The 71310-nt window shown below is 40.1% G+C and overlaps 4 protein-coding genes across 19 annotated transcripts in view; 3 read left to right on the forward strand and 1 right to left on the reverse strand.

Annotated features, from left to right (window-relative positions):
* Positions 1-2613: 2613 nt before the first annotated feature.
* Bivm (basic, immunoglobulin-like variable motif containing) lies at positions 2614-30596 on the reverse strand. 11 transcript variants are annotated; one of them, XM_076931957.1, is made up of 11 exons: positions 29132-29674; positions 24309-24410; positions 20747-21336; positions 15537-15663; positions 14465-14560; positions 13770-13874; positions 13461-13555; positions 8337-8469; positions 6802-6888; positions 5233-5329; positions 2614-4277 (listed from the first exon to the last, which is right to left on the reverse strand). In XM_076931957.1, exons 3-11 carry the CDS (start codon positions 21216-21218, stop codon positions 3984-3986), a joined length of 1506 nt encoding a protein of 501 aa, XP_076788072.1. In that variant the 5' UTR covers positions 21219-21336; positions 24309-24410; positions 29132-29674; the 3' UTR covers positions 2614-3983. The 11 variants fall into 11 exon arrangements, with proteins under 11 accessions (XP_076788072.1, XP_076788073.1, XP_076788075.1 ...); XM_076931958.1 differs by having other exon boundaries at positions 24309-24413; XM_076931960.1 differs by lacking the exon at positions 29132-29674 and adding an exon at positions 24616-25478.
* A 19-nt stretch (positions 30597-30615) lies between these two features.
* On the forward strand, positions 30616-42666 carry Poglut2 (protein O-glucosyltransferase 2). Its single transcript, XM_034498039.2, has 10 exons — positions 30616-31238; positions 32351-32556; positions 34712-34917; positions 35097-35174; positions 36431-36603; positions 36723-36960; positions 38531-38740; positions 39387-39476; positions 41622-41729; positions 42446-42666. Exons 1-10 carry the CDS (start codon positions 31057-31059, stop codon positions 42461-42463), a joined length of 1509 nt encoding a protein of 502 aa, XP_034353930.1. The 5' UTR covers positions 30616-31056; the 3' UTR covers positions 42464-42666.
* Positions 42667-49474: 6808 nt separating this feature from the next.
* Tex30 (testis expressed 30) lies at positions 49475-58146 on the forward strand. Of its 6 annotated transcripts, none has more exons than XM_076931965.1 (7): positions 49486-49627; positions 50099-50157; positions 52777-52796; positions 53251-53481; positions 56185-56236; positions 56689-56894; positions 57695-58146. In XM_076931965.1, the coding sequence occupies exons 3-7, from the start codon at positions 52782-52784 to the stop codon at positions 57866-57868; spliced, it is 678 nt and encodes a 225-aa protein (XP_076788080.1). In that variant the 5' UTR covers positions 49486-49627; positions 50099-50157; positions 52777-52781; the 3' UTR covers positions 57869-58146. The 6 variants fall into 6 exon arrangements, with proteins under 6 accessions (XP_034354162.1, XP_076788080.1, XP_076788079.1 ...); XM_076931964.1 differs by having other exon boundaries at positions 49487-49627; positions 52709-52796; XM_034498273.2 differs by having other exon boundaries at positions 49487-49627; positions 52723-52796.
* Positions 58147-65237: 7091 nt separating this feature from the next.
* Positions 65238-71310, forward strand: part of Lrtm3 (leucine rich repeat transmembrane protein 3) — a 24772-nt gene continuing 18699 nt past the window's right edge. Inside the window, exons 1-4 of the mRNA XM_076931966.1 lie at positions 65238-65663; positions 65787-65823; positions 66088-66130; positions 70208-71310. The exon at positions 70208-71310 is cut by the window's right edge and continues 18699 nt beyond it. Coding sequence (XP_076788081.1) covers positions 65433-65663; positions 65787-65823; positions 66088-66130; positions 70208-71310 — 1414 coding nt within the window. The 5' untranslated portion in view covers positions 65238-65432. The remainder of the gene's footprint in view (positions 65664-65786; positions 65824-66087; positions 66131-70207) is intronic.

The following is a 71310-nucleotide window of genomic DNA, read 5'->3' on the forward strand; positions in this document are numbered from 1 at the left end:
CTATCGTCCAAGCACTGGTAGCCTTGAGCAAGCATCTTCCCCTGAAATTTGGCTATCTATGCTAAGAAAGTAGCTGATGACTGAGACCCTCAGTCGATGCACCCCAAGGGTTCAGCCCATTGCACTGGGTCGATGAGAGGTCTAAGTCTAGCCAGCCCTTGCCTGAATAACTATGGTACCTGAATATTTAGAGGTGTTGCGAGTGGGTACTCGACAGGGAATGTTCCACGAGTGTGGATAGATTTCCCAAAAGTATGCCTGATTGCACAAAGGTTTGATGCCAAGAAACCTCCTCCCCTGGTGGCACCCCAGGGCGGAGGCTCCCTTTCCCCATCAAAAGACATCGAGATCGGTATGGGAAGTATTACTCATTGCACGACGACAAGAGAAGAAACCCATTACAATATCTCATTTTGCACAGGGGATCAGGCCTCTGCTTTCCCTCACTGAGTTGGTGCTGCGCTTGATAGGCAAAAGGCTGTTCCATCTTAATAAAATTGATAGGGGGAGATGTTAGGAGCTGTGGTGAGCGTGACAGCATTCGCCATTACAAGATGGTGCGGGCATCCTGTGCTCCCACAAGTAAACAACTAACTGCACAGGTGCAAAAGGCAAAAGTGCGCCAAAGTCACTGCCCATCCCGGGGCATAATATGGGGTGATGAGTGAACAGCCAATCAGAAGTGAACACGCCACTCTAGGGTACATATAGCAGTGCCTTGTCCGGGCTTGGGGTCTTTCCGCTTCTGCTGATACAAGAATAAAGCCTCGCTGTGGTAACCACCCGAACACTGCCTCACGTGTCTCTTTCGTGGGCGAAGGGGACACGGAGGGGCTCAGAACAAGAGATGACAGAGGTTCTGGTTAGTCAACAAAATGATGGACTGGGTATTAGGACTATATTGTACCTCACTGGTCCAAATTGGTATAATTATGCTCCAATTGTATTTTGAGAGAAAAGTTTTATTTTAACAGGAAGGGTGATATGTAGGAGGAGATAAAGTGAGAGGAAGAGAAGGAGTAAGGAGAGGAGAAGGAGAGGAGAAGCTAGGTGATGAAAGAGAGAGAAAGAGAGGGGGCATGGAGGCAGATGTTCACGTGTCTCCACCAGTCAAAGTTAGTTGATATATCTAGGTTGGGTATTGGGTTACACTTCTGATTGAGCATTACCAAACGTATGAAGCCTTTGATTAACATTTTAAAAAATTGTATAAAAGCAAAAAGGAAAAGGGGGCATGGGATAGGCTTTTTCTAGGGAGGGGAATTGGGGGAAGGGGATGGCATCTGAAATGTAAATAAAATATCCAAAAAAAAAAAATCAGGGCTTTTGTTTTGTTTTTATTTTTAAGTGGAAGATTGGCAGGGTAGAAATGCTCAGAGTGAAACTGAGGTAAATAACACGACAAACTCTGGAGCGGCTGCCTATGTTCATTCCATGTCTGAAACAAAGCAACTTGAGAAACATTTCAGTTGTCACACCTGCTTGATATGATGGGCTATACCCCTGAAACTGTAATAAAGGATTAGCAGGCTCTGTAAATGTGGTGGTTTCAAAATACTTGGCCTATGGGAAGCAGTACTATTAGGAGGTGTAGCCTTGTTACAGGAAGTTCATCACCAGGGGTGAACTTTGAGGTCCTATTCTCAAGCTCCTCCTAGTGTGGAAGAGACCCTTCTTCCTGGATGCCTGTAGCAGAAGACTCTCTCCTCTTGGCTGCCTTCTGAGCAGGATGTAGAACTCTCAGCTACTTCTCCAGTACTATATCTGCCTGTAGGTTGTCATGCTGATAACAGACTAATCAATTAAAAACACATTTTCAAAATAGTAATTATAGCAAGCACTTAAATAGCTTTCCCGACCTTCAACTACTATTATAAATACTTATTAGCATACTGTTCTTGCAAATCTCACAGGTCAGACAACTTGTCATTTCTGAGCCAATCAGTATTCTTCATTAGAAGATCTGTGACGATTTCTAAGACAGGTTAACTAACAAATCCAATAGGACAGGAATATTGCTAGTTTTCAAAGGGAACTATGCAGGAACTCTTACCTAGACCTCCTGACAACAACTTCCACTGAATTCAAACATTCTGTGCTCTAAGTAACTTTTAAATTTGTAAGCTTAAGTTTTACATGGTCATATGTTGGTCAGTGTTTTTAATAAAGCATATGATTAGTATACAGGAAATAAACTCATCTTATTTTCCAGCTGTCACTTTGTTCTTAAGGTTTATATTTTATTTTGCATTTGTATTCTTTCCTTTTAGCTCTTCAAAACTATTTCTTTGAAATATTTAATTGAACTATTTTTTTAAAAGTTTATGTTGAAAATACACTTGAATAACAAAAATTCCAACCTTGTTTTTTTTTTTCAAACTAATATAAGAAAATTTCCAAATCATGTTAAGTATTAGAGAATCAGTGTTCAAGTACTTGAAAAGTAGCAAGCATGGAATGGAAGTCATTGACTTTTCACATTGTTTCAGTGATTATAAAAATTGTAAGTTGTTTCTTATAACACTAATTACATAGAATTAACAGCTTATCATATGCCTCACATAGTTACAAGGATATACACCTACTTAAACACACACATTAAAACTCATAGGATCAAAAGTAGAAAACAAAACTTTATTGATGAAAACATTTTCAAAATTCCAGTGTGAAGTAACAAAATCAACAACCTACATCTTTCAGTTCTTTACATTTCAAGCTAAATAATCTCTTCAGAAACAGGACCATTTTTTAATTCTGTAGACTAAACATATATGAGTGGGTAAATGGATATAAAATTCAAGAGAAAAAAATGATTTTTTTTTTAAAAAGTCAAAATCTGAAACCTCCCTTTGAGGTGTATTGCAATATGGTTCCAACGTACTCAGCACCTTGTAATCACCAAGTTACTGACCTGAATCCTGGAATGAACCTATGACATGAAAGAACATCATCACAGACGTCTGTGAGTCACACCTTGGCAGCAAAAGGAAAACAGCAGCAGCTAAAGAGGAGCTCGAGTCTTGAATTCACACTTCCAAAGTATTTAACACACACTTCAAACACCTAATTGCTTGGATGTTTCACAAAAGGAAACAGCTCAGAGTTGAGAGTACAAAGCTGTCCTCAGAGTGAGCTGGGCACTGCCAACATGTCTCCAGTGCTGTTGTTAACACATGACTCCATTAAGAGACAAGTCAAATGTGACACCTCACTGCACACATTACCATGGATATGTAGATAGAAACTCTGGATTCCAAGTGCTCTGGAACTATATCCCTAAAACAAGGTTTGTTCTAGAACATCAGACCTTGCTCAAGACCTATTCTTGTAACTATCTCACAGCCACGTATCACAGTCAAGAGTATCAGGACCAATGACCTAAGTCACCCATCTGCACCTATAGAAAAGGTCAATTTCTTGAGTATTTTCTGCTTCTTTTTGGAGAATCCTGAGACACTTATTCAGGAAAGCAAAGATGTGAGGTGGATACCGTTAGCACTGAAAGAACAACTAGATTAGAAAGATAATTTTAAATTAGGTTTAACTATGAGCAAAAACTAGACCTTGACTATCCCCATTTTTAAAGGACAGATGGTGCCTTAGGAATCAAAGTATCTTAATAAATGACTAGTTTCAAGAAATCACTTCATGCTTAAGTGGTTCAAGTTTTGATGCTGTTAAATGCATGTGTGTTTGTCCTCTGAAGCAGTTTTGATTGTATTGGATTTTGTGAAACCCTTTGTCCAGATTGCTTATATACTTTTAACTTTAAAGGGGCAGAATTCTGTGCTTACCTGCCTGTATATTTGAAGCCACCCATAGTAATCCTATGTAGGCTTTTTTTTACTAGAGAACTACAGGGTATGCTTTGTACCTCAAAAATCTGTTCCTATTGATAGACTTAATAAAACCATCTGATGTCTTAATGCAGTCCTGTACATAACAGCTGTGTGGGTGACACCAGTGATTAAGTTTTGGCATGGTCAGTCATTGCCATTGTAATCTCTAAAGCTGTTGTAGCCACTGTTCCTTCTCTCGTGGATGCTAGACATCCTCTTCCATGCTGAGTCCTGGTGAAAACTAGCACTGAAGGATCTGCCCAGACGCCCATGCTGCTTCTTAGAGATATTGTCCTCACTCTCAGATTTTGCAATTCCCGGGACATGTGTGGGAGGTTGTGATTCTTGTGTAATGGTTCCGAATGGAAAGTTCCAAAAGCCAAACCTTTGCCAACTGAGTCTCTGGAATGCTATGATGCAATGCAAATTTCCTCCAACCTAAGAAGGAAAAAAAGATGAAGACAATAAAGAGAAAATAAGTTTATAAGTTTGTGGGGTCCTTATTGACTCCCTTGAGATGATACTGAAAACACTACTCTTCTATTCTGCTTTTGTCAGAGCACACTAACATACTCACCTTTCCCAACAGCTGCCTTTACATTATAACAAAGCCCTTAGGGACCAAAACACTTGTGTTCCATATGCCTCTCCATAGCCTAGAGTCAGCATAATTGACTCTACTCCTGACTCACAAATTAGATCATGCTTTTCCTTTCTGTGTATGTAATCTCCTCTCCTCTGTTCTACTAAAATCCTATCGTATTCCCTCCCGTGTGTGTGTGTGTGTGTGTGTGTGTGTGTGTGTGTGTGTCTGTTTACACAAGACTTTTGAGACATAATCTCATTAGCCTAAGATAGCATGCAAATCCTTGCCTAAGAGCTGAGATTACAAGCATGTGCTACCATTCCCAGGTTCATTTATAGCAAAAGGTTGCCTACTGAATCTATACTATATCTGTTTCTGAAAGCTTCTTTCTGTAGTCATGCTCGAACACCTGCCTTGTAACCATAATTTACCCAACTTGGGCTAAAACTATGGAACTCAACCAAGGCATGTTAAGTCTCAATCTACACCTAAAAATAAGTCACCCACTGAAAATTATTGTGCAAGAAATTTATATTCAAATAAAGCACTGAGTACAACACAGCCTACGTAAGAGTGATTAGCATTCTAAGCTACTTGGCCTCTACCATTACTGCAGTACTGAGTGTCATTTCCTTATGACTATCCTTAGCTGCAAGTTTAAAGTTAGCCTGAATCCTTAAAATAATCTTACTTTTCTGACTAAGGTAGTTTGAACTTGGTTTCTATTATTTACCAAGACAAGATTATTAATAAAATACTGCATTCTGGTCATTCGACAAATTATTTCCAATGTAGTAATAGTCTTACCTTCTTTGTTTTCCGGAACTGAAGCCCCCTCTCTAGATGTCGGATATCTAAGAATTCTGGATTTTGAGTGTTTAGATCAGTGACAATATCTGCCCATCTATAATAAGAAAAAGGACAATTTTGTTTAGGTCCAAAGTACCACTGTAGTAAAGCTTTTGCCATGAGCAAGCTGCCACAATAATTGGTGACTGTTCTCTTATATCAGCACTGTGCCATGGATTGGCCTTTATAGCTTCTTTTTTTGTGTGACAGTTGTGGTTATCCAATTACTGTCAATGTTCTCAGTTTATAATTGGTTCCTATTCTTATATGTCAACATACCAGATAATACCTGGCAGGCTAAAGCAGTGGCATGCTACACTTTCTATTACACTCAAGTCAATTTATTTTCTTATTGGGGCGGGGGGATGGGGTGTGATTTTATGTTGTATAAGCTGACCTTGAACCCCTTGTTTACAGGATCCTTTTGCCTCATTTAACGCCTCATTTAACAATGCGCCACTATGTGCCACAGTCTGACAGAATTATTAATAAACAATATACTAATAAACAAAATGCTTATAGAGAAAAAAATCAAAGCAAGTTTTATACAAATTATAAGTAAATTTGGTAAAGATGTGAAAATCAAGGTCTATATAGTTAAATCAGGGAGTTCTTTTTCTTATATTACCAGCAATAACATAAAATGAAATTTTTAAATCAATTTACAATAGCAAGAATCATTTAAAGGACGTGTGAGTTTATATGAAAAGTAAAATCACTGCTAAAGGAAATAAAAATTCTGATTATGTAGTGATACAGTCCTTGATATTAGCTTGTAAGAGTCCATGTCATTATGATGTCACTTCTCTCTGAACTACACCATGAATTCTCAGATTGTGTCAGTCTGTGTGTATGGACAGGCAATAGTGAGAAAGAGCAAAGGCGTGTGTTAGGAGCCATCGTAGGACAAGTTCAACACAGCAGGTGATATTCCCCGAGATGCTCTGCCTCAGGTAGGACAAGCTCAACACAGCAGGTGATCTTCCTGAGATGGTCTGCCCCAGATTATAATCCACAGCAGATTTGCTCCCATAGGCAAGGCCCAAGAGAAAATCATTTTAGGAAAGATTCCTGCTATTAATATGTTCCCCCTGTTATCATTAAACATATATAACAATTGAAGAGGTACTGTCTTGTAGTGATGCTATATAGACAAATGGATGATTTCTTAATTCTTAATGATGATCCTATAAGAATTCCTAAAATCATATCAGTATTTATTAAGCTCTTTTATAGTGGGACTACTTAGAGCAAATTCCAAGAGGTTGTAAAACCATTAACGAAGGTCATAGAAAGGAAACTAAGGATTTATTATAGGTGCTGGGACAGAAGATTAAATATTGACAGGGTTTGTCTATACAAAACTTCACTTTAACTTTCAGTGAACCTGTGGAGCTGTGACAGGTGATGAATGTTTAGCCAGAAATTACTCCTAATGCATCTAGTTACACAATTTTGATCTGTTCTTTCAGTGAAGGAACTATTACCCCAATTTTAAAAAAATAAATAAAAGCTACTAAAACATACCTTTTACAATGAATGGCAGGATGTTTTCTACTTGACTCTCCAATTAAAATCCAGTATTCTACTTCTTGTGATGAGAGGGGGCCCCTGCTAAAAAAAAAAAAAAAAAAATCATACTTAGCTTGATAAGTGGCTTCACTCCCCACAGAATGCTGTAATAGTTCCTTCACTGAAAGAACAGATCAAAATTTTAACTCAAAGATGGCTTTGTTAATCTAGGATGGGCCATTCTAGAAATCCTTGAGTTAGGTATGGGCCTTATTCCTTCCATATTCAAAATCTAGGGTTATAAACATTTTAGCATATTACCCCCTTGGATCAGAGGAGAAGATGATGATTTTAAACATACAATGTTCCAATGCCATCTCTGGAAATTCTAATTCAAGTCTGGAAAGGAGCCTGGAGATTTGCATAATTTTTAAGAAAAAAAAATTAGATGGTTCACAAGCACAGGCATTCACTGGTGAAGCCACACTATTAAAGGAACACAGCAGTAGAAGTCACAGCATGTTTTACATTTGGGAGGCACCGGAAGGAAGGTAAAAGCATAGGTTGGAATCATAAAAGAACTGCAAAAGTGCTACTCACTCCAAAAAGTGAACAGAGCCTGTCAGGAGTTGGAGAAAAAGCAGTTTTATTCTCGCTCCTCATACACGAGCAGTGTTCAGCCTCCTGAGTCCTCCAACTTCTGCTCACCTGTTTCAGGTTCCCTTAGGTACCACATCCAAGGACCTTTGAGTGGGACTCCAGGGATCCATGGCCTCCGGTACATAACCCTCCTGTCCTTAAAGGCCATGCCATGTTCTCCAGCCAGAAGCTGGGCCCTCACTGAAGAGATAACTTCCAAGGGCCACCTAATCTTTTCATCCTCCCGAGTCACCAAGCCAAGTGTGAATCACCCAGCAAAACAGTGGGGGGTCAGTCATGTCACCTGTTCTTAAAAATAACCTGTTTCAGGTCCCTCGTGAAAGAACTTGGTAAAGAGAGTAACATTCAAACTCAGCATCCTTCTGTTGAACACATCTCCTTCAAAGAGACAGAAGTGTGTGTGTGTGTGTGTGTGTGTGTGTAAAAAATGTTGTTCAAATCACAGAAACTGGATTAAGAAAAGCAAGAGGCAAATATAGCCAAGAAGATTAGAGATAAAACTGCTCCTGAGCTCCCTTGGAGAAAAACCCTAACAATTCCTTAGTTCTTCACTGAGGATAGAAGGTGCATTTTAATGTACTTAGTTGTAGCACTCTTGACACAAGGGCATGTAAGGCAATGGAGAGGACACTGGGCATGACACAGGAAGGCCCTGCACCTGTGTATAATAGTCATAACAGTGGTACAGCAGATGGCTTTTTCTTACAATAACTGAGCAACAGCTTCGAAATGCAAATCAGTTCTGCAAAACAAATGCTCACTCGGTTTGAATAAAACACATTACCAAGCTTCCTGATTTCTAGGAGACTAGAATCTGTTTAAGTCCCAAAAATATACTGTACATCAAATTCTCCTAGCGATGTGCCTTTATCAAGTACGGAAGTGCTTACCTGAACGCTTTATTAGCTTTGACAGGGGTTGCCTCAAAGCCAATCGGACAAAAGTAATGATTTTGGCAATGATAGATATAAGCCAGTGACTCGTCTTTCAGTCCTCGGGTCAACTTTGATAAGGCCCCTGGAGCTACAAAGACAAAACCAGATCAACTGAGGGACACAAAGCAATGTCCACATTTAATACAGAGGACTAGTTAAGGACTAAAGACATAGTTTGGAACACACTGACATTTTCAGTTTCATCAAGGGGATGAGAAGCTACCGATGTGGGCAAAAACATGAATGAGTTTACTTTAGTTTTGGATAAACTCAGTAGCAAAACAAGCGAAACATGTCCTTGCTTTTTTTGTTTTTTGGTTTTTTTTTTTGTTTTTTTTTTTTTGGAGACAGGGTTTCTCTGTGTAGTCCTGGCTGTCCTGGAACTCGGTAGACCAGGCTAGCCTCGAACTCAGAAATCTGCCCGCCTCTGCCTCCCAAGTGCTGGGATTAAAGGCGTGCGCCACCACCGCCCGGCTCTGTCCTTACTTATTAGAACTTTCTAAGAATATACCAAGTTGTCGAAGATATTCAATGATTGTGTAAAACCCAGTGATTACAAAAATCAGTCTCAGCTTTTCTGCTTCTGAACATCTCTCACTACCAGCTTCTGAATGAGCATGCCCAAGTGAAACATATGTGTCTATAAACTCTCACATATAAACTAAGTCTACAAAAGATTTACAAAAGAACCTTAAATAGATTAAATTACAGACATTCTAATGTCTAGATGAAACATCTATATCCAACTTACAGTTTACTAATGCATATGAATAAACACAAACCTTAAATAACAGACTACAACAATGGTGTGCATGCATACACATACACACACGCCTGGCACACAACGCTCACACCTGCCACATAACAACAAATATTATCATTGTATTGGCTCGTTTTGTGTCAACCTGCACAATCTACAGTCATTTGAAAGGAGGAAACTTTGACTTAGAAACCCCCTTAATAAGACTTGGCTGTAGACAAGCCTGTAGAGCATTTTCTTAATTGGTGATTGATGTGGGATGGCTCAGCCATTGTGGGTGGTGCCATCCCTGGGCTGGTGGGTCTGGATTCTATTAAAAAGTAGTCTGAGCAATCCACGGGGAGCGGGCCAGTAAGCAGCATTCCTCTACGGTCTCTACACCAGGTCGTGGCTCCAGGTTCCTACCCTTTTGAGTTCCTCTTTGGCTTCGCTCAATGGACTGTGTCAGGACACACCAGGCAAATGCCTCCTTAAGTTGCTCTGGTCATGGTTTTCATCACAGCAAAAGAAACACTAAGATAATTGTCTTTCTCCACCTGTCACACAGATGGAAGTCATCAGCTTTTCCACACACATCACACAGATCAAAGGCATCAGCTTAGCAGGCAGGCTGCAGCTACACAGCGTTTCTCCTCATCTGTTGCCCATCACCGTAATAGCTATCAAACGATTTCAAAGTATTAGCATAAGAAACACGATTTTATCAGCACTCAGTATTCAAAGCCATTAACTGAGGTTTCATTAACTTCCATTCCTGGAAGAACTTAAATTATTCATTAACAAGTAGTCTATTAAAACTGGAAACCCTTAAAAAAGCAAGCTGAAAGCCTGCATGGTATGTTCACAGCAATCGACTTTCTGGCCACTGAAATAGCTGACGACCACCAAGATCTGCTAGTCAGTGTCTGCGGCAGCTCCACAGAGGCAACCTGCTTCACTAGGGCTTTGGGGTGGGGTTCTGCCTATGCATATGTTAACATTTCTGGTCTCTACTCTTAAGTTCCATCAAGGCATTCCACATAGATTTTCACTTCCAGGTAGATCAGCACAGACAGGGAGTCCTCTCTACTAAAATCTCTATTTCACAAAGGCCAATAATGATTAGCCACTCCACAGGATTGAGTTGTTTTCCCTCACATCTTAAAAAACTGACCCCCTTGGCAGTTTAGATAAAGAATTTTAGAAATAAATTCAGTACAGTCTTTCATTTCCATAAAAGAACATGATTGTTCCAGATGGTGGATTAAGATAACGTTACTCTGTATACCCAAACACTGTAAAAAAAGATGACTATTACAATTGCCGTAGAAAAATCACTGAAATGCTTTTAAATTTAAATTAATCAATGAGAAGCTTTCTCAGATAACTGAAAACATTGTTTTGCAATAAGACTTGAACTCAAAGCCTTTCTGTTAGGCAAGCTGTATGACAGAGTCTCACTCTTTCTCCCAAGTACTAACCAGGCCAGACCTTCTGAGATCAGGTAAGATTGAACTCATTCAGAGACATATGGCCATAGACAAAGTCTTACTCTGTAGTTCAGGCTAGCCTGAAACACAATGTGAAGGAAGCCCCGGGATAGTCTTGTACACAGAGCAAACCTGCTGTTCTAGCTCCTCAGTGCTCGCACTACAGGCCCTAAGCCAATATACCTAGCATCCCAGACATATTCAATAAAAGAGACTTCTGCCAGCTGTGGTGGCACATGCCTCTAAGCCCAGAACTCAGGATGCAGGTGGATTTCTGTGACTTTAAGGCCAGCCTATGGCTCTACAAGAACAAATTTCAGAACAGCCAGAGCTACAGAGAAACCCTGTCTCAAAACAAATAAATGAATGAAAGAAACAAAGAAAAAATTCAAGATTCCAGGGAAGAAAGAAAAGCAAGAAAGGGAGGAAGGGAGGGAGAGAGGGAAGGAGGGAGAGATGGCTACTATTGTCAATATTTAGTACAAGTTTTCAGTGTGATCAACCATACCTCTGAAAAATATGCCTTTATCTTTTATTAAAACCATATCTTTTAATAACTCTTTAAGTTTTATCACAATCTCCAGGTTTCTTTTCAATACTATGAGGTGCTTCATTTACAGTGACTATTGAGGGCCCAGCGGCACTGAGTTCATCAAGAACCAGAGAGTTACTAAGTCCAGGATATGCAGTTCCCAAGAACACTGAAAGCACACTGTGAAAATCAGATCTACATCATCAACAACAACAAAAAGACACATTATTAAAAGAATAGTTATGAAATAAGCAATACCAGCTGACCATGGTTTCCACCACTGACTATCCCAGAAACCACTGAAGAAAGCCCCTCTTGGCAACTCTTCTATAAGAGAGAGTATGGAAAGAATGAGGGAGGAAAGCAGAATCCCAGTGCTCTGCCCACCTGAGTGTAACTATCGCTGATGTGCGTCATATACATAATCAAAGAGCTACTTGGGATGTCTCTACGGGCACTGAGCAAGACACTTACATTAAAAAGATAAGACATGACAGTACATCCCAAACACCAAACGACAGAGGCCAATGGACAGTAGTACAGACGATAAGACGACTCTGGGGCTAAACTGTCCAGAGACATTTCAGAAATGGTGGCGGGCTGTGGAGAGGGCAGGGGCTTGGGGAGAGCGCTGATAGAGAAGATGAAACACAATTGGTAAAAGATGTCATTAACCTTTATTTGAAGAAATTACCATCATGCCTTTGCATAAAAAGGAAGATAAAAAGAGAGGGGGTCAGAAAGCTGGCTCAGGAGGAAAAGATACCTGCTCTCAGGCCCTGTTGCCCTAGCTTGATCCCCAGGACCCAAACAGGGAAAGGAGAGAACCAACTCGCTCAGGCTGTCCTTTGATCACACATGAAATAAATACAAAAATATATGTAGTTTTTAAAACTTGTAAAGGAAAACAATTTATTCCACTCTATAAATAAAAGACTGGGCTTTTATGTTTAAGAATGTTTAAACAGAGGTAAAAGAAATCAGAGTGTGGCAGTGCCAGGCATCCTAACATAGCCTAGTCCATTACGAAACTGAGTAACAACATTCATATCCATCTACTCATTGTACAGATAACTCATGAAGAACTGAAGGAACCAGGACCACTAGAAAGTAAACCAACTACTGTTGTTCTAAAGATCCATACACTAAAATCTCTAACAAAATTATGCTCCAAAACATAATGGGCAGCACAGTTAATAAAAAAAAAAAAGTCATAAAATTTCTGAATACTAATCCTAAGCCAACACTCAGGAGCCCTTTTGTTGTTTTATTACATTTTATTAATTGTTTTATATTTTTATACGTGAGAATGTTGCTAACTTTACATGACTACCTACGGTTTCTCAGTGTCCTATATTCTTTCCAGTCAGTCACCCGTGTGCCTTTACACCCGCCTCTATCACCTCTGAAGCTGACGTCAATCCTGCATCTTTATCACAGAACCCCAGTGCGACGATCTTGAATAAACCCTCCCATTTCAAGGAGTCAGAAAAGGCTCTTCTTTAACAGTAGTACCTTACAGCTGTCGGCTCCATAAAGTTCAAAGTTTATTGTGACAATTTATAAGTTAAAATCATTAAACAATACAAATAATTCAACTAGTATATAACAAATAATCCTTACGATTAACTTCATCAATATGTCTGTTAAAACCAAGACTGTCTGACAACAGAGTTTGTTGCCCTGTTGTTCTGTGTTATCATTTGATGCCAGTCCAGCATCACAGGTCCTCGAGGGCTCTCACTCTGTTTTAAAACAAACTGCTTCCCAGCACTTAGAAGGCAGAGGCAGGCGGATTTCTGAGTTCAAAGCCAGCCTGGTCTACAGAGTGAGTTCCAGGACAGCCAGGGCTACACAGAGAAACCCTGTCTCGAAAAACCAAAAAAAAAAAAAAAAAAAAAAAAAAAAAAAAAAAAAAAAAAAAAAACCAAAAAAACAAAAACAAAAAAAACCCCACCAAACTGCAAATTTCATGCTTTTCCCTAGAAGTTTAACTATCATGCACACACAAACATAACAAGGTCCTAAACCATACAAACAATGTGTTAAGAGCAGTGTTTGTAAACATGTTTTAAAGTTCCAACATCTACATAGAAATATCAGAAGGGGAAAAATCTGAACTGTGTACTAACAGTGTTCTATGTATTACTATCATGATATCCCTCTTAAAGAGGTATGAAAACATCAGACTGTTAAAAGTTCATTTGATGTCCCAGGAAACAATATAGCCAATTTCTGAGATGTACCCAACCTGAAAGCTTGGTGTGTGTGTGTGTGTGTGTGTGTGTGTGTGTGTGTGTGTGTGTGTTTTCACCTACCAGTTTCTCCAGCTGTTTTGTTCTTCCCATGGGGCTTATATAGAACATAAGAACATCCTTTCACATGAAAGTGGTCATTAATTTGTCTAAACCATCTGAAATTAAGAAGAAGATTTGCTCATAGCAATAGTTTCATAACACAGACAGGCCACTGTCCCAATTGTACAGAAACCCAAGCACAGCCCACATGGCATATCTAAGGTGGGACCCAGCACCAAAGTCTATCTTGTAATGTCCCCAAACACTACAGCGTTATCACTTCACAGAATTAGAAATAAGGTGTGGAAATAATAAGTGGAAGCTCCGTACCTCATGAGTGTTGTATTTCCAGTGAAAGGGCCAAACCTAATATCTTCAAATGGGGGTTGGAAGCCCAAAATATGTAATGCTTCTTCTTGGGTAATAGGTGGGAGACTATAAAAGAAACATTTCCTTTCATTTCACAGTTCCAGTCATATGCAAATAAAATATGCCTCAGTGTTAATACTATATAGGTTTAGCTTAGTAACAGTTTAGCAATATTTTTCATTTATTTTATTAAAAAGAATACATGCAAATAATTTAACCTGAAAGGCTTATAACAATATACACAATTTTTCTCAGTTTGTGAAAAGTCAACTCTTAGAGTCTTCCATTATAAAACAGGTACCTTAAAATTCTTTTTTTCTCTTCTTTCTTTTTTTGGTTTGTTTTCTTTTTTTCTTTTTATTTTTTTTTTTTTTTTTCTTTTCTTTTTTTTTTATTTTGTGGGTTTTGTTTGTTTGGTTGGTTGGTTGGTTTTTGGTTTTGTTTTGTTTTGTTTCTGGCTTCTTAAGACAGGGTCTCTATGTAGACCTAGATGCCCTAGAATTTATTCTGTAGACCAGCCTGATTTCAAACTCACAAAAATCTGCCTCATTCTGCCTCCTGAGTGCTTGGATTGAAGGTGTGCACCATCATAATCTGTTTCCTTCAAACTACTTTCAAAGACGAGTTTGGTGTTAGCAGCAAACAGGCATACTTACTTCCCAGCTCCCATAATGCTGTATAAGAAATTCCAACAAGAAATCAATGAGGAGATACCACATGAAGTCTTGTACTGTGGCCGGCTTATGCAGTACCTGGGAAATCAAACAGTGCCCTTCACTTGAATGAATACAAAACATGTGGAACAGAAGTACAAATCTTACGGGTGATTTAGAATGTGGCCATAATTCAAACTTTAATGCAGTGTAAAATCATTTTTTGCTTAAAGTATTTCTTACTTATTAAGCACATAAAAAGTGTATGGGAGTGAAAATGATCCATTTTATCAAGATGAGATACATCATGGCTAGCAACCTACTAAAGAACATTTTATTTAAACCAAGAAATCCTGATACCAACTACTCAAATTTCTATGTGAATGCCCATCTGAGTAGACACAGGATCATTTGAAACTTCTGAAATCCAGAAGAAACAAAGCAAATCACTTTCCCTTGTGTCAAGAGGTTCAGAGATTCTTCTCAGACCAAAGCACATCCCATGAGCCTCTGGACAGAGATCCCCAGAACAGAACTGTCACTGAGGACTGAAAAGGGAAACAGGATATCCTCCAGAGAGAGATGGAAACAAAGAAAGAAGCTGGAGGTTCTAAATTGACACTCATAGGCCACGACAAGCACGTACATGATGAACTTTTAGAACAATCTATAAAGTGTTAATTTACTCTGGAAAGTATACACACAAGAAATATTGTTAATTTTACTAGGTATGGCAATAATTAAAATTGCTGTAAGCTAACAGTCACTTCCTGGAGAATTCTTCAGCAAAGAAGAACCAGGTAAACAACTACTCCAAATGTAAGTATCACCCAACGTAGCTAACCATTGAGAAGGATCATTGAATGACACTGACAGTTAGGCAAGTCTAGAAAATTCTGGCTGCACTAAACTAGACTACTTCCAAAATCTGAGATATACATAAAGTATTTAGACACAATTTTGGAACTAACAGTATTTATAATAAATATAATTTATTAACCTATACTCAACAAAATTAATGTCAAATTCCATATTTTTAAGATTGAAAAAAATAAAATCTGACATGGCCACATACCATCGCCTAAGGTCTAACACTTTGCGCTGTTTAACATCATCAAGAGGAGAATAGTGAAGACACTCCCTCTGAGACCGCCCTTTTTTATCTGATGTTTTCTTCTTGGAAATTTGTTTCTTTGCAATGCCTACAGAACAAAGAAATAATACAAGAAAGTGCTCAGATAAAGTAAACCCCCATGCCAGAAGTTACAACAGAATTAGAGAGAAACTGACATACATTCTTAAAATGTATTTGTAAATGTCTCAAAGAAATACCTGTGCTTTCTAGAATAGTACTCTTCCCTAGAGAGAAAGCAGGAAGAGAATTAAAAACAATTTGAACCATCAGAAATGGTATTTCCTCTCAAGACTGTATCCAAGTGCAGAGCCAGGCTCTCAGAGCTGGATAACAACCAATCCAGAGCTCTTTACCCACATCTACAAGTTCAAGTTACCAACAGAAAAGAATTAAACTAGGCTGCTTTCCTGAGAATGAATCCATCCTATAAAACAATAAAACTCACATTAACATAATTCTATTACAGCATCCAGCATGCTGACACTCTGTCCAGTAATACCTCTAGGCCCCAGAGACCTGAGAAGGGATGTACAATGAATCTGTGTTAAACTGTTAAAGTAAAATGCGGCACTAGGAACCAGAATGCACAGCACAGAGCCGCGTGTGTGTGCACGCGCGTGTGCGTGTATACGTGTGCGTGTGCGTGTGCGTGTGCGTGTGTGTGTGTGTGTGTGATGGGGAATGACTGCCTGCCTACTAGGGGTAGGAGAGATACAGAAAGTGGACAAAAGAGGCAGAAGTGAGCAGGAGAGTTTATCTTGTTTAATTTTGATACATTTATTTATTTCTGAACCATGACAATGTTTCATCTACTCAAAAGTATATATATTAAAATATTAATAATACCCAAGGCTGATGATATTAACTTTCCTTTCAGCTACATTAATATCTTCCTGACATCATCTATTTTAAGTGAAATAATCAAATCTCATGTGAAAATTGATGCTAATTTTTTTTGAGTTAGTTATCAAACACATATTATATAGACACCTGCTTACAGACTCATTGCAGATCTATTTCAGTACTATACACAATAACCATGCTGCTCCTCTAACCAGTTGGAACTCAGGAAATACTGCCACACAAGGGACATCTGTAATGTTTCATAACAATGAACACTAAACAATAAAGATATAATTTCTCCTCCTATTCAACTACTTTTTCTGTGTCTTCACAGATAAAAAGAGCACAAAATGTTTCAGAGCTTACCAGCCACTTGTAAATGTAAACTAAATCTCACTAAACTATCCACAAATCTTAAAGAGAAAAAAGCAGTGTTTTTCTTTGGACTCCCTTCTCTACCTCTTACTGATTTCATTACCTTGGTAGTTTTCCCAGCCACTGAGAGTTGTGAGGCTAATGAAACATCCAAGTCTGCAGCCCCAGTGGGCCACGGCTGCTCTGTCTCTGTCCTCACTGGACTCTGAATCTGCCCCTGTGCTGCTTTTGCTGTGTATGTTGCTGTGACTCTCCCTAGGTTAAATGAGCAGACACATTGCAAGTAAGCAGAGATCCCATAATGCCACAAGATCTGGTTCTACTGCCAACATTTCACTGAACTTGCAGGAAGAAAGAAATGTCAAAGTAGAAGCTAGATCATAACATAAAAAAGAAGCCCCTCCACTTCTGTCTCTTCATCGCTCAATGGCATTGACCTTTGCCCATGGCTCTATGCCATTGGTGTATCCTGTCTTCCTAACCCCACCCTAACATATGCACATAGCCCTCTGCACGCGCGCGCGCGCACACACACACACACACACTATCCTGGTATTCAGAAACGTATAAGGAAAGATGAGAAATAAAAACTCAGAGCTGTGTGCAGTAGCACAGACCAATAGTCCCAGTACTCAAAAAAATTGAAGCAGGGAGAATTATAGGTGAGGGGGCTGGAGAGATGGTTCAGTAGTTAAGAGCACTGGCTGCTTTTGCAGAGGACCTGGGTTCAGTTCCCAGCAACCACATAGTAGCTAATAACCTTCTGTAACTCCAGTTCCAGGGTATCCATCATGTTCTTCTGCACTCCAAGAGTATCAGGTATATACATTGTACACAGACATCATGCTGACAAAACATTCATACACATCAAGTAAAAATAAAATGAATAAAATTCAATAAAAAGAATTATAAGCCATACTGGAATACACAGCCAGACTGCTGTCTCCAGAAACAAAAGCGGGGGAAGGGGGTAGACAGGACACCAACCACAACTAAATGAGGTAGAAAGAAACCTGAAAGTAGGAAAGTTATAAAAGAGAGAGAAGCCCAAATCCTGTGCTAAGACCTGGACCATATATGCACAGAGTAAACCCTAAGTGACTCACCCAGAGCTAATGGGCCCAACCCAAGAACAGAACTATGTTTAAAAGACAGAGCTTGCAGTTTCAAATCACGGGGGTGGGGGTGGGGGGCACGGAGGGGGACAGAGACACAGAGAGACACAAAACAAGAAACAGAGAGTAACACAAAGAAAGAAGAGGAGGGAGGAAAGGAGAAGACAGAATAGAGTGAGAGATTGCTTGCTTCTTGTTTGCTTGCTTGCTTGCTTGCTGCTTGCTTGCTTACTTTCTTGTAATACTTTCTTGGGATGATATACCAGAGTTGATACAACAGTCCCCAGATCCAGGACAAATTCAAAAACAATATAGCGTGTGAAGAAACAAAGAAATGAGTTACCCTCAAGACCAAGTCTGACTCTAACCTAACCCAGATTTTGAAATCTGCCAAGACTTTGAAGTAGATATTATAACTGTGCCAGATGATATAGATACAGTGCTCTAGTAAAAAAATGAAGATAAGTCTCTACAAGTGAAAAACAGAAACTATAACACAATGTAATTTCTAGATCTAAAAGAGAATGGAAAAGAATGTACCACACAAACATCCCAAAAGAAAGCTAGGACAATTGTGTCAATATTAAAGCAGTTTTTATAACAAGAAGGTCCTAAAGCACATGCCATGTTAGTAAAATGAACACTTTCCCCACAATCTAAGGTCTCCCCATGGGGACCAGGTTAGCCTGGAACTCCCTACATATCTCCGGTTATCTTCAAACTCACGATCATTCTGCTCCAGCCTCCATAGTGTTGGGATGATAAACAAGTGTCATCATGCCTAGCTAAAAGAGGTCAATTCTTTAAGAAAGCGTAAAGATTACACGTGAGTGTTCCTAGTAACAGAGCTTTAAATCACACTTTTAAATCTCAACAGTGGAGAGTAGAGAGCACCAGCAGGCAGTCTTCTACCTAAGTAACAACTGCAATGACAAGATGCTATTCTGGAACTCTGGAGACTTCTGCAAGGGCAGCATATTTTAAGACAAGGCCAGAAAGGCATTTAATTTCAGTCAGTTTCATGGCATAGCAAGGTAATTGATACACATTTTTAGTCCAGTAACTAGCAACTGAAAGTGTTATTCGGTCACTTAGGGGGCCAGGTTGGGCAAACGGGACCAACAGTGAAGAATGAGTTATCACTAAAGACCCTAACAGATAGACACTAGAGGAAAAGTACACCTGCAGGCCCCCAAATGAAACAACAAAATTATCAATGAGACAATTCCATAACTAAAGTTAGACATTTTTAGAACCCACTACAAACCCACAGAAAACAGGAGGAAGCACTCTCCAGCTTGTTTTAAGAAACCCCCAAATAGCACTAAATCTCAACCCTAAAGAAAAAAAGATGCACATAAATCCTGACACAAACAAAGCATGCCAGTCCTCTAAGGACTAGCAATCTCTTTAACAACTGATTTCAGAATGTACAAACACAAGTACAGAGATTTTTGTAAAACCACTGGAGTATTTATAAGACCATCAGGAGTAAAATCCTAGTTCTATCTAGCTGTGAACTTTGGGCACATTTATCCCCTCTAAGCCTCAGTTTCTTCACCTGTACAACTAGAAGAGTGGTAACTGCTGCATATAACCCTGCATTACTGTTAACTCAAGGAAAATAAAGAAGCATTCGTATCTGAAGAGTACCCTGAACCCTGAATGATGCAATCCTCCCATTTACATCCTCACACTACACAGCCTTTGGCTATTGTCATTTTTTTAGAGTAGATTCTAAAATATGTTTGCTTTTATTCCCAGAGATTTAACTTTTCCTTTCATATTTCTGTAACAATAATGAATGTATACGTCCAAATATAACCATTCATATATATTAGATATTATATAAGTATAATAAATAATATATAAGTATATATGTATGCTAAATCTTATATATAGAATGTTTAATTATATGTTTAATCCTTATATAATCCTGCTAAAAGTTTGGATGACAAAGAAGAATTCTATATTGATAGGTTCACTGTTATCTCAAATTTAAAGCAATTAGAATGCTTTATGACCCTGTTCTTCTATCACCATGTTCATACCTTAACCAATAAGACAAGTATTTCCTAATACTTGTCCACAAAAATATATCAGTGCCACAGCTGACTGAAGCATGAACTCCCTAGCATCTGAAAGTTTTAGAGCTATCACTGAAAAGGAGGGAAGGAGCTATCAAACATAAATTTTCTTTTAAAATCTGAAACAAGTAGCAGATAACACATGGAAAGAAATGTAAGCAGGTCCTTAGAAACATACATACATACATGAGAAATAAAATGGACTTTGGAATACAATTTAGAAAAGAGATCTGTCCTTGGCTAATATCCTATATAATTATAGCTTTTTAAAAAAAAAAAAAAAATCAAGACTTTGATCAAAACAGATGTTCTTTTTGCATTCAAATGTTTCAAAACAAAAAATGTCTTAATATCTCCTGCATTAGAAAATATGATCACATATCTCTGCAAAAGTACAAAATAACAGTAATATTCTAGCTACGTCAATACCCTTTTCAAAGCTACTGTGTTATCGTTAATACTTATATTTCATTCTTTTTGATTTTCAAAGCTCCTCAAATGCACACATGATATTAGAAGTTTTCATGGGCAACACGGTCAGGGATTAACTATGTCTAGGGTTACTTAAAAAAGAAAACAAAACAAAAACAAACAAACAAAACTGCAGTGACAGATAAGATGGCAGTGATGCTCCTGGCTCAGCAACAGAAAGCATTTCATTGCGGACTTAGCAATAGATAGCATTTGTTTCTGATTGTTCTCACTTGCAAACTTCATAGCTCCTTCTTACCTGATTGTTTCAAATTTGTAGTCACCCCATCAAATTCAGATTTATCAATTTCCCATGCAAGAGGTAGCTTGCCCATGCTGGTGGATAAGTTTTCCAGGTTATTTTCTTCATTATAGATTATTTCTGATGTACTAGTTGGGATTCCAATATATCTTGTACTATTTCCAGCAGAAAGGGAGGTGTTGTCAGGGAGGCAAGCAGAGCGGCCTGGGCTAGGAGCTTTGTAGACTGACGTTGCCTGGTTGAGGAAGGCATAGTCTGAGCAGATGGCATAAACTTTCTCTCGAGTATGAGTCACTGGACAACTCGAAGGATAATGCCCATCTCCTCTAGGGCCTACGGGTGCTCCTGAGGCACTTGTGTAGAAAGATGGTACAGCACCTTGTAGACTCTCTTCTGGGGACTTGTTCTCAGATCTATGCTCACCATGTCCAGAATCAGTGGCTTTTCCAGCTTCAGTGATGTTAAGCATGAGAGCAAGTGCAGATGTCTCTGTTCCTGGGAAGAAGCCACAACCCTCTCTTTTAAGAAACAACTTTGGCAAATGTTCAGAGCATTCTATAAACGCTTCAGAGTTGACAAATGGGATCCTAAGAAAAGACAGAGAAGAAAGACTGACTGGATATCCAGCAGGATGATGAATGGCAATAAGCATTATAGTGAGTATGAGTCATATACCTGCGCTCAATGCATATTGATTTTATGACCATACATCTAATCATCTATCTTACATTAAAGATTAGCTTTCGGGGTGGGGAATATGGCTTAGTTGGTTAAGTGTGTGCCATGCAAATATGAGGGTCTGAGCTGGATCTCCAGCACCCACATTAAAAAAACAGATAAATAAGAAGCTGTGCAAACCATAATGCCAGCTCTGGGTAAGGAGAGTCAGGTGCACACACACACACACACAAATTAGTTTAAAACAAAATACGAGATGTCAGGAGCCATAATGGGACAAGCTAATAACTATCAAGTGATCAACCTGAGATGGCCTGCTTCAGATTATTATATAATCTGTGACAGGTTCATTTTTATTAAGCAAGGCTATAAGGAATTCATTTTAGGAAAGATTCCTGCTTTTCCTGTTATTACTAAACATATATAACAATCACTAAGTAATAGCACACCCCTTTGGAGCAGATCTCTGCAGATCCACAAAGATGTACTGTCTTGTAGTGATACTATATAAATACATATACAAATAGATGACTTCTTAAGTCTTAATGATGATCCTGTAAAAATTCCTAAAATTATATCTGTGATTATTAAGTTCTTTTATAGTGAGACTGCTATTAGGTCCTTTTCTGATAGTCAAAACTGCGATGAAAACTCTGCCAGTCTCCCAAGTGTCATCAGTTAGTCGCTCTTAGACAGTAACCAGTCTTTCTCCTACTCAGAGCACATTCCAAGAGGCTAAAACAATTAACCAAAGGTCATTAAAAGGGAACTAACAGGGGAAAAGGGAACTAACAATTTATTATAAGTGCTAGGACAGAAGATAAAACATTGACTGGGCTTATCTATATAAAACTTCACTAATAACTTAGTTATGGTTTTCAACTTACAATGAACCTGTGGAGCTAGACAGGAGATGGATGTTTAGCCAGATAATTACTCCTTTTTTTTTTTTTTTTTTTTTTTTTTTTGGTTTTCCGAGACAGGGTTTCTCTGTGTAGTCCTGGCTGTCCTGGAACTCACTCTGTAGACCAGGCTGGCCTCGAACTCAGAAATCCGCCTGCCTCTGCCTCCCAAGTGCTGGGATTAAAGGCGTGCGCCACCACCGCCGGGCCAGATAATTACTCCTAATGGATATGCATGTAAACATTCTCTGTTGTAAACTTCTATTTCAATTTATGATTTGATTTTTTTGTGTGAACTTGTGATGAGCTTTGTAACATGTAATCACGTATTCTGAAAGATGTATAAGTACTGAGGACACAGAGATGAGGGATAGATAGAGAAGATAGAGAAGACTTTTTTCCCTTTCTCCACTTAGAGATTTTTTTTTTCCCCTTTCCCCACTTAGGATCTTTCTGTTTTTCCCTAGAGAGCTTTCATAGGAAACTTTTTACAACTTAGTAATAAACGCTATAACTACTTTTCTAAGTGTCTCTTTCTTCCTCTGACTTCCGACTAGCAGGTTGAAAGTTAGAGCCATGCAGCTCCTGCTGAGATAGTACAAAGGCTACTTTATCCTTTGCTATTTGAGAAAGAAGTGCAGTTTCTGGCCTCAGAGGATCACAGAAGGCAGGTCAGCTACAATAGCATAGTAACTTAGACTTAGATAAGTAAACTTTTTATTATACAGCAACCCTAAATATCTCATAAGACAAAGTTTTACCCCCTAATTTCATAAAGCCACGCCTTCCCCTCCCTCCACCAATGCTCTTCCCTCTCCGCTGCCTCAAAAGAACCAACAAGAAAGAAGACCCCATGCCAAGGCTGGCCCAGGCAATAAGAATAAAATATAAATAACCTAGTTAAAAGGGGGAAGTCACATCTGTAAAGATATCACAGAGACGGCCGGGCGGTGGTGGCGCACACCTTTAATCCCAGCACTTGGGAGGCAGAGGCAGGTGGATCTCTGAGTTCAAGGCCAGCCTGGTCTACAGAGTGAGTTCCAGGACAGCCAGGACTACACAGAGAAACCCTGTCTCGAAAAACCAAAAAAAAAAAAAAAAAAAAAGATATTACAGAGACAAACAATGAATGCATGAAAAGAAGTCCATCATCATTCATTGCTATGAAAACACAAATCCAAACCACAATGGTCTGCCAACTCATACCCACCAAGATGTCTATAATAAAAAGACACAGGCAACAGTGAGCATTAGAAAGTGTGTGGAAAATCAGATCCTTCACAAGCTGCTATCAAAGGTCTAAAATGATCTAGGGTTAACAGAACAGTTTTCATATATTTCAACACTTCCCATGTAATATAGAAATTTCTATTCTAGATACATATATAAAACATTAAACCATGACCATGAATGGCAAAAAGTGAAAACAACCCAAAGCCTAGCAACTTACTTATGGATAAAAGTGACACATGCATCTGGTAAAACACTACTTTGTAATAAAAAGAACTACTGATCATGATACAACATGAATGGGCTTTGGAAACATGCTAATCACAAAGGAACTGATCCCTTAATAGTCCAGGATCTCCAGCAGAGACAAGTCCACAAAGCACAAAGGAACTGATCCCTTAATAGTCCAGGATCTCCAGCAGAGACAAGTTCACAAAGCACAAAGGAACTGATCCCTTAATAGTCCAGGATCTCCAGCAGAGACAAGTTCACAAAGCACAATGCACCTTAGCAGTTGTCTTGGGATGAAAGGTTCAACATGATGAGCTTTTTCTTTAAAATAACAAAACGTTCCATAACTAACACAGGACTATAGTAAAGGTCCAACTTAGGGAATATCCTAAAAAGCCACTGAAATGTACATTGTAATGAGTGATTTATGGTGTGTGTCTTAGTTAAGGTTTTACTGCTGTGAACAGACACCGTAACAAAGGAAATTGTTAAAAAGACAACATTTAGTGCTGACTTACAGGTTCAGCGGTTCAGTCCACTATGATCAAGGCAGGAGCATGGCAGCATCCAGGTAGGCACGATGCAGGTGGGGCTGAGAGTTCTATACCTTCAGCTGAAAGCTGCTAGGAGAAGACTCGATTTCAGACAGCTAGGACTATGACATTAAAGCCTATAGTCATAGTGACACACCTATTCTAACGAGGCCACACCTCCTAATAGGCATACTCAAACCACTACATTCCACTCCATGGCCCCCATAGGCTTATTCAAACACGAGTCTATGGGGCCATACCTAAGCATAGCATAAGAAAAAAGCACACTTACTCCAACTTCCAAAGTCCCCATAGTCTACAGCAGTCTCAACAATGTTAAATGTCCAAAGGTCAAAGTCTCTTCTGAGCTTCATCCAATCACTTAACTGTAATCCCCAAAGCAAGACAGGAAAGCAGCTGGGCAAACGCCAAACTCTGCATCTCCATGGCTGATGCCAAAGCTGTCTTCTCCCTTTTCATCTTTACTGACTACAGCAAAGTTTTTTCTCCTAGGCTGGTTCCACTTTCCACTCCCTGTTAACAGCTTTCCTCAGCAAGTAGTCCACAGCTCTGGCATCTCAAACATCTTAAGGTCTCCAAGGCAACTTCAACTTCACAGCTTCTTGTTCCAGTGTCTGGGATCCACACATGCTCTTCTGGACTCCTTCAAAGGGCTTGGGTCACAGCTCCAGCTCTGCCCTCTGTAGCACTCTAGGCTCTGGTTGACTCCACTCCACTGCTCCTGTAGTGGTCATCCCCTGGTACTGGCATCTCCAATATCATGGGGTCTTCCACTCCAACTAGGATTCACCAATAGCCTCTCATAGTCTCTCTACATGGTGCCAAGCCTCAATCTTTGCATGAGCCCTTCAGTCCTGGGTCATCAACTACAACTAACGCTTCACCTTCACCAATGGCCTTCCATGGCCTCTCACAGTGCCAAGCCTCAGCTGCTCTCCATGGCTCCTTCCTGCCTTCAAAACCAGTACCACACAGGTGGTTCTTACACATTACCAAGTCCAGCTGCAGCAGGAAGTACAACATTGGCTATCTCTGGAACATAACTTCTTTGTGCTCTCAAAAAACACTTACCAAATCACACCTCATTGATACACATCTCTTCTTAATCACCACTAGCTTCTTAGCTCCAGCTAACCTGCAGCAATTGTCCCAGTAATCCCTTCTATTCTGGACTCTAAAGCCAGAGCCACGTGGCCAAAGCTGCCGGGTTCTGCTGCATAATGGGATTGGAACATCCCCCACCCCCCACCCCTGCCATATTCTATTACTAGCTTTCTGTTTTTCCAACTCCCTCACTTCATAAGTTTGGTTGTCCTGGAACTTGCTCTGTAGCTTGACCTTGAATTCAGAGATCTACATGACTCTGTCTCCTGGGATTAAAGGTCTGTACCACCATGCCTGCCTTAAGATTCTCTTCACCTAGAACCTGCTCTGTCCTAGGCTGGCCTCGAACTCAGAGATCTGTTTGCCTTGCATCCTGGGATTAAAGGCTTTTATATACTATCATATTATCTAAATTTAGATGAGTGGGATCTTGCCCCAAGGTCACCACCTCCTTAATTCAATTTAATATCCTTGAATACAGGATTCAGCTCCATTTCACTTCCTGGTGCCCCTTTAATACTTGAACCCTATATTTTTTATTTTTCCTTTCTCAGCTTGCATCTTTTTATTAAAACACTCTTTATGAGACAGAAGTTTAGTAACCACACAACAGAATTTATATCAGGGTGTTTTGAGACTTCCTTTAACAAAGGAATTTATCTCTTCAACTTAGCCTCAGGCAGACTCTTCAGAGAAGCACAAAAAGCAGCCACATTCTTCACCAAAACATCACACGAACAGTCTCTCTGAAACCGCTAGAGCCAGGTTTCCACAGTTCAACTCACCCTTACCAACATCTTCCATATTCCTAGTAGGATGGCCCATTGAGCCCTGCTTAAAGCATTCCACGCCCACAGTGACGCACCTACTCCAACAAGGCAACGCCTCCAAATAGTGCCCCTCCCTGGGTTAGGCATGCTCAAACCACCACAGCATGTGAATTAAGTCTAAATAATACTGCCTAAAGTACTATACTGACCAGAAGATAAAAATGTATGTAGGGATAAAACATACATCATGATAGTAATCATGTTCAGCAAATAAAATTTACAATTTAAAGTTGCTATCACTAACTTCTGATCAGTCTCAGGGAAAACTAGGCTTCAAGTCTGACCTGATTCCTCTGAGGAAGAAATAGTAAAGTTGAATAGCCACAGAGGCCATTCAAAGAAGTTAAAGCCTTACAAAAGAGCAAGTCCTTGGTGAGGCCCAACGTCACAGGAAACCAAACGCAGGGCAAGGTTTGCCTTTCCAGGCTCCAGTGACCGCGCAGTGCATGAGAGACTAAGCCCATCCATGGTGGTCATTTTGACTTTTAACTATTAATCTAGCTCCTCATTTGCTTACTTTAAACATTAGCAATCAAAATAATCAGATTATGATTTGTTTAATAACCATTATAAAAGTATTCAATGGCACAAACCTATGTCTGAGTCTAACTGTTTGTTAGACTAACTGTTTGTTAGATGTGATGGTAAACGGGAATCTCCAGCCTCTTCTGAATGAAAGGGGTAAAGGTCCTTTCACAATTAATGGGATCTAAGGAAAAACACTCCTGGGAAAGGACTCCCATCTGTGCCGTGTGAGTTCCCCTCATGAGATGTGCCTTCTCACACCTTCATGTCGGCTTTTTTCTCATCTTCCATTAACAGCGACTAACAGAATGTAAGTACACTATCGCCTGCAGTGCTTTCCTTTAGAATACTGTTTGGCAAAAAGGTCTACAGAGCACCTGAGCTCTCTTCTTTTTCCTCATTCTGTGGTGTGATGGTGGCAGTGGAAGAAGACACAAAGGGACGGACAATGCGTGAGGTCTGCAGACCACACTGCTTTGCTCTGAGCACTGAGTTTCTCCAATTCTCCATTACCCACTTCCTGTCTGTGATGCTCACGTTCTTCTTTTAAAAGCTGTGTGGTACAGAGGCATAATGGGTCTGTGGTTGAGCATGGAAGGAGAGGAGACAACGGATGGTCAGCTGGGGCAGTGGGAAAGCTTGATTTAGTACATCCCAGGCACCCCAGGCCCTACCCTTTGTAGACCTCAACCTGACATTAACCTCACCTTGCCATCACTGCCTTTCTCACCTTGAAAACAATTTTGACGATGGACCAGTACAATGTATTTCAGTTTGATGATTGTATGCTCATTTGGAACACAGGGAAAGAAAAACGGTATGGTCAAAATAGAATGTGGTAGCCTACTTCTGTCATCCTGGGGCCCAAGAAGCAGAAAGAAGAGGCTGCAGCACGATCCATCTCCTCTAGACTAGCTGCACAGCTGCTCTGATCCAGCCAGTAGTGCACACTGGGCAAATAATAACCAAATAACCAAAGCCAAGCAAATCAAATCATCAAGGGAAACAGCTTCACTTATGAATGAAAAGCATGGCCGAACTTGCTAGAAGATAAAGCTGTCAGGAGTAAAACACTTGATTGATAAAACATACAACCATCTGGTTTTGGTTTGTTTGCTTTAAGCAATGGTCACTGAACAAAAATAATATCTTTAATATATATATATATATATACACACACACACACACACACACACACACACACACACACATTGGTTTTTCAAGACAGGGTTTCTCTGTGTAGCCCTGGCTGTCCTGGAACTCACTCTGTAGACCAGGCTGGCCTCGAACTCAGAAATCCGCCTGCCTCTGCCTCCCAAGTGCTGGGATTAAAGGCATGCGCCACCACTGCCCGGCTCTCATTATATTTAAAAACAAACCTGACTGAAATATATTTCACATAGTTGTCACTGAAAATGAAATTGAATGAAATCCTCCCTTGAACCTCTGTCTTATGTGAATATCTCTGAAAATCCATATAATTATAGGTTTGATGACACAAGTAAAGTATACTGTAGAACAATTATGAAATATCTGAAGATATTCACAGAAAATGAGAAAGAATAACCCAGGACCTATGTTAGTACCTACTTCTTTGCATACCATGATCTACATGTCCGCCCTCTGAAGGGTTTCTGTTAAGGTATCCTTAGGACTTCACTCAGAGCTGACTTTCTTAAAATAAAGACACAATTACTAGAAACAAGATCATTACGACATAGATTATTCTAGTAAGATGCAATAGTGGTCTCAGGAAAGAATGAGGTATGAAGGGCTGATTGATTGCCCATCACTGTATCTGCAGCTATCTGGGATTTATATCTGCTTTTATCTTTATGCTTGTAACTTCATGCCACCCACCCTTTGAGCTGTTCTTTCTAGCCTGATCCCTACAAAGACTTGGTAATGAGAATAACTGCAGGAATTCTCACAGTTTATTCACAGTATCTCATAAACAATATGAACCCCAAGCTTCCAGGACAGCACTAGAGGAATGACTTGTGCAAGTCTTTGGAATGAACAGTTCTGTCAAATAAACATACTGTTTGTAAAGCCAATATCGATCGCCTGGGTTATATTCTTTTCAGTTTATGTGCCTTCTCGTGTCTACACGCTGGAGTAACACAGCAGAGAAGTAGACATCTTATAAAATCTCAGTAGAGCCTTCCACATATCACAAATAGTATAACCGATATTCTGTACAGAAAGCAACCGAGACACAAAGTGTTTTTGCTGAGGACTGATGAGAACCGCTACGACAGAAGCCGTGTCCCCGCTTTCCTATCAGCGCCCTTGACTAGACCATCAGACCAGCCCTGGGAGGCCTACCTGTGAGTACCGGATTCATCCAGCACATGGTGCCCTCTTGGAGTTCAAGCTCTGAGAAGCCAGGAGACTTCCCACTGCCCCCTCTTTGAGGCTCCGAAGCCACTTGAAGGAGACAACGGTGCAGGCGGAGGCGAACCGGGGGAGCAGGGGCGTCGCGAGTGCAACTGCAGCAGCGCTACTGTGCCGGGTTCCCACTCCCGGCCGGCGGCGGCCAACCCAGAGCCCGGCGCCCCTAGTCCCCACTGGCCAAGGCCAGACCTAAAGCCTGCTAACCTCCAGGCCCGCTCCCTCACTCCCAGCCGGAAGAAAAGGCCGGCCTGGAGGGGGAGTGCGCAGGCCTGTAGGGGGCGGCTTCCTACGCGCGAGGGACTGGAGACGCTGGTGGCGCGCTGGCAGTGACAGCCCGAGAGCTGGGAGGGGAGGCCGCGATGAATGAGTTGATATCACCAATAATAACAATAGCGGAAAAAAAGAATCCCCTTGCCTTGGCTCACAACCAGGCCGACTTTAGCTCACCGAGCCACCGGGGGCCTGTGTTTTCCACGCCCCTTACCCCGTAGAGTGAGGACAGAGCCTAGGACTCCTCTTGACCTCGCTGGCCCAGAAGCGTGGGTGCAGAGAGAGGCTGGCCACTGCAGGCCGGGTGCCTGGGATCCGCTAGAGCAGCGTGGAGACCCGCTCCTGAATAGAGTACAGGGATACCCACGGGTGCACCCCCAAGCTGAGCTTTGTTCCGGTGATTTCTATCCCCTACACCTCTCCTTAGAGACTTAGCTCGACCCAGATCCTTCCAGGGGCGCGGCGGGGATGGGGATGGGGATGGGGATGGGGGTGGGGGTTGTCCTGCAACGAAGCAGTGACGGCGCTACGGAGAGGCGGAGCGCACGGCTGTGCCTGGGCTCGGCCCTCCGCTGGGGAATATCTCTGTTCCTGTTGGGTCCCGGAACTCTGATGCTGAAAAGTAACACCAGATCTGCATCCTCAAGTCTCTTACCCAAGGCCCAGAATCTTTCGTCCTATTGAGCGCACAAGAATAATAGCACCAGGACCTTGACACCGGGTGATTGGATACCATTGATAACAGCTGCCTCCCTTTCAGCGTTAAATATATACCTGCCAATTGCGGTGGATACCATGGACAAAATATAAGTTGGGAAATCTTAGCTGTGATTCCAGACATGCCAGTTGTGCAACTGTAGTATTTAAGGGTTGCCAGAAAGCCGTGCTCCAAAGTTGAAAAAAGAAAGTCGGAAGGAGGGGGGAGGAAGGGAGGAGAGAGAGAGGGAGTTGCGGGAGGGAGGGAGGGAGGGAAGGAGGGAAGGAGGGAAGGAGGGAAGGAAGGAAGGAAGGAAGGAAGGAAGGAAGGAAGGAAGGAAGGAAGGAAGGAAGGAAGGAAGGAAGGAAGGAAGGAAGGGAAGGGAAGGAGGGAGGTTGGGAGTGGACTCCTGGCAGGATTTCCGCTACTCCTATGGTGGACTACATATCCCAGAAAGCTGAGGGCCCAGGACGCGTGTCCACTCTGACCCACTCATCCACTAGCAGAAAGCCTTACTAAGACTGGTCACAGCGCAGGCCAATCCTTCTCCGCTCACCTTGGCTAGAACCTGCGACGGATTCGTTCCCAAAGTGATGCTCTAGTGGCAAGGGTAACACAAGTTTGTCATTATCCGGAGAAAGAGGAGCCTGCGGTTCTTACCAGGTTCAGCAGAACGAGTGGCATCCTTCTCCTGAACATGCCACCGCTCCGGTTGTGACATTCTTGGGCACAGCGTAGTCCCACGAGCGGACCCCGCACGTCAAGCGACCCTTTAGGGACCTTGACTGCTGCTAAGGACTGACCATCGTACGCCTACCCACCCAGGCTAGCTCCGTCCACTTAGCACGTTTGCATTTATCCGTGGATCTTCCAAGACTCGGTCTTGTAAATGTTCAGCATTTCGCTGCTTTCCTGCCTTTTTCTGGGGACTGTGCCAGCACTTGCCCAGACCGGCGGAGAAAGGAGGCTGAGCCCAGAGAAGAGCGAAATATGGGGACCCGGGCTAAAAGCACACGTGGTCCTTCCTGCCCGCTATTTCTACATTCGGGCGGTGGATACCTCAGGGGAACAGTAAGTGGAGAAATGACTCCTCAACTATTTGAGATCGCGGTTTAAAATAACTGAAGGGGTTTTGTTCCTGTTATTTGCTTTGGTTTTGTCCTTCATCTCTATATGCCCCGACTTGTCTTTTCTGCCGGCAGTTTACATTCCAGAATTTTTGAGTGCTGTCTACATCTGGTTTTAATAGGCTTGCCCTTTTCTCTGTGACTTTAGAAATAATTCTGAGATATGTATCAGTATAGTATAAATAATATTGCTATAATGACAGCTTCTTCGTGGCTATTTAGATGGGAATCGAGACTAAACAAATCTCTGTTGTTTTTAAATGCTTTTCCATAAGCTGTTTTAAGAAAAAATAGTACAACTGGGAAAACTAAACACTAAAAACTATTCCCAAATGCAGGAACATTCAGTCCAAAATACTTGTGTTGCTAACATGATGACCAGTTATTTTGACTTTCCCCATAACTAAACATAATTTAGAGTACTGCTGTATTTATTAGACTTTTATTAGTTGTAATGTTTTAATTACATGATGTGGATAAGGGTCTATACTCACACCCAGGTGCTGGAAGAAGCCAGAAGAGGGCACTGGATTTCCTTAAACTGAAACTGCAGATAGTTGTGAGCCTTAAGGACGCTGGGTACTAGGAACTGAACTGAGTCTTTTACATGACAGTAAATGCTCTTAACCATTCAGCTATTTCCCCAGCCCCACAAATACTGAGTTTTCTTCTGAGCCACTAAGAACAACTTTTCAAATAAGGTCATCCTTGAAGTAAACATTTAACAAGTGAAAAATTGTCAAATGTGTTGATCATGAATTAATAGTACACTGATAGGAGTATTGCTCTATTTTGTATGCCAAATAGATTGCTAGTCTTAAATGTTATCTCCTAGGAACTGTCTAGTGAAAGTATTTTATGTTATTTTTTTGTTATCTTATTTTTTTATGTTATTTTTATGTTATCTTATTTTTTTTTTTTATCTTTGTTCTGGTACTAAAAGCCTAAGAGAGAAGCAAGCAACAATATCTTAAAAGAAGGATATGACAGAATATCCAACCTTTACAGATTAATCTCTTAAAAATAACCCTCATGTCTCATCGTTTTCCATAACAGGTTTACATCTTCTCCAGGCGAAAAGGTGTTCCAGGTTAAAATCTCAGCACCTGATGAGCAGTTCACTAGAGTTGGAGTCCAGGTTTTAGATCGAAAGGATGGGTCCTTCATAGTAAGATATAGAATGTATGCAAGCTACAGAAATCTGAAGATAGAGGTCAGACACCATGGGCAACATGTCGCCAAGTCTCCTTACATTTTAAGAGGTATTTTGAAACAAAATTTTACCATAGGATTTGTATACAAAAATGCATGTCATTCCATCAATAAGAATTCTATCAAAAAACTTAACATACTTTTTTCACTAAACGAAAAAAACTAGATGTTTTTCTAATTGAAAATTAAATTAGGCAGCTTGGCAAAAGAGAGATACTGATTATTTACATGGTGATTGTAATTTACTAAAGACCAAGAAACATTACTGGAAAAGTTGCTCCTTGAGGACACATCAGTGAGAATAATCAAGTTTAAAAAAGCTAGAGAGATGGCTCAGCATGGAAAAGCACATGCTGGTCTTGCAGAGGACCAGAGTTCGGATCCAGCCCCCATGTCACGAGGCTCAGAGCCACCTGGAACCCCAGCTTCAGGGAAGAGGCTATCTAGAGTACACAGGCACCTGCATTCATGTGTGCATAAACATATGCTTATATTCATAATGTATAATAGTAAATGCTTGACCACTTATTATTCATAATTTACAACAAAGTTTTATAAACTTTTTGGAACACAGCTTACAATAAGATATAACATATACATATAGGTATACAATGATAATTGATATGTGTATATGCACATAGGAAATTGAAACAAAGTCTCAAAAAATCATGCTTAATCATTATTACCATCTTTGGGTTGTGCTACTTCAGACTTTTTATTTATTTTGTGTGCATGACTGTGTAAGTCTTAGGATTAAAAAAGAATTTACAGGGCTGCAGCGATGGCTCAGTGATTAAGAACACTGGCTGCTTTTCCAAAGGACCTGGGTTTGGTTCCAGCACCCATATTGCAGTTTAAGACTGACTGTAACTCCTGTCTGAATAATTAAGTTAAATATGTAGTCATAGATAATTCTTGGGGGAATGATCTAATTAAGTAACTTACACTCATCACTGAGACTGCCAGGTGTAGTGGCAGACCTTCAATCCCAGTGCTCTGAGGATGGTGAGAAGCAAGTCTGTGAGTTTGAAGCCAGCCTAGTCTATGTTGTAAGTTCCAGGCCAGCCAGATGGCTTGAAGCAGAAAAAGGAATGAGCCATTGGTTTGGTTTAGTTGTCATTGACATGCCACTATTACAAAAACATTCTCTGCTATTTCCTCTCATAGGGATGAGAAGAGAGGTTTGTGATAAAAAGATAACATTTTCCCTTTCTATGGGGAGATAGGACCACAAGAAAATTATGAATTTTTTTAACTGTATAAATTCTTTTACATTCCACTGGGACTCCTTGGTATAATCCAGCCTACAAAGTATTAAAATGTATATAAATTCCATTGCCATCTATTGACTGGATCAGGTTGGAATCTGAGGATATCAGAAAGGAATAACACAGTTCCAGTTCCAATTCTTATGTTATGCTAGCATTATCTTTATAAATGTATAATTAATTCATTTTGATATTAATGAGATGACAAGTTTATAGGATTACCTTTGCTTCTTTATGTTCCTTTTTCTAAGGAAGGAAGAAAAACAAGATTGGAGTCCTTTGATTTTTCTCTGTTTTCTGGCAATGGTTTTTCCACTGAGAAAAGTACTTTATACTTTTGATGTGAGCCTAGTTTTTTAAAGGCTGAGCCATCTCTCTAGCCCATAGATACCCAAAGAAGTTGTTTTTATAATAAACCACTAAAACAGTAATTCATATCACTTTTATCCTTCGGGACATAGATTTCTCAATTTCTTGCCAATATTTTGTTATTCTTTCTAAGATTTAGAAATAAAAAATTATTTATAAATACATGTGTGTGCCTATAATGAGGATATGCTCACACATGTACAGGGATCACAGAGGCTGTCAGGTCTGCTGTGCCTGAAGTTATAGGTCGTTATAGATCCTGGGACCATAACTCCAGTCCTCTGCCAGAGCAACAAGTACTCATAACTGCTCAGCCTTTCCTCCAGCCCCATGGTGATTATGTGAAGTATGAAGACAAATGAATTATATCTATATAGAGCATACACACCCTCCATTGACTTGATTTGCACCTGTGCAAAGTGGGCCAGAATAGAAAACTACAGGAAGAAGAACCATGGCGACCTCTGACCAGATAGAAAGTTGATCTTCATGGAACATTCTTTATTAGGATTTGGTTGTTAAGGGAAATGTTCACCACTGTGTTATACTGCTGTCTATCTGAAAATAGGACCAGTTTACCATGAGAACTGTGATTGCCCTTTGGAAGACAGCACAGCCTGGCTACGGGAGATGAACTGTCCAGAAACCATCACTCAGATTCAGAAAGATCTGGCACATTTCCCTACCGTTGATCCTGAAAAGATTGCAGCAGAAATCCCAAAACGATTTGGACAGAGGCAAAGCCTGTGTCACTATACTGTAAAGGACAATAAGGTACAACATGATTGGGGTCTGCTTGTTCTCTGGACTCTGTCATGTCTTGACCTTTCGATTACATCTGGCTGCTTTTGTTAAACATCATTCTATATACATTTTTTTTTTGACAGGCCTTTTTTTAGGCATATCTGCCAGTTCTTCTCCACACATGTAGTAAATGTCAAATTCTCTTCTAGATTTATATCAAGACTCATGGTGAGCATGTCGGCTTTAGGATTTTCATGGATGCAATACTGCTTTCATTGACTAGAAAGGTTAGTATGTCTTCTCTGCATTATGATAGCAATGTCAATCTAGGTTTTATCATTTAATTTTTCAAAATATCATTAACATCAATATAAAGTGTTCTATCCTGGTACCTTCTATATTGGTATTCTAAATTTTTTTTTTCTGATATATGTATTAGATATTAAGGGCTGCTATATATAGTACCTTTAAAAAGCAGAGGATGGTTCTGGAGACCACTAATCAAAAACCAAGGTGTTGAAAGGGCCACACTCCTAAGATTCTGGAAGCATTCTTCTTCCCTGCCTCTTTCTGGCTCTTGTGCCCCTCTGTTTTTGGTGCTCCTTTGTTCATAGTTTTGTCAGTCTAATCTCTGCCTCTTGTCACATGGCCGTCTGCCCTCAAGAGTCTGAGCCTCTGGGTCCTCTCATGTCCCCTTCCCTCTTGTCTCCCAAAGATGCCAATCATTTTGGATTGACAGCCCCATCCTACATACTTGTGTGGCCTCATCTTAACTTATTGCGTCAGCAGTGACTGGTTCTGAATAAGGTAACTCTAAGACGCTGGGGTTTAGAACTTAGGTATATACATCTTCTGCAGGGGAAATAAGTCAATCTATAGCAATGGTACACATGGAAAGAAAATGCTGCAGCCTCATTAACAAGAACCCAGGGCTAAAGCCGCAAGTGCTGCATTTCCCAGCAACACTCCCTCCCTCCTCCCTCCACCCTCCCTATGATCTTGTTAGATTCTTGGCAATATGAGAACAATAGAAATTTCCTTTGCCAGTTTCTTGGCTTTGTAGTAAGTCTGATGGCCAACTTGGACATCACAGAAAGCAAACTGAAGGTACTTATACGAATGCCATATTCTGAAAGATGTCTGGCCATTTAACCTGAGGTGATTGTCATTGCCTAAAACTGGAAAAATTGGCCTTTTCTTGTGCAATGACTAATTTTGCTAAATTACCATAGTGAATGATGGGTTTCATTGTGACCTTTTCATATATATAATCACATATATATCTGATTACACTCACTCATAGATCCCTTTTTTCATATTTTGAAACAGCATATTGTCCACACTAGCTCTGAACTATGTAGCCCAGTCTAGCCTTATGTAGCCAATTTAGCACACCAGCATCCAACTCATGGTCATCCTACCTGAGCCCCACAGCTGCTAGGATTACAGAGAAGCACCACCATACTTAGTTCCAAATGATGGTTTTAACTGATCATGTGCAGTGCAAAGACTGTGAATAAGCTCTTGTTGTCCCCGCCTCTAGGTGAGGATGCCAGATGTGGAATTTTTTGTTAATTTGGGAGACTGGCCTTTGGAAAAAAAGAAATCCAACTCCAACCTTCAGCCGATCTTTTCCTGGTGTGGCTCCACAGAGTCCAGGGATATTGTGATGCCTACGTACGACCTGACTGACTCTGTTCTAGAAACCATGGGCCGGTGAGAGATGGTCAGGGTTGACCCGAGCCTTGGTTTGCTCTCTTTGGTGAGTTCTTTTCCATCTGCTTTCATGAATTGATAGTTTTGGAGGAAGACATGTTCTGTTTTCTGTCTTCCAGAGTAAGTCTGGATATGATGTCCGTGCAAGCTAACACAGGGCCTCCCTGGGAAAGTAAGAATTCCACAGCTGTCTGGAGGGGCCGAGACAGCCGCAAAGAGAGACTAGAGCTGGTAAAACTTAGCAGAAAACATCCAGAGCTCATCGATGCCGCGTTCACGAATTTCTTCTTCTTTAAACACGATGAAAGCCTGTATGGGCCCATTGTGAAACACATTTCATTTTTTGATTTCTTCAAGGTATGACGTCATCTATGGACATACCTTTCTGCTTTCCAACTTATGCACTTTGGGGGGAGGAAACTACAGTCTGTAAGTCACCAAGAATGGGAAGGTGTCACAAAACACAATAAGTACTGAGGTTTGATTTGGCCTGAATCTGGATTCACTGCACAGCACTGATATTGAATAGACATTATGGGAATTCAGAGCCTGGAAAAAACTTTTTTTTCCAGCTAACCCTTAAGATGAATGTGTGTTTGCTCAAATCATGTTTTTATTAGTAAGTATGTATAATCATTTTAGAAATACTTCTCTAAATCATAGCATCATAACAAGATACAAAACAGGTGTCTCTTCTCAGGCATTCTGCTGAAGAATGACTTGAAACACATCCAAATGCTCTGCCTGGGCATTCTGGGCATGACACATGGTTTTCTGCACCTTGCGTATAGATTCCTCATGTTTCCCAGAGAGTGATCCTCTTTCTCACAATGTTTCAAGCAGAGCCACCCCACTCCCCAACCCCCAACGAGGTTTCTGAAGTTCTTTGGGTCAACAAAAAAAGTGGGAGAAAATAAGAAATGAGTGAGCCCCTCTGTTCTCTGGATGCTGACGTGCCATTGATGGGTTCTATGGCAATAGGCAGACCTCAAGGATGCTATTCACTCACATGCTCCTGTTTTTCACATATGTATATTGAAATTGTTTTAGGTGTAACAAAACATAGGTGACATGATTAGCCATTCCTTCTCAGAGGGGATGTGTGTGTGCTCATAGGTACTTGTGTGTACGAGCCTGCGTGTATATAGGTCAGGAGAACCTTGGGTGTCATTCGGCGGGAGCCATACCCCTTGACTTTTGATAGAGTCTCTCACTTGGCTAGGAGCATGTCAGTTAACCTAGACTGAGTGGTCTTCAAGCCTCAGGGACCCACCTATCTCCCCTTCCCCAGCACTAGAATTACAAGCACATGCAATCACACCTAGTTTTTGTGAAAAGGTTCTGAGCATCCAAACTCAGGCCCTCATGCTTTCATGGCCAGCAGTTTACGGCCTGAGCCATCTCCTAGCCTCAAGGGCAGCATTTCGTCACTTGGCTTCTTCTTGCATGTTGAATGTTCTACATCTAGAGTTACTGATTTCTGTACTATTATTCATAGATGTTCTTACCCCAAAGCTTACTAATTTCCTTAAGAAATATGTATAGCCATATTGCATTTTAAAAATACTGTTGACATGGCCCAGAATGTGCTGCCTGTGGCTGCACATGTAAATCAACAAAGAAGCAAAGGCCTTAAAAGCCACAGCTCCACCTTTGTTTATGTTGTAGCCTCAGGACATCCATAGTATTAATTTTCTGACTGCTTCAGTATTAGATATGTAATTTTTTGTGTTTGGGAAATTTGGGGCCATATCAAATGAACCTTTATTTTTAGCTCTAGGTCAACACAGTGTATTATAAGAGAACTTATTAAATTTTAATGGAGAGGGAATGTCAGTCTGAGGATGGCAAAATGGTCATAGAAGGAAGAAGAAAAATGAGTAGAAATGGGAAATAGTAAAGGCTCTTATATGCTCCTATTTTGCAGCACAAGTATCAGATAAATATTGATGGCACTGTGGCAGCATACCGATTGCCCTATCTACTGGTAGGCGACAGTGTAGTCCTGAAGCAGGACTCCATCTACTATGAACATTTCTACAATGAACTGCAGCCCTGGAAACACTACATTCCAGTCAAAAGCAACCTAAGTGATCTGCTGGAAAAGCTCAAGTGGGCAAGAGACCACGACGCAGAGGTAGGTCCGCTTTCAAGAACGCTTGCTCCACGTGTGCCCTGTGTTACAGGACTGTTGGAAACGTGCCTGGACACTGGGATGCTCAGATGCAACTTGTACCTATACATGGGATGCTGTCTGACCAAGGGTAGCATGCACTCCCCCTCAAGGCGAACATAACAGCATTTTAGATTGGCCGACCACTCTGCTAAACTCTGGCCTTGTTTGTGTTTTCTCTTTCAGTAAGATTGGTCATGGGCATAAGCAGTGTCCTATCTGGCAATAGATGTCAGTTACTACTGTAGAATAAATGAGGAATTATTAATACAAGTAAGGTTGAAAACTGAATAGAGAGCATGCAAGGCTTCACACTGTGTATTAAATAAGTTCTTCCTTTGCTTGGGTCTAACTGTCTTCTCCGAGGGAGGCTTATCTCTAGGGCATCCCACATGCCAACTTGTACTTTCAAATGTTATAAACCTCTCTGAGCTGAACAAACGTACTCTGTGAAAGGCACCTTTTGCCACATAAGGCTACTCCCAAGGACATGTTTTCTGGGTCATCTCACTGTGTAGTCTTAAGGTCTGCATATGTTTGCAAGCCAAATAAATAAATAATAAATAAGTTCCATTAAAGGGTGTTTTCTTTGGTTTTTAAATTTCTATAGGCAAAGAAGATAGCAAAAGCAGGACAAGAATTTGCAAGAAATAATCTAATGGGTGATGATATATTCTGTTATTACTTTAAACTGTTCCAGGTTAGTATTTTCACGCACATGCACGTGCTCCTCATATTGCTTGGCACTGGACATGTTGTAGGCAAACAATATTTTACATAAAATGTTCTAAAGGTGTATTAGTATAAGGACATATATGCACCACTTTGATAGAAATTAGATACGGACATTAGTAAGTACTTGGGCTTGGGAACGTAGCTTACTGTAGACTGCATATCTAGCATGCATGAGGTATTAAGTTCAGTTCCGAGCACTGTAAGGAAAAACAGGTTGAAAACTTCAAGTGAAAAGTGTTGATAATAGGCCTGCATTTGGAAGCTGGGGTTGTATGTATGGAAAATATGTCCAAACTTGGGTAGAAAAAGGCCTGTGGCCTGGTAGGTTGAGAGTTCAAGGGGTCTGTGGTTATACTTCCCTCAAACAAACCCAGGATTATCTAATCTGGGAGCGAAGCAGGATTGGACCTGTTTAATACTTGCATGGGGGACTGCTTGGCAATAATGGGGTACTGTAGGCAGTCAATAAAAATATGAAAAAGGGCTGGGCGTTGGTAGCACACACCTTTAATCCCAGCACTTAGGAGGCAGAGGCAGGCGGATTTCTGAGTTCGAGGCCAGCCTGGTCTACAGAGTGAGTTCCAGGACAGCCAGGGCTACACAGAGAAACCCTGTCTCGAAAAAACAAAACAAAACAAAACAAAAACAAAAAACAAACAAAAAATAGTTTTAATTAAGCAAAGTACAAATTATAGTCATCCTCTTTGTCCCAAATAACTCATACCTTATTTTGAAAGTTATTTTCATGGACCAAGAATTTATACATTGTAATCCCAACATAACTGATGATTTAAAAGGCTTATCTTTAAAAACAGAATGTACAAGTAAACAAGATTGTTGCTGGTAACAGATTCTTGTCTCAGACTCACGGATATTAAATACCGTGTCTTGGGCTCTGCTACAGAACAAAGGGGGTCTGTTTCTGATTTGTACTGGTCTATGTTATAATCTTTCCTAGAAGGTAGCAAAGGGATACAGAGAGTGAGCTATGTAAAATGAATGAACTAGACCAGGGGGATTACTCTCTGAGCATCTGAATATCCATTGGATTGTGTCATTTACTTAGCTCATGTACAGCATCCATACCTAGCACGGTGCCCGCTGCAGAACAAGAGTATAATCAAAAAAGGTAGTGACTCCGACTTGTGCAGCCTTAGTGCGGAAGGAAGAAATAGGCTCTGCCCTTCTTGTTGGGAGGATTTGCGCAATATTCCTTACGCTTAAAACAGCGGTAGTTAGGAGGAAATATTTAGTCATATAAATTTCTCACCAGTTAAAAGCACACACTGCTCTTGCAAAGAACCTAAATTCAGTCCTTGTCACCCATATCGGGCAGCTCTCAATGGCCTGCGACTGTAGTTTCAGGACCTCTGATGCCTTTGGCCTCTCTTGGTATTCACACTCATGCATACACTCACACTCAGATACATCACAAAAAACCAAAACAATGTTTTCAAATGTGGATGTGCTAAATGCAGTGGGACACACCTGTAATCTTATCACTCAGGAGGTAAAGACAGAAGGATTACTGCAGGTTTGATCCCAGTGGGATCTACATATCACTAGGCCAACTGTAGCGACAGCCTGTCTCAAAAATGCAAAACACGATAAGGCTAAACCCATGGCTCAGTGGATCAAGCATAAAGAGACTAGGTAGGATACCTAGCACCCTGTGAAAATCCGTTTGTAGCAACAGCTTATCTGTAATCCCAGCACTGAGAAGCAGAGACAAGAGAATTCCCCCGGGGCTGGTAGCCAGCCCATCTAGTCAGTCAGTAGGTTTCAGGTTCACTGAGAGAGACTCTGCCTCTAAAAATAATATGGAGTGTGGCTCAGCATATGATGTCCGACTCTGGTCTTCATACACCAACATATTCATTACACACACATACACACATGAGTAGACTAATAAGGGTATATTGGGAATTGGTAGCCGGTGTTCACAGCACAAACAGTATTGAGCATTTAAAATGGATATGGAAGACACTCTGGTCACCGTTAGGTACATAGGCATTAAATGAATGCTTTCCTTATAATTTCCAGCTTGTCTCATTTGGTGAATACATTTTAAAAGCTGCTTAAGAAATACTTTTGTATTGCTGTTTAACAGGGCTATGCCAACTTACAAGTGAGTGAGCCCCAGATTCGAGAGGGTATGAAGAGGGTAGAGCCACAGTCTGAGGATGACCTCTTCCCTTGCACATGCCATAGGAGAAAGGTAACAAGACTCACTTTCTGACTCTACTGGTATAACAGAACCAGCTCACTTGATAGATCACTGTCTGTGAAATATGAAGGAATTCTGAATGCTAGTTAAAATGTTGGTAGCTTATTATCAGGACTTTGTATACCCTGAAAGTCTCTAAGTAGGAATTTTGGTTGTTTATAGGTTTGTCTTTCTTTTTTGAGAAATGATTTACCACTAACTTATTAGCCTCTAAAGGGTACACCATCTATGCTGATCCCTTTCTGTGCTGTAAGACCCATGAAATCACAAGAGCCAATAATGAAATGGAATAAATATCATATTTGTTTTGGTTCTTTATAATATGGGGCATTCCCATTTCCCTTTTATCTTTTAATGACTTACAAAGAGTAGGTACCAGTCAGTGTCTTCCACTAAGTATCAGAAGTTTGAGTGAGAGCATCAAATCTTGTTCATACACACCATCCTTAACACAGGGTGGGATGGTGACACAGACCCCTGGATAGTTAGGATCTCCGTCGCCCACTCCCATGTAAGCAGCTGGTCTTATCCCTGGGTGATTCTGGTCCCTCTAGAAATGGTCCTGAGCATTTGGAGCACCTCGAAGGAACTTGCATTTTTTTTTTCTCTCCTCTCATCTTTAGGAAAAATAATTATCTGGTATGAGCATTCTTGATTCTTAAGATTTTTTTTTTAGTGGCTCTCAACATTTTTCTTCTTAATTACAGGCCAAAGATGAACTCTGATATGCAAAATATCTTCTGTTCAAATGATGGTGCTCCGAAGACACTTGACTATAAAGATTATTTTTAAGTATGTTTCACAGACAATGTAAAATTTACATGTGACCATTCACTTTCTCGGAGTATTTCTTCTTATACAGTGTTCCCAGGACTGTCTTTTTACATCACGTTTTAAAATTTTTATAATAAAACTGCCTTTATTTTAAGGGTCTGTTTTGTTACAGTTATTATCTATGAATAGAAATAGGAGAGTCTGGGTCCTTGATTCTGGCAAGTGCTCTGATTCAAACAGACCTCCAAAACCAAAACAAAACCCAGCCAATTGTGGTGGTTCATGCCTAGAATTCCAGCACTGCAGAGGTTGAGACAAGAAGATTCTATGAGTTCAAGGCCAGTCTGAGCTACATAGTAAGTTGGAAGACAGTAAGACTGTTTTAAAATGCAAAGGACTCTGTCTCGTTTAAGCTGTTTTTCTTTTGGAATAACTGTTCACTGAGCCTCAGCCAAACCTCATTCTAATAAAACATGCAAGAGCTGCTTTTATCTGGCCTCTGCCTCTCTTGTTGGTCATATCTATTGCCACTTGTTAGGACTCCTATCACTGTCCACCCAGTGCTTGTTTCCTTCCTGCCCTGGGTTTGTTTTTCCCTTTATGTGGAAGCTGGGATCCACTGTACTTTGTGTAGCTCATCTGAGGAATGTAACACTTCTGATTTTTTTATATCATGTAGTCATCATGCTTTGCAGTAGTTACCTGTAGACACTCCCTTACACCTCAGACCTTAAGCATCTTGATTACAAAGACAATTCTTTTTTTAGGTCTAACAGGCTTGCCTGAACATGGAAGGGACAACAAATTTTAAATGGGTCAATAAATGACAGTTACCTTGAAAATGAAATTAAAGAACTAGCTGGGGACCAGGCATGCTAGTACATGCCTTTAGTCCCACCACTCAAGTTTCTCCTCCAATTAGATAAACCACACACAACAGTCAATCTACTTTACTCCAAGTTCACTGATTTTAATGTTAATCTCATTGAAAAATACCCTGGCCGAAACATCCAAAATGTTTGACCTTATGTTGGGGATAGCCCAACCAAGTTAACCATACAATAAATTCATACAACAATATTGAACACATAACATGCATTCAGTTATAGTATCCAAAGATAGAGCAGGCAATAATTGTTGTCTTTTCTAGAAAAAAACATGGAAACTTGGAATCAAGAAAACATGTATGGTTGTGGCTAAAAATGGCCCCACAGTCATGGGTGCCTACTTATCACTAATCTAAATATGCAAATCAGAGATTGACTGTTGCCACATGATGGTATAGTATAGAATAAATAGAGTTTATTCAGGGCATGGGAAGGGGAGTCAAGAGGGTAGTAGAGGAGGGGGCAAGCAGCCCCTTTTATAGGGGGTCAGGCCTAGTGGGGCAGAGTTTAGACAGAATACTAACATTCCCCTCTTCCCCATTTTGGTATAATTAAAAACGAAAAAATTAGAAAGAGGTGATGGTGAAGCAGAAACAGGGTCACCGTGATATCTGACTACTTTCTGCTGGCATCAGGGGCTACGTATCTCTAGGAAACCTAGAAGAATAGGTATGGGGATGTTTTTCCAATCTTAAGAGAATTGGCTGTTTCCTTGCTGTCCAGGGTCTATGGAACCATCTATGGATAGATCAGAAGGAACAAGTCCAGTAGAAGCGTCTGTGTCTATGAGAGAAGATTGGAGCATCTGGAGGTTGCTTCTCTGGAGCTGTCCTAGCACCTGGACTTGACAAGATGCTAACACACACACACACACACACACACACACACACATTATAGGTAGAGAATAAGATTAAGTGTGTTTGAGAGAAAGAAAAAAATTTTAGATGTACATTTGAAACCCAGAGGAATCCCACCTGTAGGGGGGTCGCGGCGAGCGGTGACAATATTCGCCATTACAAGATGGCGCTGGCATCCGGTGCTCCCACAAGTAAACAACTAAACTGCGCAGGTGCAAGAGGCGAAAGTGCGCCAAGTCACTGCCCATCCCAGGGCGTAATATGGGGTGATGAGTGAACAGCCAATCAGAAGTGAACACACCACTCTAGGGTGCATATAAGCAGTGCCTTTTCCGGGCTTGGGGTCTTCCGCTTCAGCTGATACAAGAATAAAGCCTCGATGTAGTAACTAGTTACCCGAACACTGCCTCCCGTGTCTCTCTTGTGGGCGAGGGGACTTGGAAGGGGCGTGGAACACCCACCCTCTGGAATAGGTAATAAGTGGGAACTTTAGGCAGATGTATTTATCTGGGTGACGTTTATTTGATCCATGAGAGGTAGGTCTGAGTGGGTTTCCTGTAGCTTATAAGTTTATAAAAGAGATAACAACACGAGTTAACAACATGTACAGTTTTTAAGAACTCAAATTGTTGGGACAGTGACATAGCAAGAAGAGGAAACACGAAGCATTTAATCTATGGAATCCAAGTTTAGGTAAGGAATTAACCGATTACATCTGTGAAAGCTTTTTCTAGCTGTCAAGCTACAGTTACCTTAGCTGTCAATGGAGTCAGAAATCTGAGAAAGGATAAACAATAATCTAGCAGTCATATAGCAATTAAAAAATGACAGTTTCCACTAGCCAACAGTTCCCTGTGGTCTCCATGGCAGCTTGGGCAGAGTCAGTTTAGCTTTCAAGCCCAGAAGACAAAAGAGCCTTTTTCTCTGTGGAATGAATACATGTGACATGAGAAATGACTTACCTTGGTTTAGATAAGACTCTGAGGTTTGTCCACTGTGGGAGTAAACTGTCAAAGGCTTTGGAAGTGTTTGTCATAAAATTTTCATAATTAGCAGGCTTCTGACGAGATAAAGGGCTATATGGATTCGTTATATCTGAATAGAACACACAACAATTTAATAGCAGTAGTAAAAAAATTATCAAGACAGGATAGGAATAAAATAAATAAATAATAATAAATTAGTTAAATTAAATCTTAAGTAACTTTGGAAGGTTGTGTAAGTAGAGATCGTGGTGACAGAAAGTGAGTTTGTCTAGGCGGGTTCAGGCCTGTGACACGGACTGTGCGGGCAGGCGGTGCGCACACGGGCATGTACCGCTAATGAAACGGATTGTAAAGAGAGCAGAGCAGACTGCAGGACACAGGCGAGCATGTATGGCTGTCGCTGTCTTCATTTCTAGACAGCAGCGGTGACAGCCGGCAGCTGAGCGGGAGTGTTTACTTCAGCTGAGCGGGGCCGGTACTTCCTCCCAGTAGCTGGGAGTCGTGGCCCTGGGCTTCTGGCTGTCGGAGTCCGCGGTAGGCGGGGGGAAAAGGAGGCGCCTGAAGTCGCCCCCATCTCCCAGCAACGTGCACGCTATTCTGGTGGTGCAGCACCGCTGGCCCTCACTTTAGAAGGGGGAGGGGAGGCTCCCTTGGGTGTTTTGGACAAGGTGAAAGCTGTTTTTCTTGCAGCTGTAGCGGGCAGCCAGGCAGGACAGCCAAAAGCAACTACAGTAGTGGTCAGAGTGGTCAAAGAAGGAAGTAGCGACAGGGCAGATGGGGTGAGCTGCCGCAGGGTCAGGGTCAAGGGGAATTGGAGCCAGGTGCAGATAGGGGCAGGAAGGGCCAAAGCTGCTTCTTCCGCAGCTGCGGGCCGAGCAGGGGTCAGTGGCAGCTTTGGCGGGCAAAGCACAGGAGCCCCTGGCGAGAGAGAGCATGCAAGTGTAGGGGCGGCTGGTGGTCGCGCGTGGGAAAGCAAGTCTCGCAGACTGAGTCCAAGGCAAGACGCAAGGGGCGGGCCAGACCTGCTTTTCACAGGCAAACTGGGGGGCAGCAAGCAGAATCCCTGGCCCGGGGCAGGGGTGGTGGCGAACCAGCGGAACCTGCCGAACTAGAGGCCACAGCAGCTGCAGCAGGAGCAAATGACCGGGGGCGGCGGGGGGCGGGGGGAAGCCTTTGCTATGGGTCGCTAGAGAGAAAGTGCCAGTTTAGTGGCCATATAGAAATAATGCTTTCTGCTTACTGTGAATTAGACCAAGACATCCCAGTAAGTAGGGACAAGGTAGTAAGACCGACCCATGGGTGAGAGAATAAGGTTATTAACTGACCCTACTAGCGTCCTGAAGGCATCATTAACAACCAAAGAGATTCTAGCACAGGCCAGACCTCCAGGTCATCACGTGGGAGCCTGGGGCTACACTCCAAGCAGATGATCCTGAGCTAGAGAGGACTTTACCCTGGAATTTCTCAGCAGCAAGAGAGAAACTGTCTCAAAGAAGACTGGAAATTTTCACCCAAAGGAAAAGGTCCTAGAACAGGGACCAAGCCCCTTTTATAGTGTGTCCAGCCTGCCTGGCTCTTGCCAGGTAACTGTGGGGCAGAGCTTAGACAGAATGCTAACACTAATAACATTCTAATTTTCAAACAATGTAAAAAGCCATGCAAATTATGTATTATTTGGTAATGACTGAATTGTTATAGTACTTGATGTAGACATTCATTATTTGTTTGCATTTTTTACATCTTCAGAATTTTATGCAATGTGGTCATTTAATAATTTATGTGGTATTTCTTTTCTTTTTTGTTTTCTTGGGTTTTTTGTTTTTTTGACATAGTCTTACTAGGTAATTATGGTTGGCCTGGAACTATCTAAATAGAGCAGGCTGGCTTCAAACTCATAGAGTTCTTCCTGCCTCTGCCTTCTGAGTCTTCTGAGTGCCGGATTAAAGCAGTAGGCCACCATACAAGGCCTTGATTTAGGACATTTTAAACTACAACCCACAGGCCAAATCTGGCCCACCACCTGTTTGTACAACCTTAAAACTAAGAATAATTTTAACATTTTAAGTGGTCGAAATCAAAAATAATTATAGTCCAATACACATAGAACTCAAATTTTGGTTCATAATTAAAGGTTTTTTTATTAGTTTCCTATTACTTCTATGAAAATAACTATCACATACTTAGTCCTCTAAAACAATACAAATGTGTTGTCACAATCCTAGAAGTCACGATCTGAAATCAGTTTCCCTGGGTTAATAAATGTAAAGACATTTAGCAGGGCTGAATCCTTCTGATGTATTAGGTGGGGCTATCCTTGCCTCTCTCTCTCTCTCTCTCTCTCTCTCTCTCTCTCTCTTTTTTTTTCTTCTAATGGTGCATTCTTATTTCTTGCCTTGAGAACCCTCTATCTTCCTAGCCTTTAGCTTAGTGTCTTAAAATCTCCCTCTGCTTCTCTCACCAAAGCACCACTGTCTATCTGAACAGTGTAGCAATATGATTCACAATAAGCCATGTGTCCACAGACTAGTAAATGGATACATAAAACCATTTAAGAGCTTTCAGTGATAGAAATTATTTGAGAAGAATCAGAGTGCACTTGCATATTCCAAGCACAAGGTGACAGATCAAAGGACTCATTCTGTGCCTCCACTTAATAGACACAAATCATGTGAGTGGTTGTCTGGTGTTAAGGTGGGAAAGGGAATGACAGGTTTCTTCTAGAAATGATAAGATCTCCTTAGAATTTTGGTGATGGCTGCAAATAATTGTACAATTACTGGAAACTGAAACTTAGGACATGCAAATAAAACTTAGAAAAATAGCAGACACGAGGTAGCGATGTGTATTAGTAGTAGAACAGACAGTGGGAGTATGGATTCCGTCCTCCGTTACTGGACAGAGGACTCCAGTTTTCTTTTTAGGTAAGCAGTGTTAGACTTTGAGCATGTCCATGTCTAGAGGTCACCTTGATTCTTTTTTTGGTTGGTTAGTAGGTTTTGTTATTGTTTTTATGTTCTTTTGCAATGATCTTATGAATAACACATTGTAAATTGTTTCCATTGTTCCAAGAATTGATAAAATGTTTCATGGCATGTTGTCTACTCATATAGTACTGTTCCTTTCCTATGATTACAAAAATAACTCCAAAATTCCATTTGTTTGCTTGGTCTTTTGTTTTGGTCTGGTTTTTTGTTTGTGTTTGGTTTTGTCTGTCTTGTTAACATCACTTGCTCATTTGCATAGAAAGGCCTTTCTGTCTCTGGTCTGGGCTGCTTTCACCCTCCTACTCCTGAGCAGGGTGTAAGTCTGATCTGGCTGCAAAAATAAAATTGTTGCCTTGCAACATCTCAGTGTTGGCTCCTGGTTTTTGACACTGTAACACACTCAAGAATCCAAAGAAGAGGGGAAAGAGTCTGGGGAAGAAAAAGGGCAGAGGAGGGAGAGAAGGAAGACAAGTTAACAGACAAGAAAGTGTTCGTTTAAGATGTTAAGCCTAACTTGAGAAAGCACCTGTAATAAATGCTTTCCTCTCATTGTTTCTTAGTATGTACTGTGTCAGAAAAGAGGGCAGGTACCAAGTGCATAAGGGAGATTTAATTCATTCAGCAAACATTTGCCATGAGTTATCCTAATCAGGAGAGAGAGAGAGAGAGAGAGAGAGAGAGAGACAGAGACAGAGACAGAGACAGAGACACAGAGAGAGACAGAGACAGAGAGACAGAGACACAGAGAGCGACAGAGACACACACAGAGAGAGACAGAGACACAGAGACACAGAGAGAGAGAGAGAGAGAGGAGGAGAAGGAGGAGGAGGAGGAGGAGGAGGAGGAGGAGGAGGAGGAGGAGGAGGAGGAGGAGGAGGAGGAGGAGGAGGAGGAGAGCAGAGCAGAGCAGAGCAGAGCAGAGGAGGAAGAGGGGATGTTTCAAGTGCTCGATTTTGTTTGGGGCCGCACGTCCTGTGCCCATGAGGCACTGGATTGTACGTGCCTGAAACGCAAGGGGATAGAGAATTCACGCCGGGATGTGAGGAAGGGGCTGTCAGGGTTGACTCTATGCTTCTAAAGGGACGATCGGGCCGGAAGAGGCCAAGGCAGCGACGAGAACGTCTTTCCCGCGCTCGGCTGCACCAGTGTACAGACTCCGGCTTCAGGATTACAAACCCCAGGCGGCCGCGGAGGGCGGGGCCGAGCCAAAGCCAACGGAAAACTCTCCTTCCCGGCGAGCCCCGCGGCGCGCCCCACGAGCCCGGGGCGGAGCCTGCGTGCGCCAGCGCAGTAGCGGGCCGCGCTGACGGGGGCGGCGAGGCGGTCGCTTTGAGCGTGTTAGTTCGCTCCCTGAAGAGAGTGCGGGCGGTTGGGCGCTGGCAGTCACTCGTGTGTTCGCTGGTAAGCGCGGCGGCGGCGGGAAGTGGGGCAGCGGTGCCGAGCCCGGCGGGCGCCCATCCGGGCGGGCAGCTCCTCAGGCTGGCTGGCTGCCTCCGCCCGAGGCGTGTCTGGAAGCTCTGCCGTCGGGCGGCAGCCCGCGGTGTGTTTTGCCCGGGAGGGTTTGGTACGACGGGCAGGTGGAGCCGGGCCGCGGCGACTCTCGTGAGCCGTCGGGGGTGACGGCAGCTGAGCCTCCTCCCAGACGTGAGGTTCGCCACCCAGGCGGCTGCCCGGCCCGGGACAGGCGCGTTCGTTGAGCGAATAAACGACGGTTCCCGTCGACCTCTAACCTCGGGTTTGGAATTTTTGATCGTTTGCTGGGTCGACCCCGGTTTTGTTCGCGCGGTGACAGCCTAGGTAGTGCCGCAGACGGAACAGACAATGAGTAAAGGTTTATTTTATTTTATTTTATTTTATTTTTTAAACTGGAAGTCGGGTGGCCGTGGCGTTTTGGGAGCTTTGTGGAAGCTACGACCATAAAATACTATCTTGTGAGTATAAGTAGCCCTTCCCCCCTAAACTGTACGCTTGATTGTACCCCGTACGAATTAGCTATATTTATTTTGTATCACGAGTCGTCACCTTGCTTCTACCGGGTCGGTGCAATGTTCTCCATCTGCTGTGGAAGACATTGAGGCTGAGCCAGGCTTCGGTCCTCCCTTATCTAGAGGGGGTTGGGGGAGGGGGGTTGAGAAGCCAGAGATACCAGTTGCTTTGAGCTTTTACCATATGGGACATTTCGGTGTTACTAAAGCAGTAGAACAAGTTCATAATGAAGTCTGGAGAAGAGGCAAGTTTTCCTTAAAAATCCCAGATTAATCTAGAAGAGCTTCCCAGGTTGATATTAACTTAAAAACATGTATCTAATTGTACTGTGTTCTGAAATCCCATTAAAATTACAGGAAAGGGTTCTATATGCTTTTTTTTTTTTTTGGTTTGGTTTGGTTTGGTTTGGTTTTGTTTGTTTTGGTTTGGAGACAGGGTCTTGCCCAGGCTGGTCTCAAACTTGAAGTGATTTCCTTTCTGTCTTTCAAATCCTGAGATTTGAAACCTGGCTTTTTTGGGGGGGCGGGGGCGGGGGGCGCACCACAAAGTCACTGGAAAAGAGACCTTGGAAATATTAACACTTGAATAATGAACTCTTAAAGAGCAGTGGCTAAACCAGCAGGGGGGAACAATAAAACTAGTCTGAATAAATTAGAGCCTTCAGAGCACACAAAAACTGGCAGTACTTGATATAGTTGGAACTGGAAGGGTAAGTGCATTGATGTGGATAGAGGTGGAAGACTAATGTGTTAGTTTAATAAGTCTTTTTAAGGTATTTCCATTAGTTTCCCCATTTCACTCTCTTGAGTGATTGAGTGATTTCCCCAAATTTAAAAGATTAGAAAGAGGCTTATTTTGACAAAAAAAAATTTTTTTTTAAACTGGAGGAGCCACAGCAGTTAATTGTAAGAATACACATATGAAAATAAGAGCCCTAAAGCCATAATTCCTTCATCCACATCTCTTTCAAAACTTTAATAGCTAGATTAATAACCTCCAGGCTCAACAGGGTTGGGGTGGGATGACCACAACATGAGGAAACATACATATATACACAAGTTAGCCAGTGGTTGCTTCTGGAAGGTACTAAGGAATTTAATACTGAAGGAAGTGTGATAAGACCTTGCTATTTACATTTTTGTTATAGAATTTTTACTGGGACCTGGAGAGATGGTTTAGCTGAGAAAGAACCTGTTATAAAAGCTGAGACTCTTGTCTTTGGATCTGATGCATCCATTTAAAACCCAGGCCTAAACTGGAGGAGCCCAAATAGGCAGATACCTAAAGCTTATTGGCTGGCCAGACAGCTTACTCAAATTGTTACACTCGAAGTTCAGTGAGAGACCCTGTTTTAGTAAACAAGAGTGATAGAGGAAGACACCTGACCTCCACATGCAGGCACACACACACATGTACTTGCACACATGAACATACAGCACAAAGAATAATAAATGTATGTGTTGCCTGTTTTTAAAAGTACAGATTATTTGATATAGCATTTTCTTTCCCATGAATTTTTCTTGCAGATGTACCTACACACCTGTAAGTATATCTGCTAAAAAGAGTCACAAGAAGCAAGTAATCCTGGTTGCCTTGAGAGGGGTTCTGAATGCAAGGCAAAAGTGAAATCAGACAATATAATATATTCCTGTTATCTTGAGCTTTGGACCATGTTACTGTTACCTACTGAATAAACAAATGCCAGTGAAAGCATATGGATGATAATAGAAATTCTCATGCAAGTGATATGCTGAAAAATGAAAGCTCTCACAGTAAAAAGGATCACAAAGATTATAGTGGCTTTTATGGCTTATGGTTCTTTAGCTCAGTTGTGACTTAGACTAGGTTCCAGGCTTTAATTTGGCTTTAAGTTTTTCTCAAACTGTCTTTATTATGGGATTCTGGTTGAAAATGAAAAAATTCCTGGGATAGATTTTCTCTGTGGGTCATGGTGAAAATCAAAATTTCTTGGAATCTGTTATAGCTTAACTCAGAAAGCCAAACCCAGAGTCAATAGGATCACATGACAAGGACTTCTGTTATATGAAACAGAGAAAAATGAAATGATGGAAATGATTTAATATCTTCAGGAAAATTAAATTGAAAATTGTTGAGACTGTATCAAAAAAGGAATGATGAAAATTATTTAGTAGATATATACAAATTAAGTTGGGGTGGTAAAGAATGAAGATTCTTATAAATATATTTCAAAAATATTTTTGTAAAGGTACAGTGTCTTGTTTTGGAATAACTACTTTAAGGCCTCTATGTCAAAGTATCAAATTTGCTTTATCTTATATAATATCTGCCAGCTCCTGTAATTAGTTTGAGTGCTCATAAAAGTCTTGAAAGTAATATATTATTGAGTAATAAATATGTACAGAGATACCAGTGTGTAAAGAGCTAATTTCTAATTGTGTTTATTTCAGCTTTTGAATGTGCTCATTCATAGTTTTTGGGTCATATCCATGTCTCACAACTCACCTTTTACAACAGAATCTTCTTTTCAGGGAGATGCCCTTTGCTTCTCAGATGTAATGCACCTTATGTTTATTTTTCAACAGTGAAAATGAGTCATACAGAGGTAAGATATTTTCATATATTCAGTATTTTCTGGTTAACTTCTGGGAGGTAGGAGAATGGGTTAATCATTATTTCTGTATAGTAGCCTTGTTTTCAGTTTGCACAGTAGAGGCAGAATAGAATTAGAATTGCAGAGTAATGATTCCAGAACAAGAACCTGACTTTTGATTCTTAGTTAATAGCTATGTAACCAAGCAGATTACTTAATCTGCTATGCCTTATCTATAAAGTAGGAATAATAGTAATTGCCTCCTAGAATTATAAGGAATGCTTACATGAGTTAACACATTAGCACTTAAAGCACATGACAGAAAATATTTCTTAAATACTATAAATATGACTTGTATAGAGGCCATGCATTCAGTCTTAAGTCTTACAAAACAAATATGTATATTTATTCAGGTGTTTAAATAGTCAAGAAAGTAATTTGATACTTTTATTCTCTCGAATTTTAGGTTAAATTAAAAATACCTTTTGGAAATAAATTACTGGATGCTGTTTGTTTGGTACCTAACAAGAACATAGCATATGGAATCATTCTTACACATGGAGCATCAGGAGATATGAACCTTCCTCATTTGATGTCACTGGCATCCCATCTTGCATCTCACGGGTTTTTTTGCCTGAGATTTACTTGCAAAGGCCTTAATATTGTACACAGAATTAAGGCATATAAAGCAGTTTTGGTAAGAAAAATACATTTACCTATAATCAGGTTCTGTGTGGGGCAGTGGGCTATGAGAAGCTGCTTCTCACAGCCCACCGCCCCACGGTTCTGATTAAAATTCTTCATAAATTTAAGATATTCTGTTGTCTGACTTAACATTTAGATAAAAATATCTTAATGAGTATCCTTGGAAACTTGGCAGTACACGGAGGTTATTTAATGTTCATATTTCTCTTTTTTCTGTCATCAGTTTGTTTTCATGGAGATGAATGTTGACATCATAAAGTATTCTTTCATGCTGCTGCTCAAGAAACTCACTAAAATAATGTAACTTTAGAATGTAGTTTTGGCAATCTAGAGGAGTAAACATACTATAATATGCATATAACAAATATATCATCTTTATATGTTGTTTCTAAGCATGACTTAAAATTCCTGGAAAAAGGACAACGCTGAATTTCCTTTAAATTATTTATATTGAATGCTATTTTCATCAAATTTGAAATTAACAGCTTTAAAAAGATAATTTGTCCTTTATCGGGTTTACTGTTTATATCTTATTTGGTGGCATGAACCTGGAAGAATGGGACCTAAAAATGAGGCAGACTAAAGTCTTATGCAATAACCAGCTTTATTTAGAGTATATACTCTTTAAGTTTATACTTTTAAGAGTTAAGAAGCATCACATGATTAAGCTATTCAATAACAAAGACAACCCACAAGTGGCAAAATTCTGTTTTTCATAGGGGCATATGAATAACAAAAGCTGAAGTAATCTCACGTCTATCTTCCACACTTGGGAGTAATGCATAATAACACATTCCAACAGTTTTTGAAGAAACTCAAGTCACAAGACTCTTATCTTGTTTTCTTGGAGTTTTCTCACAGGCACTCAGAATTGTCACATGACTCTGTCCTTGGACCGTGTTCTGACAGTTCCCCCTGTTTTATTTTTTAATGGCAGGACCTCCAGAATGGTTTTAATTTGAAGTGTTTTAGATAAATCTAATGTCATTTAATTAGTGAATATCCTATATGCAAGCAAATTATAATACTAAATAATACTCAACCACTAAGAAAAGAGATCCAAACTAAGTCTGGTACTATTAATTAAATTATTATATTGATCAGAAAATTCTAGTGAATAGCTTGAAAAAAGAGACCCATATGATTAATTGCTGACATCGGGTCTTTCCCTTATTTATTAATTGAGCAAGGACAGTAAGGTAAGCAGTTAGTATCTTATGGCCTTTACTGTGGTAAATAAATCCATTCCAAAGGTTTATTCTCTATGCTGTAATACCTGTACGAGACAGTTTAGTGAGGGAAATAAGTTAAAGGCAGCAAAGGGTACACTTAATACACAAATGGTTATTTTAGTCGGGATTCAAATAGTGTTTCCTTTGCCACTCAAAATAATGTGAAAGGACTGTCCAACACGGTCTTTTGTTCTAGAATTTTAAATAGATTGGTTAGTACATAATTAGGAAAACATTTTAATTTTGCTGAAATTGCACTGGAAATACCAAGTGCAACTCATGCAGCCAGAGAGAGATGGGTACATGAGGTACTTTTTCCCTAGCTTGCTTAGGTTGTAAAGTTTTCAGGCAATGGAGGATATGTATCTAAAGGAAGCTCCAGTAAGGGAGCTGACGGAACCCTCACTGGCCTAGTTTGTGTCATTTTATAATTTTTGATTTCACCTCCACAAGGAAAACCTCCTTTTCTCCTCTTTTGTCAATTTTAAGGTTTAGTCACCCAGTTTATATTCATTCAAGGCATCAGCCTTCTCTTTGTCATGATTAACACCCTCCTTATCGTCCTTAAGTATTTTAGTAACAATTTGAATCAATGCCCAAGTGACCCAAAATCGAATAGGGATCTTTCCCCTTGTTTATGTGCTTTTTCAGTATTCTTTTACACTTTCCCATACTTCACCCAAAGTTCCTTCTTCTAGAAGTCAGGGATTATGATCATAAACAACTTGCAAGAAATCTAGTAATTGTGATTTTGATACTTAAGCTTCTTCTTTAGGAAATTAAGCACAGGCTCCTCAACATAAGGCAAAGCTTTCCCTGGTTTCTGCCCTGTTATACTCACCTCCTTCTGTGAGGGTCTCCACTCTCTTACCTCATAGTTGACTTCAGGTCCCTGGTGCCATTTACCACTCTAGAGGCAGTGGGAACTAGGAGCTGATAAATTAGGCAGACTAACGTCTTATATGCAATAACCAACTTTATTTAGAGCATCAGGCAATTTATAGTTTGAGGGTTAAGAATCACATGAATAAAGAGTTCAATTACCAGGACAAGCTATATATAGCTAGAACGTACATGAATATTTACTTAAGTAAACTCACTGCTATCTGCTACACCTAGGAGGAGCATAAGAACACATTCCAGGAACAATTCTGTTTTGAAGAAACTGATGTCACACGACTCTTTTTGTTTTCTCACAAGCACTAAGAATTCTCACACGACTCCATTCTCAGATTCTATCCCGATAGTATACTGTATATTTTTATAAAGACAAATTTATTTTTCCCTGACATATTAACCAACATAAGTATTAATAGTGAATATATGACCAGAAGAGGAAAGAACTGTAAGAATCTGTACAGTTGTCTTTACATAAATTCTTGTATATATCAGCAATGGCAAGACTGTCTGGCGGCATATAATATGAGAGGAGGTAATAATTTCTTTTTGGTTGATTTACCTAGAATTACCTGAAGACCTCAGGAGAATACAAACTTGCTGGTGTTTTTCTTGGAGGTAAGCTTCAGTATAAATTGTAATATTAAAACTGATAACAGGAAGTTAATTTAATAGTTATTTTGTTTTGATATATAACTTTGATACTTTATTATAAAGTATTTTATATACTTAAAGCAGATTAAAGCATTTGTGTTTTATAAGGTTCCTTTTGCTTTATAGCATTTTATTACTCTTAAAGTTGATTCATTGAAAAAGAATTTCTTCATTCTTTTAAGTATTGAGAAAAAGAATTGCTTCTTTTTACAATTTGGCTTAAGCCAGATCAGTTTTTAGCTTTTATTAAAACTGTAGGTTTCCATTAAGACAAGTGGAATTTGTTGGTTGACACTTTTTTGAGTTGTGATTTTTTTTTTCCTCCATAAATATGAATGGAAAATCTAATTTTACCATACCACCACTACTATTGTATGTAAATGTTTATATTTCTAATTGAGTTTAATTGATTTTAGGTCGTTCCATGGGCTCAAGAGCAGCTGCTTCTGTAATGTGTCATACTGAGCCAGATGATGCCGTTGATTTTGTTCGAGGTCTCATTTGTATTTCTTACCCACTGCACCATCCAAAGCAGCAGCATAAACTCAGAGACGAAGATCTCTTTCGTATAAAGGATCCTGTACTGTTTGTGTCAGGCTCAGCAGATGAAATGTGTGAAAAGGTGAATTGGAACTCTACATTCGTATGAGTGAAAGAAACATATTAGGGGCAAGATTATTACCTGCCAAATTTAGCCTCTGGTTGTGGTGACCCATACCTTTAACCCCAACACTCAGGAGATAGAAGCTGATGGATTTCTGTGAGTTCAAGACCAGCTTGGTTATGTGTATAGGAAGTTCCAGGACAGCCAGGGTTACATCCATTCTTTTTCAAAAAACAAAAACAAACAAACAAAAATGTTCATTTGTCTAATGTTTAGAATACATAAAAATAAAAACATGCTAACAAAATATGTCTCACCAAAGGGATTTGATAAATAGGTTTAATCCTTTATTTGAAGAATTAATATCTAATTGTTAAGACTTGGGAGATATTAGAATATACATTTGCCTTATTTTAAGTTTTAGACAGGTTGTTATTAACTCCAAGGTGAGCTTTGGCAGCATTAATATATTACTGAATATTAGCCAAATGTGAAACTACTAATTTCCTTGGAAAACTAAAATTTCCTTGGAAAAATAAGTTTTGTTAAAAAAAAATTCTTTTTTTTTTTTGAGTAACTCAAATCTGCTTAACTTTTTCTCGTCAGCAAATGCTTGGTGTATTCTGTGATGTGATTGCATGAAAGAAGTGGACTGACTCTACTATTGATGTTTCATTATATACTCCATTGTCTATAAAGTTGCCTGTAGAGCAGGTATTTAAAAGAAACTCTTGAGTGACTCTCAGTCCAGTAGAGATAAGGGAAACAGTCTTTTACTAAATATCAATAGACTCTAATATCCTCTTTTTCCTTTCTAGAACTTGTTGGAGAAAGTAGCACAGAAAATGCAAGCTCCCAGTAAAATTCATTGGATTGAGAAGGCAAATCATTCCATGGCAGTGAAAGGACGGTCAACAAATGATGTATTCAAAGAAATAAACACACAGATCTTGTTTTGGATCCAAGAAATCACTGAAATGGACAAGAAATAATTGTCATTAAAAGCCATGTTTTGAATAAAAGTACGGTTGGTTAATTTGATAAACTAAAGTATACCTCTCAGCATTGTGAGATGTATTTCAGACTAACGTTCTTTAATGTTGCCCTATTTTTGAAACATTGTATCGTGAAAATATCCTTTACAAGATGTCTTTTGAAAGCACTGTTATAGTTATATGAAGATAATGTACAAATATTAAAGGTTGTCTATAATTTATTTTCATTAGTATAGTTAAGTTTTGAAAAATTAAACATTTGCATTTTGTTACAATGGTGCCTTTGTTTTACTCTGAAATACAGATAAGAAAATGCTTAATTTTGAGAAGTAGTATCACCTTTTAAAAAGAGAAGAAAGTGCTGGCAAGATGCCTCAGTTATAAAGAGCTTGTTATGCAAACATGAGCACTTAAATTTTTAAAAAGTTTGCTTTCATTTATTTTGGAATGGTGGGATATATACAGAAGTCAAAGGTCAATGTGGGACAGTGGTTTTCTAATTTTAAGCTTGGTGGTCAGTACCCTTCTCCTTGGCATCTTGCCAGCCCTTGAATTCAGTCCCTAGTAATGTAAAGAAGTGTGTACAACAGCATGCCCCTATAAACCTGGCACTGGGACTTGCTGACCAGCCAGTCTAGCCAAGTCAGTGGGTTCTAATTTCAGAGGCAGTGTTTTAAAAAATAAGGTGGAACACAAGTGCATTTACCTTGAGACTCCACATTTATACTTCATAAAGTGAAAGAGATAGTGTTGGGTTGATTGTTCAGACTTGTAGCTTCAAACCTTGGGCTCAACACAGTTAAAAGAAACAGGTGGAGAGGTCATAGAGGTACATTCCAAACAACCCTGAATGTTTTTAAGAGTGAAGTAGCAACTTTCATTCACAAAATGTGTACTTAATGTCTATTATTAAAGTAGGTGGTATTAGGTAAAGCTTCAGTAGTACGTTTTCCAGAAAAAAATATTTTAAATGAGGAATGGTTCTACGCTAAACTCTATCATAACTTACCTACTGCTCTAGGCACTAAGCTTCAAGATGCTGGGTATCTTTGAAGTTCTTTATTCCTCCCACCCTGGTAAAGTAGATGAATTTTTTTCCACCTTAGATACAGCATAAATAAAATCCTGGGAAAATGTTCAGGTCATTTATATCATAGTAGAAAATGATGTATAATGATAATTTCAAACCTTTTTTTATCACTGTATATAATACTTTTTGACTCATTTTCTGAACAAGACATTTTTAAATGTGTAAACAGAATGAATATTTAAAATTAAAAAAAAGAGTACCGTGTCAAAACATTGTAAGCCAAAACAAACAACAAAAAACCCAATGTACTCCAAGCTATCCATTGAAAGATAATAGGAACTACAACTTAAAATAATGAGAAAGAAGTGGGACGTAGTGGTAGAGCTTTTGCCTGGCATGAATGAGCCTCTGGATTCAGTCTGCACCAGGAAAATTATAAAAGGGAAATGACAGTACAAAAGGAAACTTGCAAATCATCAGCATATAAAGTAGGTTTAAAAGATCAGTAGTAAGGCTATAAAATTTTTATTCTGAACAAACTATAAAAGTAAAATATGTGGATGGTGTCATCCCTGGCCTGGTAGTCCTCGGTTCTGTAAGAACTCAGGCTGAGAAAGTCATGGGAATCACACCAGTAAGCAGCACCATTCCATGGTTTCTTTTATCAGTTGCTGACTCCAAGTTCCTACTATGACTTCCCTCAGTGATGGGCTGTTACCTGAAGTATAAACTGAAATAAACCCTGTCCTCCCAACTTCCTTTTGGTTATACTGTTGGATCACAGCAGTAGTAACCCTAAGACAGCAATCATAGATACTACTTTAAACAGAAATAGTAATTATTCAAAAATCAATGGTGTATAAGAAATTACTGTGGTGTTTTATGTAATAGCTTGCCATTTGAAAACCATGTGCCTAATTTTGATGGGTAAGAACATGTAGCTCATTCATTTCTAAAGCTGAAGTGAGTACCAAAGGTAAGACCTTGTGTGCTTCCCTCCTTACTGCCACATTTAGTAGGAAAGTACACAGCCCTCTTTATCACAAATACTATGAAAGAGCCATCCTCCTGCCCCTGATCATTAATGACACTGTCTTGGGATGTTATTGCTGTGAAAAGACATGACCATGGCAATCCTTAAAGAACAGATATTTAATTGGGGCCAGCTTACAGTTTGAGAGCTTTAGTCCATTAGTGTCATGATGACCGGAAGCATGGAAGTAGCCAACCAGACATACTGGAGAAGCTGAGAGTTCTCTATCCAGATGAGCAGGCAGAAGCTATGCCCATAGACCTCAAAGCCCACCTCCACAATGACACATCCTCCAACAAGGTCACACCTACTTTAACAAGCCACACCTAACAGTGCCATTCTCTGTGGCTAAGCAGTCAAACACATGAATTTTTGGTGGCCATTCCTATTCAAAGCACCAGACACCTACCCACTTAACACTAGTACTTATTTATTTTAGTGTATGAGATAGTGGGTTTCACTACAACAATGATCAGATGTTTTACCTGAGTCAAACATGATTTGTCAGGGCTTAATAGTCAGGTACTATAAAGATGTCCAAGAGGTAAAAAGGGTTAGGATGTGTTGTGTCTAATTGAGGCTACTTTCAATTCTCACCTGACTAATTGCAATATTTTAAGTGATGCTTCACTTCTTAATTGTCTACTTGCTCTGATCAACTGGTACTTCACCCCAAGGCCTGACACTATTACTGATGCTATGGTATGCTTACAGACGGGCTTATCATGACTGCCCTTCGAAAGACCTAACAAGCAGCTGAAACAGTCAGATGCAGATATTTACACCCAACCAATAGACAGAAGATAGTGACTCCTGTAGGTGAATTAGAGAAAAGCTGGAAGAAGCTGAGGAGGAGGGCGACCCTATAGGCAGATCATCAGTCTCAATTAACCTGGATCCCTGAGATCTCTCAGACACTGAGCCACCAACCAGGCAACAAACACCAGCTGATATGAGGCCCCTGACACAGATACAGCAGAGAACTGCCAGGTCTGGACTCAGAGAAGATGCACCTAACCCTCAAGAGACTGGAGGCCCCAGGGAGTGGGGAAGTCTGGTGGGGTTGGGACATCTTGGAGACTGAGGGGGCAGGAGAGAGAGGAGGTGTAGGATGTGGAACAGTCAGAGGGTGGACTGGGAGGAGGATGAAGTCTGGACTGTAAAAAAAGATTAAAAAATAAAAATAGACATGAGCCTACAAAGGTAGCCTCATAAGAGGATCCTATGAACACTGGTCTTGGCCCCTTTCAAATTCTAAACCTGTAGTCCTACTACAGCCAACTTGAATTACAATTTTGTGACAAAAAAAAAAATGTCTCATCCTGTGATTTTTCACTTTGTTGATCTATATCCGTTTCCAAATTGTACTACTCCAAGGACTGGCTGTAAAACAGTCTCCCTGATTCTTTCAGGTTTCCTTCATTTCCAGAGTACCTTTCGTCAAAGCCTGAAGCATGTACTTCCTTTGACACCATCCCGTATCCATTGCAAATTCCTGTCAAAGAAGGTTTTTCATTCATTCTTTAAGTACTTCTTGGCCTTACACTATATTGAATCAATATTTGTTGTGTTGAACTATTGATTATTTCTTGTAATTATAAGAAAACCTGCTTATTTTATACATGTATTACTGAGCGTTCTTGTTAAAATGAAAGTCTTGTCTTGCATTGTTCAAAAGGTTCAAAGAATATTAAATCTTTACACAAGTTTTTAAAACTTAAATAGAATCTTTGAGTATCTTGTGTCATCGAATACTGTTGGTAATGGACTATCTGATGTTCTAACTTTTACATTGCTTTCATGATTATAAAGAATGTATGTTGCGTATAGGCTTTTGTAGTAGGATCTGATGATTTTTGAATTTCCTCAGTTTCTGTTGTTATCTCTCCCTTTTCAGTTCTGATTTTATTGATTTGGATACTGTCTGTGTGCCCTCTAGTTAGTCTGGCTAAGGGTTTATCTATCTAGTTGATTTTCTCAAAGAACCAGCTCCTGGTTTTGTTGATTCTTTGTATAGTTTTTGTTTGTTTATTTCTATTTGGTTAATTTCAGCTCTAGAGGCTATTCCAAGCTTGCCTGAAATATGTTTGATGTGTATAGGAGCTCTCAGTGGAGAACCAGCTAGGGGTTCTGAGGTAGTGATGGGCTGCACCTCTACGGCTCCCAGAGGGATGCGCTCACACGTATGTGTGCCAGTTCATTTTAAAATGACTTGGCTAGCTCAAAGGCTGGACATTCCTAAACCTGCCCCGGCTACCCCAGGCCCAATCAGGAAAGTGGCTACCCACCTGAATTCTGCATGACTTGTTGACTTTCTCTTCTGCAGCTCCTATGTCTCATCCTTCTCCCCTAGTCCGGGAGATTCTTTCTCTCCTTTTTCCCAGTTCTAAGCCCTGGAAAATCTAGAGGTCCCCTGCCTCCCTCTGCCCAGCCATTGGCTGTACAACAATTCTTTATTACCAATCAGAGCCAGCTGGGGACAGAATTCCCTTAGCCTAAGTTTGGGACACTGCAAACAGGCTTTTTGGATAACACGATTAGCAAGAAAACACCAGTCACTACAGGTTTCAGTGACATAAAACTTGGTAACATGGAATACAGAGGACAATACTAAAACAAATTCACTTTGAGTTAGTTAACATTAGTTAAGAGAATTCTGGAAAATGTGCCATCATGTGTGGTAGGTTGCTTGTATTCTAATGTTAATTTTGGGCCTCCAAGACTGGTTGCCCTAGAGACAAGAGAGTCTACATGTGGGTGCTAAGTGGCCCTGTCCCCAAGTTATTTCTGATTGTTAAACAAAGATGCCAATAGTTAATAGCTGGGTAGAAGAAACAGGTGGTGGTAGGTTTCCCCTGTTCAGGGTTGGAGAGGAACCACTAGGAGGAGAGAAGCACAGAACAGGAAGAAAGAGAGGCCATCATTGCTTAGGAGTTAAGAGAACATGGCCTGAGGGCTGCCCAACTGGCATTAAGAGCAGTTCAAATAAAGCATAGTAAGTGATAACTCAGGTTTATCAACAGGAAAGTAGATTCTATCAACACAGAGAATAGTATCTGCCCAGCTCTTGTGTTGTTTAAGGCTTTTTGTAAATATAAATGCTGTGTGTATCGTATCTGGGAGCTTAAGTGGCAAAGGCAGGGTAGAAATCTCAGGCCTGAATTAAATATTTCTACAATCATGTAAGAAAATCAGGTTATCTGCTTGGCTGTTTTAAATTTTATCAGAAAAATCTACTTACCACCACCCACAAAACCTAAAAGACTTGAAAGTCTAGGGAAAAGAGTCTTAAAAAAAATAAATCACTGCCAGTGCATGTGTGGAGGGACAGAAATGAAAGCATACTTGAATAACAAAGTGATCGCAGGTTTCTTAGAGCAGTGAAATCCCTGCCACATACTCTGGAGGACTGTCTTTGCAAGGTCAAAAGTCAAGGTCAGAATGAACCCAAGATAAACACAAGTATCTTTGGTCTGCTCAGTGAACAGGAGACTATCAACTGTTTAGAGAACATTGTTTCTCTCGTGAGCCCCAGTACTGAGGAAGAAAGAGGTCAGTAATTCTGACGCACTCATAGGAGGCCTGAACAGTTTACACCAGCAGGATAAATGTTTGCTCCTCAATTCACCTTGAGTAAATGAAGCCCAAGAAATACTATGTCATCAAAGAAAAAGGTCCACTATCCAAAATAGTGTTGTTCATAGTATCCTGTGGCTAAATTTGTGTTCACTTAGTGAGTTTCCAGGCCTACCAACTTAGATTAAGTACTAAACAGTCTAAATCTGCCTCTGACACACCCTTAATTCTGAGTTTAAGACATCAAAGGAATTCACCAATAGGTTTGGTTTTGAATGTATGAATACATTGTTAATAGTGAACTTGAAAGCAGAACCCTGTAGCAAGCAAATTTAAAATATTCCAAGAAGCCATGCAGGCTCAACAGATACAGTTTATTATTTGTTCTACACAGTGGCAACAGTACATACTTAAACTAAAACTTATGTGGTATATGTTAAATTCAAGTTAACTCAGGAAACTAGTTTTGTTTTTATTGTTTTTGTTTTTGATATAGTATCTTACTATTAATCTTTGGTATGATTCCTGGACCTTGCTATATAGTCCAAGAATGCCTTGAACTAACAGATCTGCCTGTCTCTGCTTCTTGAGTACTGGGATTGAAGGCATGTGCCACCATACCTAGCTATAGCATCCAGTATTTTTATATGTTACTCCTGTCAGTTAACATTTATTCTAAGAAAGGACTATGTTTTCTTGACTACAAGGAAGCACAAAATACACTACTGCTGAGAGGAAGAGAAATTACTAGATTAAATGGCTTTCTAACTTCAGCTTTATTTTACATACTTTTTCATTAGGTTAACAAATCAATTATGTAAAAGAATTATGTATAGAATTATGCTGCCTTTATTATTTTTTGGGTTTTTTTTTTTTGTTTTTTTGGTTTTTTTTTTTTTTTTTTTTTTTGAGACAGGGTTTCTCTGTGTAGCCCTGGCTGTCCTGGCACTCACTCTGTAGACCAGGCTGGCCTTGAACTCAGAAATCCGCCTGCCTCTGCCTCCCAAGTGCTGGGATTAAAGGCGTGCGCCACCACCACCCGGCGAATGCTGCCTTTATTAAATTTTATTTAATTTTTAAAAATTATTTCTAAATTAATTATTAATTGTTAGTAATTATTTATTTATAAATTAAATTTATTAAATTAATAGGAAATTATTAGCTAAATTAAAAATTATAAAGCTGAGTGTGATGACTCATGCCTGTAATTCCATTACTAAGGAGGCTGAGGCAAAGGATTTCCATTAGTTCTGGGCCATCTTAGGCTATATAAAGAGTTCCAGGGTATCCTGTGTTACAGTAGAAGACTCAGTCTCAAGTGAGGAGGAAGAAAGAGAGAGAGAGAGAGAGAGAGAGAGAGAGAGAGAGAGAGAAAGGAAAGAAGGAAGGGAGGGAGGGAATGAGGGAGGGAGGGAGGGAAGGAGGGAAAGAAGGAGGGATGGAGGGAGGGAGGGAGGAAAAGAAAACTAAGTACATAATGATGCCCGCAGAGGTGGTGCACATCTGTGCTGAAGCTCTCTAACTGCTCAAAGGCAGCCCAGATTACATAGGAGTTTCAGGCCAGCACAGGCCATATAGTGCAAGGCATTGCTAAATAAATAAATAACCTATATACCTCCAACACTAATACCATACATGGGCTGTACCTGTTTCACCTGTGACCTTTTGTCACTGCAAGAGCTGCTGTGAGCTCAGTTAAACACCCACTGTGACACGTACCTTACTTTATTCAGGCCCAGAGCAAGCACTGCACCATTGGACACAGGCACTGAATGACACCAGAAGTGTTTTTTTCTTGTTTGTTTTGTTTTTCTTTTTCTGGCAGAGCTTTGCATGTGCTTATGAGATAGATGGGGAGAAAAGCTTTTTGTATTTGAGGGGCTTCTGAAGTCAATGCCTTTTGAAAGAGATACTAACCCATTATGACAAAAACATCTAGTTTCTTTAAGAACAGATTGAAGTCTATACTAGATGAGAGTACATTCTGCACATTATGGGACTTTCTAGACTACTGGATCTTAAGCAATGCTTGGATACCAATCCTATTCATAATTCTCCTAGGAGTTGCTTTTGAGATAATCCTCGTAAGAACTTGTGAATTCTTTAAGAAGAAGCTTGAACTATGGGAACACGAAAGTTCACATTCTCGGAAGGTAAGAAATAATTGACCACTCTCTCCTAGTTTTCAAAAACACTCATAAGAAAAATTTATTTTAAAAAACATTTAACTTGATAGCTGGTTTATTTCTCTAACATGTTTATCTTCTCCCTTGAAGCAGAATGAAGATAGTTTACCAAAAGGCATGACATTTGGTAAATATCACACAATTTCATCTTATTTATTTATTTAGGTTTTTTGATAGAGGGTTTCTCTGTGTAGCCCTGGCTGTCCTGGAACTCCGTCTGTAGAGCAGGCTGGCCTCGGACTCATACAGCCCCACTGCCTCTGCCTCCCTCACCAGTACTGGGATTACATGCATTAGTCAGCACAGCTCTGTTCACAAGGGCATTTTTTAATATAAACATATTTAGCCTGAGTGTCTTCCTCTGATTCTGTAACTTTCTGTTTTCATCTAGCTTTGGAGAGCTGGTCAATTACCCACACGTCTTCAGCAGAAAGGTGAGTGAGCCGGAACAACTTAACTTGTTTACTTTCAGTTCAGACTTTTATCTGAATATAAGAGAAGGTTGTTCTCAAAGGTTCTTATATTCTTCTCAAAAATATAAGCTGCAATTCATTCCAATGCTGTTTTTAAGTGGTTGCTTTGTTCTAAGCTGTCATAAGGACTTTTCATACATTGGTAAAATTGTCCTTTAAAGTAGATAAAGCTTACAGAGGTTAACAGACTCAGGTTCATACTATAAAATCCCTCCACTACACACAAAGAAATAGTAACCACTAGTTCTTATAATTCAGTTGGCAAAACTTACTTATCATCTACTATGGTTGGAGCCATCCGTGAAGAAGGTGTTGTAAAGCTGACAGGCTGCTCTGAAATTCAGAATGTAAGTTGGAATCTATCAGCTGGCTACAAGTACCTCAGAAAGCAATTTAAAATCTGTCAGCTCACAATTACCTAATTGCTGTGGATTAAACACCACAACATTATTGTTACTCTTGGTGTTGCTATTTTGACTGTTTTAAAAACTCAATCCGTGATTATTAAACACCTATGCAATAAATACTGCTTAATGCAGGAATACAAACACTTAAGCTAGTTTCTGATCTCAAAAAGACATATAGCTACAGGGTAGTTGCCTCCCAGTATATAAACATTTAGTGGGTGTCTAAACCAACCTAGGGTTTTGAGAATAATTTCATGAAGGAGACATTAGAGCTGGGATTTCACTTTTTAAAGTTAGTTATGTATTGATTTGTTTGGTGGGTTGGTGGTGCCCCTGCCTCCTGAGTTCTGGGATTAAATGTGCACCACCACGCCTGGTTATAAGTAATGTTTTCTTTTTTCATAAGATCATTCATTTCTTTGTGCAGAATGAATCTGGAGATCGATAGTCTTAATTTCTTTAATATTTCAAATCTTCTAAATTTTAAAGTCTGGTTGCTTTGTTATCCCATTGGGTCATAGGAACTTTAGTACTAAGGTAAGTGCCTCAAGAAACAGAAACACTGTGTGGAGGGTCCAGGTTAGTGTAATCCTTGTCAAGAGAAGCTGGCAACAAGATTGCCATTACAGGCTGGGGGACTCCATAGTGCTATCAGACATCCATGGGACTGTCTAAGGCACTGGGGCTTGCAGCATAGGTGTGCACTGACTCCAAGGCTCAGAAGAATATTGACAGGAAACAGGAAATCTTAAAAATATGAGGACAGAGACTTTCAGCTTCCCCTCCATGTGTCATTATTCACTCCTTTCCACGTAAGCAGGAGCTAATCCTTAGGTGGAGTTTCTAGGGGACTTTAAGGAGAGATGCAGCAATCACCTCTAATCAAAAGTATCACTTCCCATGGTTTCAGGTACCTGAAACTAACTATAGTTGGAAATATTCAATAGAAAATTCTAGAAATAAACAATTTATGACTTTTAAATTGTTTACCTTTCTGAAGAGCATGATGAAATATGCTGTGGTTTGAATAAGAATGGCCCCATGGGCTCAGATATTTGAATATTTAAGAAGAATTGGGAGGTGTAAAAATCTAATAGTCTGAAGTAAATGTCATCTCAGAGGCTTAATGTCTCCTTCTGTTAACCTATGCCTAGAATGTTTTCAGACTCTGAGACTTACTGCTGAATAAGCTCACCCCAGCTCTTTCTGAGCTCTGGGTTGTTGATTCAGCTCAGCTGTCCTGGCTCAAACACCTCTCCAAACTGACTGATTCCAACTAGCATTCAGATTCTGACTGAATTGCTCTGGTTGGCCTCATACTAACTTTGGCAATATGTTCTAATATTCTGGCTCTTTCTAATTCTCTGGCTTATTGTCTTCACCTATGTCTAGCTTGTTCTCTGTCTGTAACCTGTCTCTCTACAACTTTCCTGATAAAACTGCCTCATTACCCCTTCTTTTCCCTACTCTCTTAAGTAGCGGTTCTATTCTGTCTGTTCTCAATAGAGTTGGGCAGATTCTATTCTGTCAAATCTTTCTCTGGTTCATCTCATTGCCTCTCATTTAGACATCACTTTCAAACATGGATGCTTCTTTTGACTAACTTTACCTTCATTGTGTGGGATTAAAGATGCATACTAAGGCAGTACCTGTATTCCAGTCTTCTACAAGGAGATGTCCTTGAAGGAAGAGGTATGGCACTGAGGATGGGCTTTGAGGTTTCAAAAGTCCCCAAGTCACCATCTCTCTCTCTCTGTCAAGAACTTGTGGACCAGAGAGAAAAGCTCTCAGCTACTACTGTGCCTGCTAGCAGGCTGCCATGTTCCCAACCATAATGATCATGGACTAACATAAGCAAGCCCCCAATTTAATGCTTTCTCTTATTAAATTGCCTTGGTAATCTCCCTGTAAAGCAATAGACAGTAACTTAAACAGATTCCATTTTGCTCTGTCTCTCCAGCATATCCATCCTATGTAATTTAGTGGCCATCTTTGATTCAGACTGACTATTTCATATTGCTGTACTTGTATTCAAATAATCTTTATTTTACTTAACCACAGCTCCAATGCATGTTATCATAGGTGCTGGCAATTCAGACAACAGAATAGAAGCTATAAAGCACTTTAAGTGAAAAGTAAAAATCAGATAGAACTTTTTGAGACAGAGAAAAGTTACCTAACTTTCATTGTGGAGTATTATAATATTCTATTATTTGTTGTTTTTAACCCTTTACCTAACACAAATGGAACTCCAGGGGATTCAGTAATAGAGTCCTTGCCTCCTATGTTCTAGACCTTGGGTTCAGTACCTAAGACTGCAAAAGTTAGTTCATGATTTAATTAATAACTAAGCATTATTATAAGAAGAAAAACCATAGTTTACCCAGTGCTTAGTGACATCTAGAGATTTAAGCATCGTTGGCACTGGGATCAGATTCCTGAGAAGAGAGGCAATGCAACTGTGGTAGGGCAGTGGTTTTAGAGGAACAAGCTTAATGACAATATTCTCCAGTGGGCATATGCTTGGATGAAAACTCCACCATTTATGCTTTACAATGGTGGGATTTTAGTTAATTAGCCCATCAGTTATGTTTGTTTATTTGAGACAGGGTCTTGCCATGTAGCCCAGACTGGGCTTGAATTCAGGAATCTCCTGCCTCAGCCTCATTAGGCTACCATATATTGCTAAGGTCTTGCTTTGTATCATAGTTCTGCCTTTTGTTCTTTAGCCTGGTGTTAGACAATTTGCTTTAGGGACATTGGCCTAAGCGGTTATGCTTACTGGCAAATCTAAAATCTGTAGTGTAAGTCTAACTATTATCTTGACAAAACTTCTTCTTGCTGTGAAGAAGTCACTGTTTTGCTCAGTTTATGCCTAAAGCCATTTGGATGACTCCTCAAACATTAGGGAGAACAGTCTTGTTTCTAATACACTAGTTCAAATGCTAATCTAATCCTTAAAATGTCCTCACAGAAATATCCATTGTAATATTGGCGAGTATTTGGACTCACAGCTCAGCTTAGGTGACATATAAATTAACCACCATACTAAGGTGATATTGATGGTCTGAGCTCTTGTTTGACAGAGTAGTCAAACAAGGAAACAGTAGAAGAAAATTACAACATCTTTGCTGTATGATCATTGCTCTGATCCAGAGGTCGACTGAGAAGCACTTCCCCCAAATGTAGGCTCTTCTCTTCCTCATAAAAAGCTGGTAGATTAACTATCTGCAGGAAATCTATACTTGGTGAGATATTCTGCTGTTGTGTCTAGTAAATTGCATAACACCATACATAGTTAGTATGTAACTAACAGAAACATATTCTTTATAAAAGCATATAATCTTCACCCCCAGATGATTGCTGTTAAAAAAACACTTTCAGAGAGATTGAGAGAGGAATTCTCTTACTCTTACATAAATGTTTTTCTTCACTTTAGCAATCGATTGGTCTACTAAAGGACATTATGAGGTGATGAGTGCCCTGACAATGTTGGTGGCAGCTTCACCTTTATCTTCATGTTTACAAACAGTCTGGTTTTTATCTATGGTAGACTTTCCTTAAGTCTAGAGTGTGACCCTATAAAAACGCTTATTGTAAGTTACAACTCACACTGTTTTCTTATCTCCAGAATTGAAACCTTTTCAGGAAGAGTTACAACTACTTCTCCATCTGAAGAGAATGGAGATAACAGTAGAGAAAGAGCTTTTTCTTCATACGACGACTGTGAATTTCAAGAAAGCCATTTTTGTGAAAGTCACTCATCTTCAGGTGGGACCAGTGCACCTTTGTCAATGTTTCACTCAGAAGTAAAGAAAATTTTCATAAGTCACAGAAAAGATCCGCAAAGTAAATATCAAGCAATACAATTTTCATCTAGTAATCTATTTTCAATAATGAAAACCAACAGTACAAAAACCTCACTTCCTGATGATATTAGTTTTCAAAGCACGTTTCAGTTTATAAGAGATAAGGATCTCAATGTGACACCATGCCCTCTTGTCCATTTATTTCTTTCTGGTGACCAAATTAGACAAGTAGAAGAAAATATAAGAAGAAAAATCCCTGTGAACCCCAGAGCTATGTTAGGGAGGGAAGCTGACTATCTGTACCACAGATATCAGGAGCCATTGATTTATGATCTACATTCTAATCAAATATTTATTCCTGCCAAAGCACAAGATACTTTCCTGGACCAAAATGCCATACAGAATCAGATGATTCGTGAAGCACATTTTACTAGACAAACTCAACAGTTTATTTACAACCAAGAGTCAGTCAATAGCCAGCGTGGTTTTGTTCAACCTCTAGATTTGATGAGAGTGCCATTTTCAAGCAGTATGCAAAACTCCTTCCAGGCCCAAGATATAGACCATAATGATAAGAGCCAACATTTCATCCACATTCCATGTATTGTTGAAATACAAGACTCAACCAACGGCAAACAGCCTGATAAACATTTCAGTGAGACCCAATATTCTATTTATTTTAATGACCCTAACAAAAGTAACCATTTAGTCAAAGAGCAACATAGTGATTTCCAAACTGCTGACTTTCTATCTTTAAATCCAAATTCATTTGCTGAGGTTGTGTCACAACAAAACATAATGCCAGAAGCCCAGCAACTCGTGGCTTCATTGGATTCAAGCCACCATTGTGCATACAGTTCAATGTCTCTTTCACCCACCGTTAAAAGGCAAAGGAGAAAGATACCAAACAAAAGAAAACTCAATC

This window comes from Arvicanthis niloticus, chromosome 3 (genome assembly GCF_011762505.2).
Source record: "Arvicanthis niloticus isolate mArvNil1 chromosome 3, mArvNil1.pat.X, whole genome shotgun sequence".
Classification (NCBI taxonomy): domain Eukaryota; kingdom Metazoa; phylum Chordata; class Mammalia; order Rodentia; family Muridae; genus Arvicanthis; species Arvicanthis niloticus.

Excerpts from the sequence above, each read along its gene's own strand:
- Bivm (XM_034498032.1), bottom strand. The coding sequence starts at position 30,267 with ATGGTATCCACCGCAATTGGCAG. Across the intron at positions 13,556-13,769 it reads GGAAATACAACACTCATGAG|ATGGTTTAGACAAATTAATG; the intron begins GTACGGAGCTTC and ends TCTTAATTTCAG. Across the intron at positions 6,889-8,336 it reads AAAGCTAATAAAGCGTTCAG|CAGGGGCCCCCTCTCATCAC; the intron begins GTAAGCACTTCC and ends TTTTTTTTTTAG.
- Poglut2 (XM_034498039.2), top strand. The coding sequence starts at position 31,057 with ATGTTCAGCATTTCGCTGCTTTCCTGCCTTTTTCTGGGGACTGTGCCA. Across the intron at positions 36,604-36,722 it reads GTTCTAGAAACCATGGGCCG|AGTAAGTCTGGATATGATGT; the intron begins GTGAGAGATGGT and ends TCTGTCTTCCAG. Across the intron at positions 36,961-38,530 it reads CATTTTTTGATTTCTTCAAG|CACAAGTATCAGATAAATAT; the intron begins GTATGACGTCAT and ends CCTATTTTGCAG.
- Tex30 (XM_034498271.2), top strand. Across the intron at positions 56,237-56,688 it reads TGCTGGTGTTTTTCTTGGAG|GTCGTTCCATGGGCTCAAGA; the intron begins GTAAGCTTCAGT and ends AATTGATTTTAG. Across the intron at positions 56,895-57,694 it reads CAGATGAAATGTGTGAAAAG|AACTTGTTGGAGAAAGTAGC; the intron begins GTGAATTGGAAC and ends TTTCCTTTCTAG.